At 37.4% G+C, this 72,089-nt stretch overlaps 1 protein-coding gene across 1 annotated transcript; it reads left to right on the top strand.

Moving 5' to 3' along the window:
• Positions 1-13,848: 13,848 nt before the first annotated feature.
• On the top strand, positions 13,849-53,038 carry SAMD5 (sterile alpha motif domain containing 5). The gene is made up of 2 exons (XM_020986579.2): positions 13,849-15,438; positions 46,763-53,038. The coding sequence occupies exons 1-2, from the start codon at positions 14,941-14,943 to the stop codon at positions 46,823-46,825; spliced, it is 561 nt and encodes a 186-aa protein (XP_020842238.1). The 5' UTR covers positions 13,849-14,940; the 3' UTR covers positions 46,826-53,038.
• Positions 53,039-72,089: the final 19,051 nt, after the last annotated feature.

Below are 72,089 nucleotides of genomic sequence, written 5' to 3'. Positions count from 1 at the left end.
GGAGAAACTTTTGAATTCTTAAGGAAAGCTTCATGCAGAGTAAAGTGAGTGGAACCAGAAGAACAATTTACATGCTGACAATAACACAGTAAAAACAAACAACTTTGAAAACTGTAAGAGCTGTGGTCAATACAATGACCATTTATGACTCTAGAAGATTGATGATTAAACATGCTATCCATTATAGATATGTGATGAATTTAGGGTGATATACATATGTATATATATATATACACATATATACATATATATACATATATATACATATATATATATATACACATAGCCCCCCCCCACACACACACATACCCACACACACGCAAAATTTGTTTTGCTTGACTATGTATATTTGTTAGAGGATTTTTGTTTTGTTTTGTTTTGTTTTTCTTATGGGGTAGAAGGTAGAAGAGAGAGGAAACATACTTCTGTTATTTTTAAAAAGGAATAGAGAGATGGGGAATGGTGGTGCTATAAATGTAGAATGTGACATAAACTTTAAGATGAGGTCATTGTATTATTAGTTTTACTTAACTGTTTCACTTCGTTATAAGAGAACTCTTATTAGGCTGGGTGGTGCAGCAGGTAGAGCACTGGGCTTGGAATGAGGAAGACTCCTCTTCTTGAGTTCAAATCTGGCCTCAGACATTTACTAGCTGACTGACCCTGGAAGAGTCACTGAACCCTGTTTGCCTCAGTTTCCTCATCTGTAAAATGAGCTGGAGAAGGTAATGACAAACTACTCCAATATACTTGCCAAGCAAGCCTCCCAATGGGGACAAGACGGAACAACAAAACTTGCTGTATGTGATGTAAACCTATCAATAAAACTTAAAGTGACAAAAAATAGAAAACCTTTCTAACACTGTCAGTGTAATGATGGTATATTAAATCAAATTTTATTATAATAAAACTTGATTATCAGTAATCCTATTATCTGTAGTCTCTGTTAAACAGGGCTTTCTCACCTCCCCAGCAAAACAATTGATATCCACTAGCATCTTATGGAAGCATTGCCAAATTCTGAAATGCCTTCTGAATGACTGAAGAGAGATGACATCATATTTAGTATAACATTAGTATTTTGTATTTATAGTATAATTCTTTCAAAATTAATAACTGTGTATGGTCTATAATAACTGCATAGTCTAGGTTATTTGACCTCTATCCCTTAACTTACTTTGTAAGAGTTCATTATCTTTTAAATTGCATGTTGAGTATATAGTTTATATCTCTGTGGTGGAGGAAAGACTCACTCAAGTTCAGTAATTTTCCTACTATATACCATTGTACCACAGAGAGCTAGACTGTGTATTTAACATAAAGATTATTGGACTTGAAGAAAGACTCACAATTATAGGAACACAGATGGTGTTTTCATCACTGCTGTTAATCAGAGCCATGGGCTTTGTATTTCTTCACCACATTTGATGTGTTGGTAAAGATGTATTTGCCTATACAATTGCAAATGTAATCAAAAGGGTTTAAAACTGAAAAGAAAAGAGATGATATAGAGGGATAAAAGCACCTACATCTACCAGACTAGATGTAAATGAAAGTAGCTACAATTTGGGAAGAATCACAGTAGAGATATTAATAGTAGTTAGTAGAAATTCATGGGAGACAAAATCCAAGAAAGGAATAAGCAGCAAAAACTGTCCTCAAATGTCTATATGCAAATGTATGGAATACATGTATCAAAAGTAAGGTGAACTACAGATTGTGATGCAAATGTGATATAATGGAAATTATTGAGACTTGATGTGCTGAGGCTTATGACTAGAAGATAACTCTGGAATGGTATACCTTAATGCAAAAGCAACAAGATGAATAAAAAGAGGAGTGAGGTTAATGTCATATTTCAAAATATATATTATGTATAATGTGTAAGGTATATAAATGCAGTAATTGTGTGTGTGTGTAGCCAAGTGCACATACATGTATACACATATTTACGTGTCACACAAACATATAATTATACAAGTTCAGAATGCAGAAGGGAGAAGCCTAGTAGGTAGAGCATTTAAATTACTATCAACAAAGATAGAAATAGACACAAGTGAAAAGTGTTTGAGAAGCAGATCAGAAGTAAGCAGAACTGTTAATGACTTGCTTCATGATAAATTCATTCAGGGAATGAAAACTTCAGAGGGCAATTGCTAATTCTGGGCCAGAGTCTGATCAACAAGTTGTGGTCAAGGTTGTAGAAATATTGTGGGAGACTGTGATGTTTTAGAATGTGTGCTAGAGATGGTGAGAAAATTGGGTATAGTCTAGAATGTAGCTTAGGTTTTCAGATTTTAGATTTCAAAGATTTCATAGAAACAAATCAAATCGGATGGCCTTCAATTCCACAAGGGAAATAAATCCAGGAAGGATGGGAAGTTCTTAAGAATGAAATTCGAAAGACATAAAAAAAGAATTACAGTAAGAAAGATAGGGAATAGGGGAGGATTCTCAAAAGGCCAGTGTAGATACATAGAGAATTTATAAACCAACTTAGAATTTTAAAACATATGCACTTTACATGAATATCAGGGAAAGTAATAAATGAATAACAAGGCATCAGTGGTCCTGTAAGAATAGTGTCAAGAATACTAAAGCTCAGAATATGCTGAGACTTGTGGGTAAAGCTAACAACGATATAAAGGGTATTTTTGGGTTGGTTTGCATTAGCTATACTGAACAAAAGAGGATCTAAAAAATGGTAGGACCATTGTTCAGTGAGTGGAATAATGATGACAGAGGATGAGGAGAAGGCTGAGTTGTTTACCTTTTGTTTGGCTTTTATTTTCTCTAGCAAGGAGAATGATTTTTGAAGATTGCAAAGGACTGAACAAAAATGATTGACAGAGATATGAAATACAAGATACATAGGGACATAGTAAGAGAACATATAGTTGTCCTTGATGAGTTCAATTCACCAGATTCTGATGAACTCTGTGCCAGAGTACTAAGATATTCCTATCCTAGATCATAAATGGATGATATGATTGTTGAGTCCCTGTCAGTGATCTATGAATTATTATGGAGAACAGAAGAAATACTAAACATTAGTGAAAGGCAAATATACTAATTTTTTGAAGGAAGAGAGTGGGATATCCAAAATATAGATCAATGAGCTTAATTTTATCTTTTTGCAAAATTCTAAAGTGTATATTTAAAGGAACAATTAGTGAACATCTAGAAAAGCAAACTGGATAATGTTTTATCCGAAGTAGGCCATATCTGGTGTAACTAATTTCCTTTTATTTTGAGTATCTACCTAGACAGGTAGATCAGGAGACTGCAATAGATATAATTTGGTCAGATTTTATCAAGTCATTTGATAAAGTGTTTCATACTATTTTAACTGACAAAGCACCTTCCCCTTCATCCCCTTGTGCCACAGGGCACTGAACTGAATGCAGCCAGGCACTCATCACCCCCAAAACAGACAAAGTCTATTGGAAGCAGGTGTGACAGTCCTACACATGTTCTGCAGTGCTCAGTTCCTGTGCAGAAGTGGTGAGATATGGGTTAGATGATAAAACATTTAGGTGGGCTTGGAACTGGTATCTCTAGTAGAGCATCCTAGGAATTTCTCATGGCCTGATAATGTCTATTAATAACGTTCATAAAAAGCTAGAAGTCTTGCTTATCAAATTTGTGAATGACAGCAAAGATCAGTAGATAGGAATTGTGAAGGGGAAGAGAATAAGCATTTATTAAGTGCCTACCGTGTGCCAGGCACTGTGCTAAGTGCTTTACAAATATTACCTCCTTTAAATGGGGGTAGCTAATAAGTTAAATGACAGGAATAAGATCTGACAGTCTAGCATGTTGATCTAAATCTAAAAAGATGGAAATTTAATAGTTGATTCCCAGAAGATGTCACTGTGGAAGACAATTTGAATGAACAATACTTTACTTTTCTTTGTCAGGGAGTGAGCAAAATTGATGTCCCTGATCCCACCTTTTTGTACTTACTGGGGATAGATTATATTATGACGTTCTTCTGAGGTCTGTATTTCCCCTTCCCTTCTCTCACCTAATGAAGAATCCCAAAGTACTCTGCTACATTTTGCTTAGAAATAATGTGATTAACTCATGAGGGTTTTAGTCTAAGACAGTGCTTTTTAAAATATGGTCCAGGAACCCATGTGGGTCCCCAAGATTTTTCATGGGGACTGTGAGGTCAAAACTATTCTTTTCATAACAATACTAAGATGTATTGGTTTCTAATATGGTAAATATAAGGAGATATTGCCCACATAAAGCAAAGCTTTTTGTGTTGTTGTCAAGGAGTGCAGAGGGATCCTGAGACCAAAAAGTTTCAGAGCCACTGCTCTAGGACGAAGATACCAATCAATTGGACCTGGCTTTTTCTGAAAATAAAAAAAAAAGCTTTATCTAAAAAACCAGAAAGCTTGAAAACACAGAATGTATGTATATGTATATATGCATATTCTTATGTATATTTGATAATTTTTATTTTTCTAGTAAACAATGACAAAAGCAAATAATCAGTAAGCAAAATTTAAAATATTAGAGAAACAAATACTTAGTAATGAGCTATACTACCTGTTGCATATAGCAATAAAATAAAAAACTATGTCCTCCAGTTCCAATCGCATGATAGCTTTCTCTCTTCCCAAGCTGGAAGGAAATACAATTTCCAGTGTTGTAAGTTATTTAGGCTCCCTTAAAAGGCAGCCAGTGAAAGCCTTGCCAAAATGACTGTTAAATTGGGATAAATATAAAATCCTGTAGTTGATTTAAAAAAATCAACTTTACAAATACAAGTAGGGAATACATTATTAAGTAGCAGCTCATCTTAAAAAATAAAAGATTTAGGGTATTTAGTTGACTGAAAACTAAATATGAATAAACAGTATGATATTACAGTCAAAAAGCAGTTCAATTATAATCTTTAGCCTAATAAGGTTCAGTTCTGAGCCCCATATTTAAGAAAGAGATTCTTTAAAGGAATATATCCTAAGGCAAACAGAATGATGAAGGGCTTTGGAAACAGCCTAATGAAAACTGGTGTAATGAACTTTTGTTGGTGAAAGAAAAGACTTGGGAGAGAAACAATATATATCTTCAAGTATTTGAAGGGCTATTTTGTAGAAGGGTGATTAAATTTACAGTTATCCCTTCCACATGCATCTACCATATTAAATAGGCCAGAAGGCAATTACCCAGGGCTAGAACTGACACTAAGGCATGTCACCATGTTACAAAGCTGACCACATCAAGACTGCTAGTATAGATTCACAAGTTTTTCCCTGTCCCTTCATCAAAGCAATATAGAATCTGTGACCATTTATAGCAAAAGAATAATTTTATGATTCCTCCTGACCATGTGTTCTCTTTAATCTGATCAATGCAATAAAACCATTCAAGGCTCCTGCGTTCCTAAAGTGTAGGTCTGATCATCACCCTTATTTAATAAACTCCATTGGCTCCCTATCACCTCCAGAATAAAATATACAATCCTTTATTTGGCATTCAAAGCCCTTCACAACCTGGCCCTCTTCTACCTTTCCAATTGTTTTTACATCTTACTCCCCTCCATGCACACTGAGATTCAATGTCACTGGTCTTCTTGCTGATCCTCACACGAGACCCTCCATCAGCTGACTGGACATTTTCACTGGCTACTCCCTCCCCATGCCTAGAACTTTCTCCCTGCTCAATAGTTGCTTACTGACTGATTGACTGAATGTTCTACAATTAGCTTCCAGGGAAAAGGTCAAGCAAATCAATCAAACTGGAAGCCATTGTCAGAGCTCTTGTGGTAACCCAAGGATAAAGAATGTCTAAGGGCACTTTCTGCATTTGGAAAAAAAAATGAGCTCAAAGGTCAGCAGCCACATTTACAGACCTTGTGCTTTCCACATTTGGAAAAGGGATAAGAATTTAGGATTCTGGCCATTTTCCCTTATCTGCTAATATCCAGGGAGATAAGACATCAAGGCAGCCTGTGCTTCAAAACCATATCTAAGCCAAATGGAAAGAAGGCTCACAGAAGGAGGTGAGGAGATATGACAGCTGACAGAGCTTTTAAAGAGATATCAAGTGACTTTGTCAGAGGTGGCTTCTAATGAGATAACTGGAAACCTGTCAATCAGCAGAAAATGGGAGACAAAGCAGTTGGACAAAGACGTACAGACAATTTGATCTAATAGAATCCGCCATTTTAACTTGCCATCATCAACTGGTCACAGGAAAGAAATTTATTGTTTAGTTAGTAAGACTAACTACTAATTCTACCTCCATAGCATCTCTTGTTTTGGTTCCTAATTTAACTACTAGCACTGCTATTTTGAATTATTCTAATAGCCCCTTCCTTGGTCCCCTTGAATCCAATCTCTTTTGTTCTGTCTATTTTTCTTGCAGCTGCCAAAACTGATCTTCTATATATACATTTCTGATCATGTCATATTCCCATTCAAAAATCCTTTGGTGATTCCTAACTTGGATGCTTTAATGGATTCAAGATCTCATTGGTATAAATATTCCATTCACGGTTCAGATCCAAATCCTTCTACATTTTCTCATCTTATGAGACTCTTGTCTGGGTCTTCCCATAAATCTTAACCATAGGGTCCAATCCATGTGTTTGGAGCATTCTTCTAGACTTTATGATATTTCATAGATAATAATGGAGCACATAAACTGTCCATTGGCTAATTCTTTCTTATAGGATTCCTTTTGAAGAGGGAGCATGGTATCAATCATTCAATCAACAAACATTTATTAAAGTGTCCAAGATACTCTGTGAAATTAAGGGAATACACAAAGTGAAACAGTCCCTGCCCTTAAGGAGCATACAGTTTAGTCATTGCAGATCACATGTACCCATATAAGAAAATGCAAAATAGATGCAAAGGTGTTGTTTTTTTGTTTTGTTTTGTTTTGTTTTGTTTTGCAGGGGGAGAAGGGGAGAGGAATTCGGAGCTGAGGAGATGAGGTAGAATGGAAAGAGTGCTAGTTTTTGATGTAAGAGGTCCTGGTTCCAAATTCTACCTCTATCTCCAGTGTGTCTTTGGTCCAGATGTTTAACTTCCTTGAGTGTCAGTATTTTATCTGTAAATTGGAGTGGGAACGGATAGTTTACAGACCTGCTGAAATCTGTCCATGGGCCCTATAAGGCCCCTGTGGACCCCAGCTCAAGATTCTCCCCCTTTTAGAGACTCTTATAATTTTCAAAGGGTCCCCTCTATCTTTTCTGTTTTTATATTTAAGAGTAATTTTTGATACTTGAACTACTGTTTGAGATAGTAGAGGAGATTGGATAAGATTTTTCAAGATGTTTCCTTTTAATCTAAGTACTGAGACCTTTATATTTTATTATCTGATCTAGGTCATGGACTTTTGAACACAACCTTTGTTGTACTAATCTTCCTTCTTTAAGAGAGAAAAGAACAGGCATACAAATATTCTTCTAGAATCCTGCTGCTACTTCCTGCTGCTCTTGCTCTCTCCTCCTTTCATGAATGTTTTCACATACATGTATAATGTGTATAGCTTAGGCTTATTAATGGATATCAGCATCCCTCTGCCCCAATTAAGATGCCAACTTAGTGTCTCATTCAAAAATCCAGAACTGACTAGATTGGTTGTTAAGGCACTCAAGTCTATTGGTACCATGCCACCAAAAGTTCTTGTAGTTTTTAGCTTGAAAAGAAGTAAAATATATAGAGATACTACATTGATATCATTTGTATTTTGAGGATTATATTACAAATTTTTATTTTTACAATGCTAGGGAATGAATACAGTGGATATTCCAAGATACTATAGAGGAAGTTTTAACTTATGAAAATTTATTTTTAAATAAAATTGTACATAGCATATGGCATGGAGGAAAAAAAATCAAGGTTAATTGCTATCCACTTTATATCAAACTCACTCACTTGCTGGAGATTCTGAACACTGTAGCAAAATAGAAATGCTATAATTTACAGTGTAGGATGTCAAATATGAATATGATCATTATTAATTACTTTCAGTGAGTGACAACAAGAATATAGACCTAATTATAAATACACTAGTGCAGTCACAAAACTTTTCATGAAAGTAACTTGTGTGTCAAATTTCTATGTTCCTGCTTATGTTTCTTATGATTTTGGAGATGTTTATTTCTTTGGAAAAAATATAATAATTCTGAGGTACAATAAAAATATACTTAAGATCACAGAAAATATTTTTCAAAACACATTAAAAATTATCTCATTGTGCAAAGTCATGGATAGGAGAGATGGACTGCTAGCTATATGTGAAGAACAGAGAGAAGGCCACTTTGACTATATCAGAGAGCATGAAGGGAAAAAATGTATAATGAGCTTAGTAAGATACACTGAGGTCGGGCTGTGAAGGGTTTTAAAAGTTAAACAAAGACATTTATGTTCTATCCTAGTGCCAATAGGGAGCCATTGGAGTTTATTAAAGGGAGGAATGATGCGGTCAGATCTGTGCTTAAGGAAAATCACTTTGACAAACTAATGAAGGATAGATTGGAGTGGTGAGGCACTTGAGGGAGGGAGATCAAGTATGGGACTGTTATAAAAATCTAGGTGAGAGGTAATGAGGGTCTGAACTAAACCGGTGACTGTGTGAGTGGAGAGTAGTCAGATATGAGAGATATGGTGGTAGAAATGCCAAGCTTTAGCAACTGTTCGGATTACGAAAGTAGGGACTCAAGGATGATGTAGAAGTTATGAATATGAGAAGCTGGAAGAATGGAAGGTCCTTCACCATAAATAGGGAAATATGGGAGAGAATTAAGTATTGGAGGAAAGATAAGTTGTTGTTGTTGTTGTTTCTCCTCCTCCTCCTCCTCCTCCTCCTCCTCCTCCTCCTCCTCCTCCTCCTCCTTTCTTCTTCTTCTTCTTCTTCTTCTCCTCTGACATGTTGAGTTTGACCTGTCTCTAGGACCTGCATGCAGTTTGAAATGTCTAGTAAGCAACTGGTGATGTGGGACTGAAGCTTGGGGAAAGACTGAGGCTCAGTATAGATCCTGGAGTCATTTGCATAGAGATGATAATTAAATTTACATGAGGTAATGAGGTCACCAAAAAAGATACTGTAGAAAGAAGAGGACTTAGGATAGAGCCATTGTTAACACCATTACGTAGGGGGTAGGATATAGCTGCTAATCTAGCCAGGAGTTGTTAGGCAGTTAAAAGGATATCCAAGAATGAGCAGTGTTTTAAAAAATGCAGACCAGACAGTATCCAGGAGGAAAGGATGTCTGATAGGGTCAAATGCATTGGTAGGGCAAATAGTATGAGAAATGAGAAATTACCAAACTGGTAATGTGCAAGAGTGCAGCTTTAATTGAACCTAAACAAGGCACCATGCTATAATAGGAAGAATACTTGAAATCAGAAGACTCAAGTTCTAATCTCAGCTACGTAACCATAAGAGCTCATTTAATGTCTCTGGTTTTCAACTATAAAATGAAGGGTGGAGTGAATGGTCTAAAGTTCCTTCTGATTGTACATCCAATGATTTTAAGTGTGAAAACTGATCATTTAATTTTGTTGTCAATTAGAGTTTAGACTTTACTTGTATATCTGTACTTTATCCAATTAATGAATACACATTAATTTGCTGAACTTGTACAATTGTGAATACATCTGTGGGGTTCTAAGATTACCCAGTAGGAGTTTCTCTTTACAAAAAAAAAAAGAAGGAGGCAGAAAGCCCTTTGGAATTAATAAAAGGATTGGGGGAGCAATGTGCTAGGTAGGGGTAGAGGGTGGAGGAAATAACAACATAGAACATTTATTAGTCAAATCTCGAATGAACAGGTTTCCTTTGAGAGACCACAGTGACTGAGTTTTATTTATTACTGATTAACAAATGATTAATTTATAAACAATTTCTCTTCCAAAGGATTATAGATCAGAATGCCTTTATTTCCTAATTAGATTGTGTCTCTGCACATAAATTAGGGAAAAGTAGTGCTGTCTGTTGAATGGAGCTCAGAAATCAAATGTCTATTTCATGTCTGTATCAGTGATTTACTATATGACCTTGGGCAAGTCATTTATTCTCCCAGTCTAGTTTCCCTAATTATAAAATGGACATAAAAATACTTGCTGACTATCTTAAGGTTTAATGAGACAAAATGAAATGTGTGTAACTCCTAGAAAAGAGGGTTTTTAAAATATGTTACTTTAAAAAAATCTAGACCTGTGACTTCATTGGTACAATACTGTTACTATCATATATTATTTTTAATCTTGGTGTTAGAGAATTATAGCATCTTTTCTATGCCTAGACAATCACCATATATAATGGAAGGTTAAGTTAAATGGAAGCTCCATTTTTCTTTGTAATTTAGGCAGAGTTAATATCAAACTTAATTTTCGTTAAAGATTTTATGTGTAATATTTCATTTGTTTAACCACATCTTTAGGTAAATGGTGCATATAAGCTATTATGTCAACATAATTTAAAGAGTAAATGGCTTTTGATTTTGAGGGGATTGAATTCTAGCTCAGAGGAGAGAATGTAGTGGAATGTCTACTGGATCTTGAGACAGAGGACCTGGGTTCAATCTCAGCTCTACCAACTACTCCTTGCTTGACCTTGTACAAGTCATATAAATGACACTGGACCTCATTTTCTCCATTCGTAAAAAGGGGTTTGGACTCAATGATATATAGAATTTATGATATAGCGTATTGCTTCCCCTGAATTGTTGTAGAATGAGTTAAATGAAGCTTTATACAGAAATGTCCTTGAAGATGGAACATAATTTGATAATTTTTTTTATCTGATAAAAATTAAAAGAGCACAATGAAATAGGCTGAAATATATAATTGCACAGTACTGGAGATGTTATTACTTCTACCACCCCATTTTATTTATTTTTCTGCAAGCTAAGCAAGTGAGAAAGTGTGTACAATTCACAGCATAGTCATAAATCACTCACACAACAAATCCTCATGACCATAACAATGTCTCGATGCTTTGTAGATCTGCCTTATATAGGAAATCACACTTCTCTAGTAAGAAGAGGGCTGTTGATCAATGAATAAGGCATTCTGACACCACTACTCTGAGAAAAAGTTACTTTTATTCTTCAACCCGTGAAATGGAGCTTGTTTCTTGGGAGCTTTCTAGGTTAAAAAAACACATATTTTTCAATAAAACAAAAATATACCAAAAATCAACCTTAGACGTTTAAAATGAGGGAGGTATGGTTAGACACCAGTTCTGGAAAAAAAAGATCTAGGGATTTTGGTGGATTGCAAGCTCAGAGTGAGTCAGTCAATGATGTGGAAATCAAATTAATGAGACTTAGCGCTATATTAAGAGGCCTAACTTTTAGGAAATGAGAGGTGAGAGTCCCATTGTACTCTGTCCATATTAGAACCCGTCTGGACTATTGTGTTCAGTTCTGAGTGCCATGGCTTAAGAAGAGCACTGATAAACTAGAAAATGTCCAGAAGAGGGCAATCATGATAGTGACAGGTCTTGAATTCATGTCATGAGGATTAGTTAAAGAAACCTGGAATGTTTAGCTTAGAGAACACTGGAAGAAGGAAAAAAGGAAAAGACAAAAGAGCAGTCTTTTGGTATTTGAAGGTATTTGGTATTTGTCATGAGAATGAAAATTACGCTTGTTCTTTTGAGTTCCAAAAGGCAGAACAATGGACGGAGTTGCAAAAGACGCATTTAGGCTTCATGCTATGACAAACTTCCTAACAGCTAGAGCCTTCCAAAAAAGGAATGGCTTTCCTCAAGAGGCGGTGGGTTTCCCATCCTTGGAGATCTTCAGGCAGAGGCTGAGGAGTAACTTGTCAGGTAAGTTGTATTTCTCTGTTTTCTATTTTTTTCTGTTTTCTGTTCTATTCAAATTCTGTGATATTATTACCTAAATAGGTCTCCTAAAGAGCCTATCATTTCCTTAGTGGAGGTACTCCCTCCACAGACACAGATTATTAATTAGCAGATGATGAAAAAGCTGAAAAACCCATCATCCTGTGGCCAACATGGTAACAATCCTCTCTCATCTCAATCAGGCCAGTTCTTAGACAACACGATGCAATATGTCACTTTATGCTTTTCCAATTCTGCTCTGGCCAGGACCTGCCACAGCATCTACTCTTCTGGCATAGCCATCGTGCATCAGTGGTGACCGAGATTCCAGGAATAATTATAAAAATTTATTAGGCTTTCCCCCAACCCATACCCACACAAGCTTAGCTACCAAGGCCATGACATTCCAGAAGAATCAAAATCTTTCATGGTAGGACTACTTACATTTTCTAATATTTACATTCTCAGGGGCTAACAAATAGGGGCACCATAAAGAGTTGTTCAGCTGAAAATGTTGATAATGGCAGAGACTGTCTAGAAGAGGCAAAATCCAGGGTTGAGCAAAGTATATATTTTCCTTACTAAAAAAAAAAGGTAAAACTCATTCTGGTTATTCTTGGGCAGAGAAAAATATCTGTATCATGTTTCTCAAGCCACTTCTCTTGTCTGAGCCTCAGTCTCTTCATTTGTCTAAAAAAAAAAATTAAAAAGAGGAGTTTGGGACTAGAGGACCCCAGAGGCGGCTCCCAGTTCTAAATCTCAAGCTTTGCAGCCAGTGGTCGCGAGGGGGCACTGCAAGTCTGGTTTTAGGCAGGGAGAGGCGCGCCCGAGCTTCACCCAGCTTGTAAAGAAAGCAAGCTTTGAGGCAGGCGGGTAGTCGGCTTGTGGCGAGGCTGCTAAACTTCAAAGGAACCTAGCCGGGTGACCCCGACAGTAGGGTCCAAAAGGCCTGTGGCTTAGGGCTAGGGCTAGCTGAACGCTCCCGCAGCCAGCCTTTCTAAGTACTGTAGCGGGGGCGGGGGGGGGGGAGAAAGCCCACTAAACTGGCTTTTCAGGTGGTGTGGGTGTTGAAGCAGGGAATGAGTGCCCTAAAGATTCCGATCCTTAGTGAAGAGAAGAGCCACGAGGTCCCCAAGACAGAAAGTAGCAACTACGCGGGCGTGAGGGGAGACGTAGGGAGAAAGGGGCCAGGTTCGGGAAGTCGCTCAGGTGCACGGTAAAATCACCTGAGAAAGGTTATCATCATTATTATTACAGCCCGTGTTTAGTAGAAGATTGAGGCAGCATCACCTGCACGTGGTGTATTCTCTCTCCACAGCTGGGGTGGTGAATGGATGCTTAGAACTCAAGGGGACTGGACTAGGGCTCAAACCTAGGTAGGACTCAGGCTCTTGGAGCCTACATAAAAGCAAAGGGTAACAGCCCTTTTTGTTTAAAAACAAAACAAACAAACAAACACTTCCCCCTTTACCCTTCTCTCCAAGCAGTTAAACCAGTGCTTGACTTTTAAGTCCTCTGGTTCCAGAGTTGAAAGTCCAGAGGACTTTTCAGTACTCAGGTCTGTTCTGGCCACAGAGCTTCTTCCCTGGGCGAGTCTGGTTGGGAGCCCCGGCCTTCGAGGGAGGGCGCCCTTCTCCTTCTCCGGGAGAACCAGAGCGCGGTGAAGAAGGAGAAAGGCTGTAATTGAGTGGAAGAGGGTGACGGGAGAAAGGTCGGGAGTAGAAGCTGAACAAAATGATTAAGGAGAAAGTTCTCCCTCTCCCCTAACTTTTGGAAATAACTGAGATGGAGGAGGAAAGAGGCAGAAGAGCGTTGGAAGCTGCCCATGTCAACTAGTTATCTCCCAGTGCGGAGAAGTCGTGGGTTGACGAGCTGCAGGCTGAGCTCTGCCTCGGACCCCACCGTGGGTTTTGGGTGTGCTGAGGACCTCTATTACCCGCCGCTCTACTCCTTGGCCTCCTCGGCTGCCCAGTGTTGAGCTAACGTCCCCCCCTCCCCACCCCCGTCCCCAGCCCCAACTCGGGAGGCAGCCCCTCCACTCGAGCGCAGGACGGACACTACGAAATAGATGCGCAGCTCGCTAAGTTGAAGGGTGAGGGCCGAGCTTGGCACCAGGACAGAAGAAAGCTGCAACTTAGCGAGGAAAAGGAGGGGAGAAGGGAAACTAGGATATCCAGCCTCGCCCTGTCTGTGGACCCCGGCCTGAGGATCCACACTACCATCCTTGTTGATAAAGGCGAAGTGGGAAGAATAGAAGGAAGACATAGGTTCTCCTGTATGAGAAAGAAGTGCTGTTTAGGGGAAGGAACTGAAAGGAGCGGACCAGGGAGCTTCTGTATGCAAGAGAAGCCCTGTTTGGGGGGGGGGCAAGTCTAACGGCAGCCGCTGAGGTTCACCCCGCCCTCCAGCCAGCAGCTGAGAAACCACGGGACAGGGACCGGGGAGGGTGCTGAGGAGGAGGTGAATAACACATACGTAGATGAGACACATCAGGGCGACTGTGCATCTGTCTGGCTGAAGGATCCTCCTCCTCCTCCTCCTCCTCCTCCTCAACATGGTACTACGTGTTAAAAAGCAAACACTGAGCAAATAGTAAATAGAGATGCATGAAGCCACAGAGGAAAGGAGACGAATGGAACTGAATCAAGCAGAAGAGAAACTGAAGGAAAGCGAGGACCAACCTAACCTCGTGTCGTCCAAATAGAGCCCCCGAACCGGGCTTGTTCCAAAGAGGGGCTGTGATTAAACCCCTTCTCAGCCACCCACCCTCAATCGAGTGACAGAAGCTCGCCTGCTCCGAGGGAATAAGCAGCAATACCAATAGATCACTGTGAACTGCGGCTGCTGTTCGCGAGGGATTTAATTTTGGTTTTTTTTTTTTTTTGCTTTCACATTTTTCTTCCAGTTTTTTTTAAAGGTGTCTGCTATTTTCCTGATTCCAACTCTGTGCTATTCCGCCTTCAGCTTCGCAGATTGTTAATTTTTACCTCATCTCTCTCCTTCCCCCTTTCCTCCGAGGAAAGAAAAGGATTAAAAGTTACAAGTATTGTTATCGTCGGGTTTGTAGGTTATTCTCTCCCCACTCTCCCTTTGGTGTGTGTTGTAAAAGTAGCGAGTACTATGTGCACCAACATAGTTTACGAATGGCTAAAAGCCCTTCAACTCCCCCAGTACGCGGAGTCCTTCGTGGATAATGGTTACGATGACCTGGAGGTGTGCAAACAGATCGGGGATCCTGACCTGGACGCCATCGGGGTCTTGGCCCCCCAGCACCGGCGCCGGATCCACGACGCGGTAAGGAGGCTACGGGAGCAAGACGCCAATGCCGCCGGCCTCTACTTCACCCTGGAGCCGCAGCCGCTGCAGCCCCAGCAGCAGCCTGGTTCCCCTTCCCCAGAAATCTACACCAGTCACCTAGTGGAGCAGTATGAGGGTCAGGCTTGGAGGGAGTCCCAGCCCGGCCAGACCCAAGGACCCAGGGGGGTCTCTAGGAACCAGAAAGCCGGGTCCCGGAGCAAGGAACTGGTGACTTACCCCAAACTCAAACTGAAAATCATGATCAGGGATAAACTCGTCCGGGATGGAATCAACTTAAGCAAGCCCCCGTACTCCAATAAGGTAAGAACTAACCTCTCCACACTCTCCCAGTCATCCCATCCCCGTTAGCATGCTTGTGTTGACGAAGGTGGTGGTGCCAATTTAGGCTTATCAGTCCCTGGTGGTCAATCTCACCTAACAGGGAGGGAAGAATGACACTGATGTTTTGATTTCTTTTTCTTTTACTTGAGAAGGAGGTGGTCAACTAATTTCTGATGAACCAAACTGAGGTGGGCAAGGGTCTCACTATCTTCCCCAAGAAGCCCCTTTCCATAGCCACTCGTTCTTACTTGTTGGATATTGTTTCGTCCTCTCTCCTTAGCATTTCAGTCTTAATAAGTATCTCTGAAGAATGGCAGATATGTCATTATTTTATACCTTTGTCATCTCCTTTCCTAGTCCCCCTCCTTTTTTTTTTTTGGTGTGATGTTGCCTCCAGAATTCTCATATGTTTCTCCATTTAGTTTGCATAGATGAGTTAAGTTATGTTATAGAGAAGAATTCTTTGAAGGTGTTGTCTAGAGAATATGATTTTTTTAAAAAAAGTTGATAATTACAAAATGGATAGGGGAAAATCCAAGGACTGCTGTAAACTTGGAAAGCAATGTCACCTTTAGATCCTTTGGGGGGGGAAGCAAATAAAATGTATGTTAGGGGCTTGGAAATGCTTTAAGGCAGTGCCTTGAGTTTTCCAAATACAAAACTTATAAAACAACTAAATCAACTGAGCACAAAAGGTTGACTAAGCAAATGCTTGAGGTCAGTATGATGTCATGTGTTTGATGGATGTAGTCAATGAGGGGCTGATTCATTAAGTAAAACTTTGGATTGCAGACAGCTCCAGATGAGCCACATTTGGAAGACTGGAGAAATAAGAGCTAAAAAGCTAATGAAAAATTGTTCAGCTTGAATAAAAGAGAGATAATAGACACAGGCAAATGCAGAAATAGGTCATAAATGATGACAAACCTTTTATGAAGCCTTTGGGAAATAACTTGGGAATTATCACAGTTTGTAAAGGTACTACTACTCTACTAGAAGGGACAGGGCCAAAGTACGGGTGGGATATGTAGTGTGTTAACAAAAAAAAATTAAAATGAGAAAATGTCATTATTTCACATAATACCATGCTTCCTCAGCTCAAAATACACTGTAGTTTTGGTTGCTTCACACTTTTAGGTTGGAAAATACTACTCTATCAAAGGGAAGATGACATCCTGAGACGATGTCTGAAGAAATACAGTTTTTTAAAATGTATATTGCAGCTTAATGATGAAGAGTTAGAAAAGGGTGAATGCACAGAAAATAACATGGAATAATAAAAGATTGGCTACTTTTGTGAAAGGCAAGTAGGAAGGTAAATGTAAATTAATGAAAGGCACAAATTGAGATTCTTAGTAGGTTGTGGTTCTCTTGGAAACAGTATCAAATGGAGAAGTTAAGGAAAAATGCAAGTGGATTAAAGAGCAGACTAGATGGTTTAACGTATCATTTATTTGGATTTTCTAAGTCACTTTGAAATAAGGTTAAATGTTTGAGTAACCTACTCTAGGGCATGGAAGTCTGCTTTACATTTAAGATGCACTACCCTGAGTATATTACCTGTATTCATGGGAGGAGACTATATTTGATAATTACACTTGTATAACAGAGTAGATAGACATTTTTTCAATTAGGAATAGTGACTGGTCAGGGTACGGGAACACATTAGCGTGAATAACTCATTTGCTAAGAGAACAGTTGAAAGGAGGTTGGACTCAGTCAGCTGAATAGTCATTTACTGCTGAGGAGGTGATTGAGCCTGACAGTGAATCTGAGCTCCTCAGCATGTCGTGATGGGCTCAGGCAGGAGCCAGAAAGTCCTTCAGAGTGGAAGTTTCCTAAGCTACCCATAAAAGAGAAGATGCAGGCCTGAGAGAAAAGGAGGATGGTAGCTGAGGGGAGTGTTGAGAAAGGAACCTATGCAGGGAATAAAACAGCAGGTTTAGAATGTCAAGACAAGTAGATGGCTTTACAGAAGGGTGGTGTCAAGGTATGTTATTGAGTTGTGGTCTTCTACCTCTAGGAGCAGAATAAAACATACATCATAGTGAATCTTATTCAGAACCTTCCGACTGTCCTGGGTTTGTATTTACTTTCTATATGAAACATTATTTGACACAACTTTACTATGACTGTCTTAGAACATAAATTTGATGATGTGTAACCCGAAGAACACATCAATGGTGAGCCTCATTTCTCCTTCTCTGGTTTATTTTACTTCCAGCCAAATGGGCCTGCAGATTGTTTTGGAAGCTTTCTTAATCATTAACTGTGGCATTGGTACTTCAGATGAAGAGGGGAAAAAATAGGACAGCAGGCCTCAATGTTTGAAGACCTGTACTGTAAGCTCATACAAATAAGAGGTGAATATAATCAAAATGAATAAACAAGATGATGATTATACATTAGTAGAATCATGACCACCGCTCTGAACGTTTTAGCTATGGGTTGGAGAGAGGGTTACTTAGATTTTCTACTATATATCTTTTTCAAAGAATTCTTTTGTTTTCATTTAAGCCACAATTTAGATGATATTGTTTCTGCAGAATCTGCAGGCCTCTATCTGACTTGGATCTGAATGTGAATTAGTCATTACGTGCTATTTGGAATTCTGATCATTACAATTCAGCTTCTCATTTGCAGACATTAGCATCCGTGATCTCTGTGATTTGGCACTTCACAAGAATATTAGATCAGTCTTCAAAATGGATTAAATTAGGAAATATTAAGGCAGGAAAGTTGAGTCCTTTAGAGAGGAAAGTAGCAGGGTAGAACCGAGAGAAAAGTAAAACTTGTTATTGTGATGAAGGAACTTCCTAATTGGTCACTAACTCCATAACATCTTTCCACTCATGTCTTCATTCTATAAAATGCAAATGATCTTTTCCCTTGGACAGTTTTTGTAATAGACTTCTAATTGATCTCCTTGCCTGGTTTTCTCATCTCACTCATCTCTCTTCCACACAACTAGCAAGTCAATATTCCTGAATTGCAAACCTGACCATGTCACTCCTTATGCAAAAATCTTCAGTGACTCACTCTTGCTTTTTTAAAAATTAATTAATTTTAAGTTTTCACATTCATTTCCATAAGCTTTCAAGTTTTAAATTTTCTCCCCCTCACTCTCCTCCTCCCTCCCCAGGATGGCATGTAGTCTGATATAGGCTCTATGTATACTTTCCTATTAAACATATTTTCACATTAGTCATGTTGTAAAGAATTAGAACTAACAGGAAGAACCACGAGAAAGAAGAAACAAAACAGAAGGGAAAAAAAGAGCTAATGGTATGCTTCGATCTGTATTTGACTCCATAGTTCTTTCTCTGGATGCGGATAGCATTTTCCACCATGAGACTTTTGGAGATGTCTTACATCCTTGCATTGCTGAGAAGAGCTTAGTCTATCAAAGTGAGTCATAGCACAATGTGGCTGTTACTGTGTACAATGTTCTCCTGGTTCTGCTCACTTCACTTAGCATCAGTCCATGTAAGTCTTTCCAGGTTTTTCTGAAGTCTGCTGGCTCATCATTTCTTATAGCATAATGGTATTCTATTACATTCATATACCATAACTTGTTTAGCCATTCCCAAATTTGTGGGCATCCCCTCAATTTCCAATTCTTTGCCACTACAGAAAGAGCCGCTACAAATATTTTTGTACGTGTTTTTGTACACTTTTGCCATCACTCTTGCTTTTTTAAGATAAAATATAAGTACCCCAGTGTGGTATTTAAAAGCCCTTCACAATCAGGCTTCCATATACTTTGCCAGTATTCTCTTCCACATGGTTCTCCATTTGAGTTAAACTGGCATTCTAGCTGTCCTCCCATGCTCAGTATTTCATCTCCCACCTCTACTGTCTTGCACAAATGATTTCTCCAAGTCTGGAATACACTCCCTGCTGGCCTTACCATTATGGAATCCTTTGCTTCCTTCAAAGAACAGCTCAGATGTTGCCTCCTATGGGATTACCTTCCTTATCTTTCCCTTTGCCCTCCCTTTATTATCAGTTAACAAGGACTTGTTAAGCACCTACCTGTTAAATGCCATTCAGTGTGCTAGGTGCTGGTTATGCAAAGACAAAAGTGAAATTTCCTGTGTTCTCAAGGAGTTTACATTCAGTTGGGGGAGACAGGATCTGCTTATACAGGGGGGGCCAAAAAATCATACTGCAGTTTCAGGCTTGAATAGCTTGACGCTGCACTAAGATTTTTTGGAGCACCTTACATAGTTATATATGAAACAAATGCAAGGACATAGGGTGGAGGAAGCACAAGCAGCTTCCAGGATCAGGAAAAGACTTCATGTAGAAGGTGGCACTTGAGTTGATTTTTTTAAGGAAACAGGGATTCTAAGAGGTAGAGGTGAGGAGTGAATGCATTCCAGGCATGAGGAACAGCCAAGGCAAAGCTTTGAGGCAGGAGTGCTTTACAGCTTTTCAGCAAGAAGGGCAGTTCGAACTTTTGAGTTTTTGAAAGGGGATTTTATATATCTATATGTAGGGATACACACACACACACACAGACACACACACACCATATACACACCCCTGCTCTATTCATAGATTTTTTGGTTTGTATTGAATTCAGTAAAACAAAATAAACAATGTAGAGTGACTTACAAAGGTGCTTATGGCTGCGTGTGTGTGTGTGTGTGTGTGTGTGTATGTGTGTATGTGTGTGTTTGTCTCAAGCATGGTGTTCATTGGCATGAGTGTATGGTTGTACCTAGAAATGCTGATTCCAATTCCAACTATTTAATTTCATGGGAAACTAGATAAGAGGAAGAGAGTGGTTTAGAGTGGATAAGAGATGCCTGAAGCCTCACATCCAACCAGCTTTCAAGTATCTCTTCCCACCCACCTCCTACCCTCATAGTCTACCAACAAGAGATGAATTTGGGTTCAGAAACTATTTTAAAATTCAAATGATCCTTAGGAAGCTGTATGGTCATTCACATTTATATACACGAACGTATACACACATGAAGTTGTAGTGAATTTTTTCATATCAGTCTCTAAGTAATCAGTCAAGAATGACTCAGTTTACTTTTGAATTTTGGATGGGGAATTTCAGATGTTGAGTTTGGGTGAAGTTGGGGGACTTTGGATGTCAAAGAGTAAGGCACTAGTAACATTAAGATATTTAGTATCTAGAGGGCAAGAGAGAGAGAAGGTTTGAGGTAGGATTGGGATTCAGAAAGGGGAGGTAGGGGGAAAACTACTTTTCATTTTTTCTTAACCATATTACAGTAAGTAGGACTAATACTTTGTATGCAGTGTTCCTTTATTTCAAAAGCTTTTTCATTCTCGCCACAATCCTTTCCAGGGAGAGGGGAGAAAGTAAAAGACATCAGTGCTCTGATGGGTCAAGTTTAGTTGTGTTAAGTGGTTGCCAGTTAATATTTTAGAAGGATTTGTTTTCATTTCAAGCCAGCAAGCCTAGTATATGCCTTGGGAAAGAATTGAAGACAAATGTCAGATTTATTCCTATGTATATAAGGTGTTCAGGTAACTCCACCCTCAGGAACCATATTTGCCTGGCCTACTATTCTTTCTGTGCTCTCCTACTGTCCTCTTAAGATAACAACAAAGAACTTTCAGTGATTTGTATAAAGGCAGTATGCTGTAGTTGAAGAAAATACTCTATTTGGAGTCAGAAAGCATAAGCAAATCTACTTAGCCCAGAAATGGGTATAAAAATGCTTGTGCTATTTATCTTACAGGGATGTTAAGAAGTTGGATTAAATCTCCTTCCTTTCTACTTCATTTTTTTATGGAGAGAGGCAGAAGGAAAAGCATAAGGAGATAAAGTATTGAAGTGCTTCATTTGTATTAGTGGCTAAATCTGGTCAATATAAACTGGTTTTTACCATCTTCTGTCTTGGCACCCTGTTTTCTGTCAACCATTTATTGACTCAAGGATGGATATGGAATCATTTTACCCTCTGTTGTCTTCTTTGAAGAGAATTATTTGATTTAATGGAGTGTATTCCCTCCCTCACTTTGTCTCTCTGAATCTCTTTTTAAAAATATTTTTTATTTCTGTAGCTGATCGTGTTGCCTCTGGATCAGCCTATTCTGGGATCGGTCTGTGTCTCTTGTATCTTCATCCTTTTTATTCCCTATATAGCTCACTGTGAAGAAGTTGTATAATGCTCACCAAGTGGAATATAAAAGGAATCCTCAACATGAAGACTAAAAAAATAGAATAAAAATTCATTTCTTTGAAGCTGAAATAATCTATCATTCAAATCATAAGTATTCAGAATCAAAGGCATGTAAAATGATTTTTAGAAATAATTTCCCCCAGACTATAAGCATAATATAGGATAGGCATGTATGTCCCTCAACACACACAAAAGTACCATGGAAGAACTTTATCCATCGTGATTGGGGAGGAGGAGAACATTTAGAACTTTTATAACTCTTGGTTAACATATGCAAGGCTCTCTGAGCCCTGGAGATACAAAGAATAAAAAAACCCAAGCAACTATACAGGTCTTGCTATCGGAGTTTAGAATATAATAGGGCAATATGGCACAACCTTATCACTCACATCTACACAGGTTTGGCAAAGGCTTTCCTCACAAATGAATAGACTATAAGAGAATGTGAAAGAGGTAAAGGAGATATCTGAACAAAATCATATTCATAATTTGAGGAGGGACAGATGACTTCAGTTGTAGGAAGTGGAGTGTGTGAGAAATCAGTGAAGACATTATGGAGGATATGGCATCTGAGCTGGGCCTAGGAGGAAGAATATCTCAACAGAGAGATGAGGACTGAGAATTTTAGACATAGGGATATACAAAGGCCTAGAGATGGGGCTGTATAGGATGTAATATGGGAGTAGTGAGTGGTCCTGAACTGAACTAGGGTAGCTAGGTGGCAAAGTGCATAGAGCACCTGGCACTTGATGTAAGAAGACTCATCTTCCTCAGTTCAAATCTGACCTCAGACACTTACTATCTGTGTGACCCTGGGCAAGTCACTTAATCCTGTTTACCTCAGATTCTTCATCTATAAAATGAGCTGGATAAGGACCTGGTAAACCATTCCAGTGTCTTTGCCAGGAAAACACCAAATGGGATCGGAAGAGTTGGATAGGACTGAAATGACTGAGCTAAAACAAGGTTTGCTGGAGCCAAATTATTGAAGGCCTTAAAAGCCCATCTAAAGAATCCATATTTTATCCTAGTGGTAACATAGAAGGATTTTGAACAGAGATGGCCTGTAGTTAGTCCTGTTTATTTGAGAGGTGACTGAAGGACCAATTAAAGAAGGGAGAAGCTAGAGGCAGGGAGACAAGGCAGGTGGTAATTGATACTGACAGGTTGAATTAAAACATCCCTTGGGAGGACTTCACCTAGATTGGTATGAATATAGCAAAAGGAAAGAGGAAGGTTTGAAATTGGCAGTAGTACATTCAACAACAGTTGTGAACTGATTGCATGGGGGAACAGGGTAGTGAATTAGAAGGAGGAGTCAGAGAATTAAAGATGACTTTGAAGTTTGGAGCTTAGGTACTTAAAAGAAGAATGTCTCTCTTTCTGTCTTTCTCTGCCTGCCCCCTCCCCTTGGTTCTCTCTTGCTCTTCCCCCATGCCCCCTCCACCTGTGGAGCAAGGTGAAATGTCTCATATTAAAAGATTATAACTACCCAGCAAATTTATGTATCTTTATGGTTATTTCCTAACTTTTGGGGAGAAATTCCACTTTTACTTTAATCATTGAATATTAGTTTGGCAGGGACAATAGCATAAAAGAATAGTATACAAACAATCTAGAGTGGCTGACTTCTCACAAAAAGCATGAGGTATATGACCAATTTTGTACATACATGAACCAAGTGCCAAATAGTAGTTTAGAGGGATTCCACTACTGTTTCTAATAGAAAGAAATGATCTGGACTTCTCCTCATGATTTATTCATGTAGATTCCAAAGAGTTTGAAATACAGACAAAAGGAGAATTGCAAAAACAGTTTTTGGGAAGTATGTCTTAGCAATAGGGAAACCCCTGCACAATCACCTGAGAATAATTTGCTTAAATTGGCACATGTGTATATGTTCATGTGTATACATGAAAAGTATTATTTCTCATATCTTTTGGATAAAAATATTAACATTTTATAATAAAACAAGGCCAATTTAGTATGAAAGAGCTAATGAGCAACAATTGTATAAATTTAAATAAGTTTACTAGGGGGTAATTTTTAACTGTGGTTTTCATAATATGGATCCATCTCTGGTTTTCTAGAAAAATATATATGTAATGGAAGTAAAATTGGAAATTTTAGTATAGATGTTATTGAAACAATTCTTATTTGCCTTTAAACTTTCCCTTAGAGATCACAGGTAATGAACTTTGTAAAGAAGTTGAAACTAGGAAAAGGAATCAGGCTAGAAAAAAAGTAAGTTGGGTATTGGAGAAAGCAATCTTTCATTTTTCTATCAGGTACTCCCTATGCAATTGTTTTTGCAGAAATGTACATGTCATCATTGTATCTGGCAGGCATACTTACTTTAGGATAACTGTGTATCCACAAAGAATGGTAAAGATCTGCATTATCAAATAATCCCTCTGGGAAAACCATACATTGATAGAAGTACTAGTGCATTAAAGTAGTAGCAGGATTTTCAGGGCCATAAAGTGGTGCAGCCATAGACAATATTTATGAAGTGAAAATGCATTTATTTGCATAAGGAGCCCCTCAAGATTTCTTTCTACTTGATGTAGTATCTTTTACTTTAATCAGGTTCAGGTAAAGAAGGAATCTGACAAATATGAAATATGCAACCTCAGAGGGAAATTAATTTTGCCAAGTAATGTTAAATGCATTCAAGGCCAACAGGCATGTGAAGAAATAATGGGATCAGTTCTAATCTATATTTGTAGCTCTTCTCCCCAACTTACCTCAGTTGGGTAGTTGAGACTTTTTTTTCCAGCTTTGCACAAGGTATTTGTCATTAATCAACCAAGAACCATTTATTAAGCATTTATTGTGTGTTAGGCACTATACCAGGTAATAGGATACAAAGGCAAAAAACCCCCCACAAAAAACAAACAAAAAAAAAGCACAAAGAGTTTGCATTTTATTGGGAGAGGTGACATGTACATAAATATATGCAGAATAAATTTGAGGCTCTTAGAGCACTAGTAGCTTGGGGATCAGGAAAAGCATCATATTATCTTTCAGCTGCATCTTGAAGCAAGTGAGAATTCTGTGAAACAGAGGTGAGGAAACGGGAGGTGCAGGTTAGAGATTGGACCTGAACCTGAACATTGATGCCTTGAAGGATTTTTTATTTCATTCAGTGTGACTCCCATGACACAGCAATTCACCCATTCTCTCTCACTGTGTGTGTTCTATATTCATGTCTTAGCATAAATTCTCTACAGGGCTTCATCTGGTGCTTGGCACAGAGTAGGGACTTAATAAATATTCAATGATTGATCGAAGATCTTCTCTCATTCTCTTGACATTGTGTGGATCCTATTGGAGCACATGGGCTATCTGTTGACTATCCTTCCTTCTTGTCATGTGGAAAACCCCCACTTTTATTTCTTGATTTCTCTTTGCAAACAGATCAAACAAAAAATAATTTGTTCTTTTAGGACTAATGTAAGTATTCATAGATCATGAAGTGAAATCGTTTAGAGTGATGCCATTAACTCTTAAGTTTTATTATTTCTGTGTATCTTTTACATTAAATATGTTACTACTTTTTAGCACAGTAATTTGTGTTGGTACATGTGCCTGTGCTTCTAGGTACTATATATTGACATACTTATCTTGACAAGATGTGGTGAATCATGTCTTCTTCCAGTGTCCTTCAAGGATGTTCATTTATTAGAACAGTGTGGCAGGAATATCTTTAGAACAGATACACTATATCAAAATTTCTCTTAAGAAGTATGACATGCCTTTAGTATGCCTCAACACTGCTGTTTTTGGATGTACAAACTAAAATATGTTAAATATTCTATGGGGGAAAGGAGAAGAGAGAGATGATTTCTTTTGAAGTGAATATAAGAAAGAGGTCATTGGACATGACCTAATGTTATGAAAGCCTTTTGTGGTATTATTCCTTATTTAGCCAGATATTAATAGTAGTACTAGAAGAACATAAGTAATGCTTTTATTTACTAATGCTCTTCTCTTAGGTACTATCTCTCATTTCCTGTCCATGGACTAGAATGTAGAAAACTTGCTTTTAGCCTCGGTTTTCCCATACACCCTTTAAGCTCTCTGCTGCTAATAGTCTCTTCAAAACCTGAACAAAGGTAAGGAAGTTCTCTGTGGGGGACCCAACTTTTTTTTTTTTCAAAATAGAAAATGATGCTTCTATGTAATAATTGACCATGCTCTTCACAGACCTTATCTAGCTGGCATTGGACGGATTGAGTTGAAGGAATCCCTTTATGGGTTATAGATTCCAATTAGAGGCTATTACAGCATACTTTTCTGACTGTAGGAAGGCAAGTGGTGACTGAAGTTGATGCCAGGTGGGGTAGAAGTTGAGTCACTGACTTTGAGTGACAATTTTAAGATTAAATTAAAAGTAATTTTGACAATTGACTTAAAATTGCAATTAATGTCTAGGTATACATCATATAATTTTTATATACTTCATTGAATGAAGGTACCAAGTAAGAAGGTTAATGAATACATATGAAATAATATAATAAGAAATATAACCATCTACACAGGTAAAACCAAGTGGATGAAGAATATCTGTTGTCTTAGGTGATGTTGTATGTTTGGGCTTGTTTATCAGTATGTATGTCTGGGATAGACAATGCAACTGCATAAGTTGGATCCAGAGCTGAACAGTAGGGAGGAAGCAGATTGGATAGCTTTTGGGAAATGATAAAGTATATTGGACAACCCTAGTTTCTTAGGGAAATATTACCCGTATGGTAATAAGACATGACATACAGCAGTGCCAAAGAATTGAAAATAAATGTCACACAGAAAGGTAATGGAGGTACACGATAGGTACGAGCAAACTGTAACATATAACCAATGAGGAAGTTTGAAAAAGAAGAGGAATAAAATGTACCTTCAAGGAAATGCATGATAGGAAGAGAATATGGAATGGTTCCATAGCAAGAATGAGGAGTGACACATAGACAACCAAAGTGTTCCACTAGTATACTTGAAATATCAGAAGAAAGTGAGGAAGGCTTCTAGTATATCAGGTGGATCATTTATTTCAAACTTACATTTGGATGTAGACAAAAGAGGCAAGATGAACGGGCATGGATGGCATGGGATCTGCACTGTTGTACAACACAACAAACTGAAGGGATCATAGATACATTTAGGTAACATAAGGCAGATTGTCCAAAACAAGGAAGGTGATAATGTCATTGTATTCTACCATGATAGAACCACACCAGGAATATGGATTTTTGGTGCCATACTTTAGGAAGGCTATTGATAAACTGGAGAGAATACAGTAAAAATCAAACAAGAATGACAAGAGGACTTGAAACAATTCCTTGCAGACATCATTTCAGGGGAACCTAAAGGTCTTTAGGTTGGGGAGGAACAGACTTAGGGGGAGCATCCATTTGCTGTCTTCAAGTCCTCCTAGCATTCCCTTTGCTTTTGTAGCCCCCGTTTACTGCGTGTCTCTTCTCTCCACGTGCCTCTACATCTGCTAACTTGTTCTTATTTTCCAAGTTCACTCTTTTATAAGGCTCCTTGGGATTGATTTCCTGGAGATTCTCTCAATGAGCAGCAGTGTTCTTGCCTCTGCCATTGGGCTCTTGAAAATAAGCAAGGCATGTAAAATAACCCGGCATGTCCCTAGGAATTGGACCTGTTTCCTTTTACATATGATGTTTAAAAAGCCATCAAATGAGCAGAGAATTGTCAACAGTGGGAGACACACAAATGTGATTTACTGTGTTCTAAATAGCTGTTTGGTGAAACAAGAGAAGGGCACTGTATCGTATCTCCTTCCCTGGAACAACGTAAGATACCCCTTCCCCCCTCCTCCTTTTTACTTTCACTGTGGCTAAAACATGGAAGTCTATGATTAGACATTTCTGCTTGGCCCCAGACTGTAGAACTACAGACAATGGGTAGAATTTGTAAAGAGGCAGAATTGGGCTCCATCCTCAGGACCTAGTAGGTTCCCCCTCACTGGAGGATGACAAGCAAAGGATGAATGACCACTTGTTGGCTATATCAGAGAAGGGATGCTTGCTCAGATATAGATGGGACTAGATGATCCCTGAGGTCCACTTATCTGAAAGTCTGATTCTGTGATTAATTCAATTAATTAATCCTAATAGCTCCTCAGTATATTGTTATTTTTTTGTCTAGGTTCAAGTGAGAGGTCAAACTTATGGGACCTTCCCAATTCCTTAATATTAATGAATGCTCCTTTTTCCTTGACCTTGGTATAGAGAATTAAAATCCTGTCTCTGATATGAACTGGCTGTGTAACCATGGGAAAGTGCCAATCTGAAATACCTCCAGTGTATTTATATTTGAGAATAGAAATTCATATACTGCTCCAGTAGTATGAGATGTTTATCTTATTTATGACTATCATATCTGCAAATAAATGATCCCTTTATACTATGTAAATATAGCAAATGGTTTGATGCTTCATCACTTCATAACAGATAACTTCACAGGATGCTTCTCAGAAGATTCTTCATCAAGGAGATAGTACTCTTGGAAAATTCTGAATAAGCTCATCTGCTTTGGTTTTCCCGGAGCCTTTTGTACTTTCTATTGACTTCATCTGCATCTCAAAGTAATGTAGTCAGTGTAGTATTGAGGGCTTTCAGCCCTTTTTTTCTTTTAAAGTTACTTTAGAGTTTGTGGAAATACCAATTCCTATGACATGGCTAAGACAATTGCCTAAACTAAGTTTTAGTGAAATTTATAGATGTAGTAATTAAAGTATTTTTTTTGGGGGGGGGGTTGGAAGGTTTCTGTGATTTGAATGACAAATGAAACTCACAGTTTGTACAGATTTGGAAAAAGTATAATTAATATATAACACTTGATAAACTTTCTAATATGACTTTTGAGAAAATGGGGAAAATTCTTTTTAATGTAATGTAGTTGAGATTCTTTAGCTTTTCTCCTCTGAGAAAGGTATGCATGTCTGTTAAGCTATTAACATCTAAATACCCAAAGTGATCATAGTTCTATAGATGGAAGTGACCTCAGAGGCCATGTACTATAACCACTCATTTTATAGATGATGAAACTAATACCCAGGGAGGTTGTGATTTACTTAAGGTTGCATGGGCAGTAAATGTTAGAGGTGGAATTTGAACTCAAGTTCCCTGTTTCTAGAGCCACAGATCATTCTACAGCATCATATTAGTAATAGAATTATTTTGGGAAAAGGCTTATATAAAGCAATGTTAAGGAAAATAGAAATTTCAAACCTTAGAGCCTTGTAAGAAATTTGTGAAAGAGTTGAAATTGAGATTCTACACACACACACACACACACACACACACACACACACATATATTTGTAGTGATATTCCACCTTTCCCCATTTCAGTTTTGGGAGTATTCCTTACAAGCCAACCTGACTCCTCCTGCTAATTTCTGGGCTCAGTTGATTAGTGGAGTAGTAGAACTGGAGACAGAAATCCCAGAAATCAGACAATTGTAGTCCATCTACAAACTTTAATTTAACTGTTGTCATTCTAATGTATTGACAGAAGACTAACACTAATGGTGTGAGAATCTGAGGTATGTAGCCCACCCCATATAAGTAGCAAATGCTTTAGCGATGAAGGACATTATCTAACCATATGGGCTTCTTTGATCCCCTAATTCTACAATATATACTGTTGACAGATTGAGAGAAATACTGGTATTGGCTTTTCATACACCCAGTAGTTCTGAATTCTATTGAAGCGTGCTTGGAGGAGATGTGTAAGAGGACAGCCTGACTTAAATGACACATTCAAAAGTGTTCATTAAAGGAGACTCACAGTTCTTTTAAGTTATTTATTAATTCACTAGCCACTAAAGGTATAGTAGTAAGTTATATTAACTGGTGTTATTCTTGTAACAGGCTTAGTGGATTATCCCCATGTTTATCAAAGGTACAGAACTGGTTAATTCACTTACCTAAGTACATGCCAACAGTAATGTTGCCCTGAAGTCTTCTTGCACAATATAGCAAGAATCTCTTTATTATTTTGAAGACTCATGTTGCTGCTGTAGACCAACCAGGTTATGTACAGCTTTTTCTAACTTTAGTTATTAGAAGGTGTGGCTTAAACCATGTTCTAGTTGATACTTGCCCCATATGTCTTTTTTTTTTTTTTGGCATCTTTTCATTCTAAAATTATTGTATTGAATTTTTAGGGTCATTTTCTAAGTGAGAAATGAACAACTCATAGAATATTATTCATGAATTTACTTCTCACATTACCAAGGCAAAATGCTCTGACTTATTGTGCAGGATAAAGTAAATGCTTTCAAAGTTAATTCTCAATAGTTGAAAGTCTTGGCAACAAAATAATTTTGGATACTAGTAGAAAATTTATGGATTTCAATTAGAGCTTGTAGTGTATCATAATTCCAGTTTTATATCCCATGCAGTTCAGTGTTTTGGATTTTTAATGGGGCTACTGCAGTAATAATAAAAGTGATTCAAAATGCACCCAGTAATTACAGAGATTTGCTGTTGCCTTTGCATTAAAAATGATGATGATTTACATTCAATGAAATTGCAGTTTGTGACTGTATTTAGCATAGTCTTGCTACTAAACTGCTTATTAGTTATGGTCAGTGATTTAAAGCTTAAGAGCTACATATTAGAAGGCTGTAAAATTATTTATTCTTTAATAGATATAGTAAATTTGAAACAGACATTAGGTTAATTATAATCTTGTACATTAACAAATACATATTAGCCCTTTGTCTTCCCTTTGGTCCTTCTGAGATAAATTTCAAGTCAAAGAAAGTTTATTGGATTAACCAGTTCAGCATGTTTATTATTGACTCCTGGTTTCTGTTTGCTTTTTTAAGTTTTGAGAAGATCTATGCAAATACTTTGTCTTTTGCTGTGGGGACTTCCCCACTCTAAACAAATTATTGGAGTGTTTATATTCTGGGTGGACAGAGTTTACAGCAGTTTCAAAGGATCTCACATATGGGCCTCTTTTTTTTTTTGGGTGGTAAAGAGGGTGGTAAGAAGAAGGTATTTGATATAGTCGCCTTCATATTTATAGCTTCTTGGAGTTCAAAATACTCCTTAATAAATTATGTCATTTCATCATCATAATAATCCTGTGAAATTGTCATGCAGCCATTACTGTTCCCATTTTAAAGATGAAAACCAGAGACAATTGTGACTTGCCCAAGATAGTAAATGTCAAAAGTAAAATTAGAACTTAAGTTTTGATTCCAAATCCATTGCTCTTTTAAATACTCTGTAGTATATTAGATCAACAAACATAGGCATTATGAAGAAAAAAATTAAAACTTAGCAAAATGGAATGATTTAATGCTACACATATAGAGGTGGAATTCTAGGATCTATTGGACTGCATTATGTTTTGAAATAAGCCAGAGCCATTCTAGTATAAATATTGGAATAGCAGAACTCTCAGTTTTTTGGTGGTGGTGCTTTCTTTCTTTTTTTTCTTCTCTTTTTCTGGATGTTTACTATACAATTTGAGATTTGGTCTCATTAATAATGCCTCTGTGTTGATCTATGGGTGATGCTCCCCATAAGTTAAAAAAAAAAAGCAATGACAATTCGAGAGGTAATATAAGATGTTGGACTCATTTGCATTTAAAATTAAGAACAAGGACCTTACAATATCATTTATCAATTCAATAAATCATATAAAATGTACTTCCAAGACATTTATTTAACAAACTTTGACAGGATGACATCCCCTATCCTATGTCTGTATAGGACATTGGTACTGAAAATTTTAGATGTGGTGTGATTTTGGATTTTGTGATTTTTGTTGAATACATATGATATGATGGAAAAAATATAGTATTAGAAATCAGGATATCTGGGTTTTAGCCTGGACTACGGAATAAGCTAGCTTTGTGATCTCAGGCAAGGCACTGCAGGGTTCTTGTGAGAATCAAGAGAGTTAATATATGAAAACATTTTGGGAAAATTTTCAGTCTTGAAAACTCTAAAGCACAAGAGAAATAGAAAATATTTTTATTGATGTTTCCTCTGTGAGTCCCGTTGAATTTAAGTCAAAGGCCAGAGGTTCCTTTTTTTTATAGTATGGAGAAGGCATAGAAATGAAGTTTTGCTGCTCAGAGCCAGAAGAAATCCTTAGACATCTTCTAGTTCAGCCCCATTCATTTGGAAGATGAAGGTAAGCTAGGTTGTCACTTGACTGAACTCACAAAGATAGTGAGTGTCCCACTCAGGTTTCCTGACTCCTAATTCAGTGCACTTTCCATTGAATTTTTCCCATTTCCTTTTACCCTACTCATACCATGTTTTTTTATATATCCTAAATGCCTACAACTTTAATAGGAATGTGTCCTTGAAAGTTTGCCTATTATGGATTATAGAAAAACAAATGATTCTTTGCCTTGAAACTATTTTCAGATTGCAGTGTTTTATGTACACAAAATAAATTGGATCATGTCTAGTCAGCAGGATGTTAACTTGGACTGTCTTAGAATATCTCGTGTCTGCCCTTAGTAATAATTGCCAAAATTCTTAATTTGATTTGATCTTATCAGTGGGAGGTTAACCCAGCTATTTTAAATTGTCTCATAGTCTCCCGTAAAACATAAATCAGTTATTTTAGGTTATAGTCAAACATATTGCTATCAGATGCAGATCCCCTTTTAAGGTAACACAATGTATTGCAATTATAATATTTTAAAAATTGATTTATTCTCACATTTTGAAGAAATCTTTTATATAGAGGAGTATGAGTATTTAAATTCCTGAATACTGCGCAGCAGATATACATTGCCTTTCAGAAGATCCAGAGTCATTGGAAAACATCCTTAGATCATTCCTTTGATTTTTCTCCCCACTATTTGTTCATTCAACAAGAGCATTTATTAAGCATCTACTCTATGCCAGTCACTGGGGATACAAAGATGAAATGAAAACAATCCCTGTCCTCAAACAGCATATACTCTAAAGAGTGCAAGCAACAATACAGAGATCCACAATTACAAATTTATACATACATATATGTAAATATATGTTATCTATATATACACATATGTATATGTGTGTATCTATCTATCTATCTATCTATCTATCTATCTATCTATCTATCTATCTGTCTATCTGTCTATCTGTCTATCTGTCTATCTGTCTATCTGTCTATCTGTCTCTCTGTCTCTCTGTCTGTCTGTCTGTCTGTCTGTCTGTCTGTCTATCTATCTATCTATCTATCTGTCTGTCTGTCTATCTATCTATCTATCTATCTATCTATCTATCTATCTATCTATCTATCTATCTATCTATGTTGCTATCAGGATAGACTATGGTGGGAAGTGGCACTGGAGTTGAACCTTGAAATGGATATAATTTGGATATACCAATGGTGTCTTTCTAAATTTTGCTTGCCCCCACTCCTTGCTTTCCTTTCAAATGAACGCATGAATTATACAGAATTTGGAAAATGTAGTCTAGTGGTCATGTGTGATTTTGGCCATTTAGAAATCCACAAGGCAGCTTGGTGAAGTAGAAAGAAAGTTGAATTTGAATTCTAGGACCTGAGTTTGAATCCAGAATTTATTGCTTTCTACTACTTTTGTCACCTTGGGCAGTTAACTTCTGGATCTTGGCTTCTTTGCATGCATAATTAAAGGACTAGTCTAGATGATCTCAAAGATTTCTTCCAGTTCTAGATCCATGAAGATAGATCGATATAGCCATCCTATTGCAAAAGCAGCCCAACTACTTGAGAGACCATATAGTGCATTTATAGTGATTTTGGAGAAAAGCTACTTTGCCACTGACTGTGGACATGGCTGTCCTCAACATTTTGGCACTGTACAATCACATTAGCACAGTACCTAGACAAGGTAAGTGCTTAATAAAAGCTTGTTGACTGACTGACTCCAAATCTAGTGTTCTAGACCACCCTTGACTAGCTAGTGAAACATACAAGTCTATTATGTTGTCAAGTCATCAAGCATTTATTAAGTACATATTATGTGCCAGGCTCCATGTGATTCATTAGGAGAGCACAAAGAAATGCAACAAAACAAAACAATGCAGTTCCTGCTGTCATGGAGCTCATGAGGAACTCCTATCTAGTCAGGGAGACAAAATGCAAATAGCCAAAACAAAGTAAATACAAGATATAGCACTAAGATTAAGGGGATCTGGGAAAGACTTCTTGTAAATGCTAGGACTTTAGGTAAAATTTGAAGGAAGATAGAGCTGAGGATGGAAAGAGTTCCAGTCATGGGGGAGAGCCAATGAAAATGCTCATAGTTGGGATTTAAGGGGGTGTGTTCCAAGTTGATATCACTGGATCTCAGTATACATGGAGAGGAGTAAGGTATTGGAAGACTGAAAAGCAAAAAGGTGTCACCTTATAAAGAACTGCAAAAACTAACTGGAGGATTTTACATTTGATAATAGTGAGCTACTAGACTTTATTGAATTGGGGGGAGGTATTATATAGTTAGACTTTCATTTTAGAAATATCGATTTGATAGATGAGTAAAAGATTAAGTGGAATGGAGAGTTAATATTAAAACCTAGGTCTTCTGACTCCTGATTCTACATTCCATTCTGAAATCAGTAATTCTCTTGGGACTTAGTGATATATTTTAGTTGTTCATGAAATAACTGTGCAATTATAGCAGGTGTGACTTTAAACTAAGGTATTTTCAAACCTAACTGTTAAAGTGGAAGATATATCTAATTTTAGATGACTATAGTCAGAAATCAGCATAATGTCTTTATTTATCTTGGAATTTAGTCTTTTAAATAACATAGTTTTACACCTGATGTTGTGGGATTAAAAACACTCTGCCTCTTCCTCCCCCAACCTTTAAAGTGCCATTTTAATGCAGTGTAAGGAAAGTTGAAAGTGAAGTGAGAACAAGTCAAAGAAACAATCTTTATTTTTGCCACCTCTTCCTTCTTTTGACTACTGCCAATTAACATGCTGCTTTTTAAATGTTAGTCACAATTCTAATGACGCAGTACATTTCTTGTTTGGTTTGGTCTCAAAGATCTGAAATAGGAATAGAGCTTGGGAAGTAACAAAGAGGTCTCTTTTGGTTGAAGGTAAGGAAAAACTTTGTCCAGAAATGGAATGGACTACATGGGGATATAGAAGACCCACCTCACTAGAGATCTTGAAGCTACAGCTGGTTGACCTCCTTGTTAATAATTATAACTAGCATTTATGTAGCTACTTAAGGTTTGCAAAGCACTTTATGTATGGAATCTCATTTGATCCACACAAAAACCCTGGGAGGTATATGTTATTTCATCCCCATTTTACAGATGAGAAAACTGAGTCTGAGGGAGATGAAACAATTTTCCCAAGGTCAATTTTCCCAAGTAAGTCTGAGGCAGGATGTGAACTCATGTTTTGTTCTGCAAGAGCAGGACTCTATGCACCACATCACCTAGCTGCCTCATGTTTGTTGTAAAAGGCCTTGGAGGTTCCTCCTAACTGAGGTATTAGGTGATTCTGATATGTTGGTGCTTTGGGACTTTGTTGAGGATGTGAAATGGGGAAAAAAAGCAGTTAAGAGGTACAAAAGCATCTTCTTATCTTGGGCATTTTGAATATCACTTGGGGAGAGGAGAGAGAGAAAGGAGGAGGAGAGAGAGAGAAAGGAGGAGAAGGAGAGAGAGAGAAAAGAGAGGAGGAGAGAGAGAGAAAAGAGAGAGGAGGAGAGAGAGAAAAGAGAGGAGGAGAGAGAGAGGTGGAGGAGAGAGGGAGAAGGAGTGAGAGAAAGTAGAGGAGGAGAGAGAAAAGAGAGGAAGAGAGAGAGAGGTGGAGGAGAGAGGGAGAAGGAGTGAGAGAGAGTGGAGGAGGAGAGAGAAGGAGAGAGAGAGGAGGAGAGAGAGGGAGAAGAGAGGAGGAGAGAGAGAGAAAAGAGAGAGGAGAAAAGACAGGAGGAGAGAGAGGGAGAAGAGAGGAGGAGAGAGAGAGAAAAGAGAGAGGAGAAAAGAGAGGAGGGGAGAGAGGGAAAAGAGAGGAGAAGAGAGGAAAAGAGAGAAAAGAGGAGGAGAGAGAAAAGAGAAAGGAGGAGAGAAAGAGGTGGAGGAGAGAGGGAGAAGGAGTGAGAGTGGAGGAGAGAGAGAGGAGAGAGACGGAAAAGAGAGGAGGAAAGAGGTAGAAAAGAGAGAAGAGGTGGAGATAAGAGGGAGAAGGAGAGAGAGAGAAAAGAGAGGAGCAGAGAGAGAGAAAAGAGAGAAGAGAGAAAGGTGGAGGAGAGAGAGAGGAGGAAAGAGAGGAGGAGAAGAGAGACAGGAAGAGAGGAGGAAAGAGAGAGAGGAGAGGGTGGGGGAAGGGAGAAGAGAAGGGAGAGAGAGAGCTGGCCCATTTTTGCATCTGTGTTTGTGCTTGAGGGGGTTTCCACAGGTCAGAATTCATTCCAGGAAATTAATGTCATCTTTGTTAACTTTAGGGCTGTAGTTCCCTCTGAAATCTGCATGAGATCATCCATGTCCTGGTCTCAGTTGTGTATCTTTGCAGATAGTGGGAGGTACAGAAAGCAGGCAGTAGGGAATGGAGTTGACAAAACAAAACTTATCTATGGAGAATAAGACAAAGTGCCCTATTAATGGCGTTTTGGTAGCAGCATTTTTGCACACTAATTTACAGCTATTTACAAATTTTCTTTCCTACCCCCTCCTTCTACTGTCCCCACCCAGTGGCTTTGAAATATTGCTCAGTCTTCCTTGGTTGCCACATGCAATATAACTCGATATTGGTCTTGTACTAACTATTCTGTAATCCTACTTGAAGAAGTGATTCCTGTTGAAGCTCTGACTCTCAACTTTTGATTTCTCTCAACTAGGAAAAATTTGTGGGAGAGGGAGAAGAGGGATGAGCCAATTTGGTGTCAGCATGTTTAGCCTTCCTTGGTAATCAGATTTTGGCTTCTAAAAACTGTCAAATTTGTATTCTTCTTGTAATTATGTTTTGTGGAATACTTCACAATGATAGATAATTTTTAAAAGAGAGTTAATGAAGAGATGAAGTGCTTAAAGCACACATTATTCATCTTTTATTCAAAATAATGACATCTTTGATGAACAGACTTCATGCACGTCATAGCAGCATTATTGAAGCCTCGTTCTGGAGACTCTGCTTAAATATCTGTCTGCCTTTGGGTTAGAATGTACTGCACAGTGATTGTATCAGGAGGCCTAAAGCAAAGCAAACATTTGCCTTTGTGTGAGCCAGGTGGTAGAAATGCAGCAAAAATAACAGCTATTAGCCTAGAAATTCAGACCTGTTAATTCCTGTAAGAGGCTAATTCTGCCCTGACAAATCAAGCAGGTGGTATGGGTTTAGACTGTGGGACACCTGGTATTCTAGGTCATTGTTTCAGAGCTGCAATTAATTTGGGGAAATGCATATCTGCTAATTTCAGATGTCTAGGACTGGGCTGGATTAGACCTCCTGGAGCTTGTATGGGTTGGACAGAACCTCCTTAGCCAGTTTCTTCCTAGGCCAGGCCACGATTCGACCAACCCTTCAAGGATGGAGGATAGGGTTATGAAAAAATGGTCAATTGCCCCTTCCGCATACACATATGACACAGGTGTACCTACAAACTGCTTCCTATCGTTTCTGAGTAATTTAATCATTTTATTAAGAAAGCCAGCATGTTGTTAATAAAAGGGTGGTCATTTGGCTGTCTCTCTTAAACCAAAAACATTCAAGACTGCTTATATAGTCTTTTGGAAGAGGAGGGCAATAAACTCTGGTTAGCACAATGGGAGGTGGACTAGATTAAAATGAGGGGCAGAGAGAGACACCCTTAGACAGACAGTCTTATCTCTTATACCCAGACCCCCCCCCCCTTGGGGCAATCTAATCAAAGAATTTATCCCCATCCAAACCTGAGTAGAACACAATGGGCTTAGATTAAATTCCTTGTAAGGTTGGATGGGGTCTGACCAAGATTGAGGAGAGTTAATTAAATCTCATTATCAATAATGTCCTTCAAGAAACTGAACTTTTTCTTTTGAAAATCAGGAAAAGGAGAACTCTAGATCTCCCCAAATTATTGTTTATTAATAATCATTTCTCTCAAAACCTTGAAGACTTCAGGCCTGAAGAAGCCCCCACCCCCTAATACCTACCAGGAAATTATAATACTTATTCCATTCTCATGATCTACTTATTCAAAACATATTTCTAGTGCAGTTTAATTGTTCTGTTTCTATAAAATCCTTTGCTTACAAATAAAATGTCTACATTTGTAAATCTTTTTTACACTTAAGACAAATATCTTAAGAACTGCTTATGAAGGGCATAGTGAACCTGTAATCCCTGTTACTGGAGGATGTGAAAAGATACTGGATTACTTGAATTTGAGAGTTATAGATAAGGGCTAACTCTGATTAGGTGTCCCTGCTAAGTTTAGCACCAATATGGTGGACTCCTAGAAGTGGAGGGCCACCAGGCTATCTAAGGAGGGGTGAACCAGCTCAACTTGGAAAACTGGAGCAGGTTAAAGCAGCCATGCCTGTCGGTATTGAGATTGGGCTGTGAGTTATTGTATTTCCAGTCTGGCAAGATATGGAGACCAAATCCTTAAAAAAGGAAAAGAAAGAATTGTTCTGGTAAGTCTGATCTGGATGAGGAAAGCAGAAAAAACAGGAACATGACTGGGGGAACTCTGGAATCTTTGTGAGATTCAAGAGCAACACACCCTTGCCCCATCTGGACACTCGGTATCTGACCTTTCTGAATGTCACTTTTGTCATTTCTATGAGAATACCAACTACTTCACAAAATCATTGTGAGGAAAGTGTTTCGACAATTGTAGAGCACTAAATAAATATACTTACCTAGCAGTATAGAATTTAGAAAGCACTTTGTTTATAAATTGACATTAGTCAGTTGGTAACAACTAAGCAGTTGTTAGAATTTTTGAATTCCTCTCCCAGTGCACAGTCACTCAGGAAGCATTTATTAAAGCCCTACTATGTGCCAGGTATTATGCTGGGAATAAAAATATAAGAAAGAGAACTCCTCAGAGAGCTTACATTCTGATGTAGGAAGACAACGCATAAAACAAAGCAGAAAGGGTAGTGGAGAGGGGTGAATACCAAGGAATGGAACAGCATAGCAGGGAAAGTCCAGAATAGAGCCTGGAGAGGAATAACGCTATAGCAGCTTTGGACGCCCTCCTTACATGGAGGTTCTAGGAGGAGCCATCCAATCAGAGACGGAACTTCCAGTGTGTGAATTCCAGGGCTGAAGTGGACTTCCAGAATGAAAGGTTTCTGGGTTATTGTAGAGTCTAGAGTAAAGCCTGGATAAAGATGCAGATTCTCTAAAACTATGTGGTTTTGAAAAACAACAGTTATAGAGCACCTGCTATGTGAAAAGGATTATATCTGGGGTATACAGCAGAAACGATACGTAATTCCTGCCTTGGAGGAACTTAGAGAAGGGACATAACTCCTTTGACATCAAATTTAGTTGTAGCTAGTGGGGTTGAGGGTGGGGTACATTGCATAGTATTGAAACCAAGTACACCTATGTTAATTCATTCCACAAACGTTCATTAAACACCTACAGGGACAATAGGATATGCTTTCTGCTCTCTCAGAGCAGATAACTCTGTCTGCAATAGGCAGACAACTATAATATATAATATAATATATCATAAGTGCATTTGAGAGTTATAAGATAAAGTGCTTTCTGAGATCTGTGGGTGGGGGAGCAAAGTTACGACTAGCAGAGAGGATCAGGGAAGAAAAATTCTTGGAAGGGTTGTCTTTTAAGCAGGGCTTTATCGATGGGCAGGAATTCAATAGACAAATGGGACCATAGCTGGTTGAAGGACTTTGTAGGTATTGCAGACAGCCTGAGTGGAGGGAAAAAAACACAGGCAAGTATTTTTTTTAATAGCTTATTTCTATGGCCTCATATAAATAGTACTATACTTCGTGCAGTATGTTTATATTTATATATCTATAGGAATGGATAGCACAGGGTATTTGTGTACCTCTATTTATATGCAACCATATTTCTATGTTTATATTAAGTTCCAGTTTTGATTAGTTATAAAAACATGTTTTAACTGAATTTTTTTCTGCACTGCTAATGTACAGTTTACAAAAATCTTTAAATACTAAATAAAGATTGAAAGAAAAATTAGGAAAGGTTACCCTAGAGTAAGGTATATAACTTTCAAATCACAGTCAAAGGAGAAGCTTATGACTAGGAGAATTTGGTTCATTATATGTGGGGGAAGATAATCTTAAAGCTCTGGGTAACAAAAGATAAAATATTTACAAAATTTAAGGAATTTCTAGCATGCATTTTGTTGACAAAACCCTTAAGATCCTATTAACAAATATTCTTAAATTTTGTTTGTTCATTGTAGAGAGTTTCATGACTAGTGAACAGGTGGGAACCTTCTATAATCCTAGTTAAAGCATCACCAGTATATCTTCCAAAGGTGGAAACACTACAAGATAAGTGATGAGTGAAGATTAGAAGCCACATGGGTAGAGAAACAAGGTGTTGAAAATCAGTGCCATTTATTACAGTGCCTTTAATTTTTAAGTTCCAGTGACAGATGTAGTAAATCGGTACTTACTAAGGGCATGCCATGAATGAGGACAGATGGGATACTTAAATAGAAGTGGCTGAAATTTTTAACAAGACTTGAATTTTTTTTTAAACAGAAGGACACAAAACAAAATATATTATTAGGCAAAATTTTATTTAGGTCCCCCCCAAATTCTTAATATGAGCTGTTGTTCCCAGGAAATCCTTCCTTGTAAACATTCCCAGATAGAAATATGGGCACCCACTAATTCAATTAAGTGTTCATTGGACACTTATTAGGCATATTGGCTCAGCTCTCCATAGTGATCTACGCACTGTGCAGGACTTGCCTCACAAAAGCCCTATGAAGTGCGTCGCGAAAGTCTGTCTCATTCCCATTCTACAGCTTAAATTGAGATTTGAAGAGATAATGTTTATGTAAATATTATTAAAATTAGAATGAATCAGTCATATATATGAGTGCCTCCTAATAGCACCTACCTCGCTGGGTCGTGGTAAGAATCAAAGGAGCTAATGCCTACAAAGGGATTTATGAGCCTTAAAGCACTATACAAATGTCAGCCATTATTATTACTATAGTAAGACACTAGCTCACTTAAGCTTGGTTTAACTCAATTCACTGGAGCAGGAAATGGCAAACCATCCCAGTATTCTGGCCAAGAAAATCCCATGGCCAGTATGGTCCACAGGGTCACAAAGAGTTGGACCCACCTGAACGACTGAGCAGCAGCAAGATACAGAGGGTCAGAAAGAGGAATAGCTGCATGGTCCCTATACTCAAAAAGCTGACAGTTAAAAGGAAGGTGAATTAATCTTCCTGCTAGTAGTCCCCATGTAAATATTTTTTATATTGAATATTTACAAAAAATAGGGAGTACTTAGCATCTCTTTGTCACAGAGTCTTGGTGTTAGCAGCTAGATGGCAGGATGGATAGAGCTTTGTACTTGGATTCAGGGTGACCTCAGATACTTCCTTTGCTGCATGAGTCTGGGCAAATCGCTTAACCTCTCTTAAATCTGTTTCCTCGTCTGTCAAATGGGGATTAAAAAAAGACCTACTTCTCAGGGTTGTTGTAAGGATAAAAGAATATATTTGTAAGATGTTTTGCAAACCATAACTTTACAAACTCTGCAAATTTTTATTATGCACCCTGTCTGTGAGTAAAGGAAATAGAATCTAGCCTGGGTCAAGTCAACTTTGAGTGTCTTTTGTGTCATCCAATCAGAAGAGAATACTTTAAAGAGAAAGATGGACATCTCTGTTCATTAAGTCCACAGGCTACTCTTGATGGAAAGGGTCACATTAGCATATGACCCTTGGCAAGTCACTTAACCCTGTTTGCCTTAGTTTCCCCATCTGTAAAATGAGCTGCAGAAAGAAATGGTAAATTGTTCCAGTATCTTTGCCAAGAGCACCCCACAAGGGGTGGTGAAGAGGTGGACACAAATGAAAAATGACTAAACAACAACAAACGAAGAGATGGATGATTATGTGGTCAGGTTTTCTTTCTTTTTCCTCTCAAAGTAAGCAAAGGCTTTGGAAGTATAATTAAATCTTCATTTGCAACTGACACATGTCCTTTAGAACAAGATCATCTCCATAGCCGGATATACACTAAAAATATTTGGCCCCTAAATTCCAATTTAGCCTTGCATTGGGAGGGGATTCTTACTTCAAAAGAAGTACTTGAAGATCAAAGTGAAGAATAGGAGTTTCTGGAAAGCAGCTTGAAGAAATAAATCTAGTATCTCATTTTAAGCATAAAAGCTGTGTGGTGGTGTAGAAAGAACATTAGATGTAGTCACATTGGACACAATTTCAAGTGATCTAGGCAAATAATTTTCCCTCACTGAGCATCAATTTCATTATCTGTAAAATGGAGATAATACCTATAGTACCTGCCATACAATTTTATGGAAAAGATAGAATGTGTTAACCATGTATGTAAAGTGTTCATATACCTTAAAGTACTATAAAAATATACCAGTGAAGGTTATTTATCAGTTGATTTTTTTCAATTTTTTTATTTTTCTCATCTACCAACTTGCATTTTTTGGCATAGACTAATAATTTACCAAGTGTGTGTGTGTGTGTGTGTGTGTGTGTGTGTGTGTGTGTGTGTGTATGCATATTAGAACCAATGTCATTTTTCTTACCAACTAAGAAAATGAAGCCTTGGAAAGCTTTGAGCCCAACACAAGAATGGAGTTCATATGTGATCTAAGCCAAGTAGCTATGAGTTCATAGCTGGGCAGCTTATAGAGGTTGGTTTGACTTCTAGAACAGGGAAAGCCAGCAGTCTGGGTGGAATAAAAGGAGGCAGTCCCGACTTGTAATCTGTGTGGCAGTTGTATGTTGTCCAGCCACACCGAAGCATCCCTGTGAAGGGCATTGTGTTCTGCTGTGTGCCTGAGGTCAGGGGGAGGAGAAACATGCCCTTTTTCCCACACTAGTATTGAGTTTTGGTTTTTCCATAGACCTCTCACCCACCTCTCCCTCCAAAAACAAAAACAAAAACAAAAACAAAATAAAACAAAAGTAAGCAGTAGGAGAAAATAGATTGGCTCTGGGTAGTGAAAGTCAAATGCTGTTTTCCTGGACATGGAGAGATAGGAATTGTGCCCAATGCAGTTTATAAGCTACTGGTGTTAATTTCTTACTCAATTGAATTTGTGTATGCATGCATGAATATATTAACTCTAGGAATATTTAAAAATAAAAATCCAAGCCTGTATTTAATGTTCCAGCAGTTGAATTTCATGCGATTTGAGGAAGGTCCAGACTTAAGTTAATTACTTCCATGGTTTTTAAGCCAGCCTAATCGTGTAGCTGAGGAAGAAGAATATAAACACTTCTGAACAAATTATTATTTTTCTTGGCTGAGTGAAGAAAGAGCTTTATTTTCTTTGTTGGAGAATTGTAGGTAATTTTTTTTGGGGGGGATGTGAAATGAAGTATGTAAATTTCTGGTGGGAGAGGCAGCTTTCTGAAATTAGGATGTTCCCTGCAGCACATGATTTTCTGCTTTTAGCAATTTTCAGGAGTTATCCCCTAAAGGCTGTCAGAATCAAAAGGGTTCATTTCTATTCTGTCTGCAGTACAGAATCCATCAAGACAGCTTTAGGATTTCACATTCTGTATCTGCCACTGGAATGCAAGCAGAGCATTTACAAAAGGAGATTAAATCACAAATATTTTTCTGTGATCATGAAGCAAGGTCCAATTGGCCAGTTATTGCTCCAAGATTTTGAGTCTACCATCAAATCTTTAAACTCTCAGAAACGTAGTGATATTGGTTTTTTATATATATATATATATATATGTATATATATATATATATACATATATATATATATATATATAATATGGCAATATATCTCCCTAGCCTTGTGTACATCTCATCTTCCCCATTTAATACTATCCATCCCAGCAACACTCTTTCCCCCAATATGCTAAAGAATTTTGTAAGATTGTTTCATAGAGTCATTGATTTGGAACTAAAGGTTCTTTAGAAGGCAGCAGGTCCAACTCTGCCATTTTACAGATGAAGAAACTGAGACCCAGAGAGTCTCAGTGACTTCTCCAGCATCATATAGCCTCTGTATTTACACTTAATTCTTCCTGATTTCAAGTCATATGCTTTATCTACTGTGCCAGCTTTAATGAGTATGATTTTTTGGGGGTTAAACCACAAGGTGTAAAACCACACATGACTATTACTTTGTTGCCTAGGTTATGAAATAATTCTATAATTGAAAGTCTTTAGACAAGCATAATTTGGAGGGTATGTTTAGTTCACTTACATAATGGGAAGTATTTTCTTTCTCTGATTTACAGGTGCAGGTAACTGGTTATCAGCATGGCATTAAAAGCCCTGAATTTGGAGAGGGAGGCCCTGGGTTCAAATCCCTACTTTGTTACTTCTTATCTGAACGACCTTGGCCAAGAACCTTGATCTCTCTGGTCCTGAATTTCCTCATCAGTAAAGTGAAGGAGTTGGATTGGGTGACCTCTGAAGGTTCCTTCCAGCTCTAAATCCTGTCTATTTTTCCCCCATTCTTCAGTCTTTGGGTGGGACTAAAACAAAAATCTGGCTTCTTAAAAAAATCTCTGCTGTCTCTAAAAACTATTCTCAAGACTTACCATCCTTTCTTGGTGACTTATTCTTATACTTTTTCAATATCCTTCTTCCTAATTTACTAAAATCCCCCATGCTGTAGCTACAGACAGTTTCCATTTGTTCTGTCTTTGGGAGAATGAATAGTCTTGGTTCATATAATGAACTGGATTCTTTGGTAGCCTGCCCTTCAATTCATATATTTACAGAAAACATTTATAATAAATAACATTTTAAACTTTCTTTTGGTTATTATGACTGTATTCCTTTTGCTTTCTATCTTCTACTATGGCCACACTCCTAGGGTTAGTAAAGTAAAAGAAAGAGGTTTTTTCCCTCCTTTTTTTTTTTTTTTGCTTTTAGGCAATTGGGGTTAAGTGACTTGCCCAGGGTCACACAGCTAGTAAGTGTCAAGTGTTGGGTCTGAGTCTGGATTTGAACTCAGGTCCTCCTGACTTGAGGATTGGTGCTCTATCCACTGCACCACCTAGCTGCCTCCTTCCCTCCTTTTTCTTCATAATTTATTGTAGGAAATATTTGAATGCAAGATTATCCCAGTAGCTTGTCATATCCATTTACCAGGGTGGAGGAGCTGCACGTTCAACATTTTTAATTTTAAAAGTAATGAAAACATTAGAATGTGAACTCCTTGAGAGCAGGCACTATTTTTCCCTTTCTTTGTATGCCCAGTGCATAGCATAGTGCCTGGCACATAGTAAACACATAACAAATGCTTGTTGACTTGATAATTGACTTGAAAACACATGGTAATTTAGAATTTTCAAAGTGTTTTTGAAAATATCTCATTTGATCCTCTTCATCCCCTGTGAGGTAAGTACTATGAGTATCATCTCCATTTTATAGATGAGGAAACTGAGTCTCAGTGAGGTCATGTGACTTGCGGATTGTCACACAGCCAGCATCTGTCACAGGTGGGACTTGAACCCAGGTCATTTTGACTCCAAGGCTGGCCCTCTGTCTATTATACAGCACTGCTTATCATTTGTCAAATAAAATAAGTATGAAAAACACCAGCTACTTTGGAGAAGGAAACATATTGGGCATGTATAGTAATAACATCTGTCCATTTAGGTGTAATGAGCTGATGTGCATATTACCCAAACCAATTAATAACTACATATTAGTTAACATATTGCCATCAGTAGGTGGCTATTTGAGCTATGTTGTAAATGGCATGTACAGAAACAAATTGTAACACCCTAGAGAAATATGCAGGTCGTGTTTTTTTTAAAGGATTTTAAAAAATAACTTATGTTTACAGAAGGTATTTTGAAAATATATTTGAATCTATCATTATTAGACCAAATTTGGGGCAGGAGAATACTGGCAATTTGCCTTTTACATATTTTTTTTCAATTAATCCTTTACTTTCTTTACTTTAATAGTATTAATCTCGCCCAAATTTGTCTGTCCTACTAATAGTCCCATTATTGTATAAAACAGTCTTATTTTCTCCTCTGATCTTTTTCCTTTCTCTTCCCTTTGCTCCATTTTTGAACTGTCCAGGGAGTTTTAGCACTCATTTCAAGCATGCTAGGCAGCAGAATGTCATCTGTGCCTTTCCCTCAGTTTTACAGGGATCATGGAGGAAGTGAAGGGGTTAAAACTGTCAACACCTAACAGTGCTTGGAGAAAATGAATGTAAGATAAACCCTGAGAACATCAGTATCGATGGCCACATAACAAATGAAATCTCAATGGTATCTGCATTAAAGAAAAAAAATATTGTACCCATTCCGGGCTCTCTTATGAGTATACCTTTTAAACATATATATTTTAAATTACGTAATTTTTATTACATATTTTTAAACTGTCATTAATGCTTAAAAAGTTATTTGGAAAAGTGACTGTCATTGTACTCATAGGATTGTGATCACAAGGAGCTAGCTTGTATATGATTCATCTTGACATTTGTAAGTTTAATTTCCTTTGGAAGTTATTGGCACAAATAGCAGTATATGGGCCTTTCAGAATTTTCCCCATCATGTTGATAGAGAGGGTGCTAATTAGAAATGCTAGAGTACTCTGCAGTGATGTGACTTTCAAAATTTAAACTGCAGAGTAATCAAATTATATTGTTATATGCTTTCTATTTCCTTATGGATAACTGATAACTTTTAAGAAATATAAAAAAAATTGAAAATTGTTATTTTTTCTAATAGGCCCTTCCTTTATGGAAATATTTCCTTTATGTAGTATTCTTTTAGATAGTAAAATATATAGCAAATATATTTCCTTTTACTAGCTGTGAAAACTAACCGTAGAAACCAAGCAGATACTTTTTATTTCAAATCTCTGTGTTTTACAAAAAGTTTGCGTGACCTAAAAACAGGAACAGAAAACTATGGGAAGCCCTTCTGGAATAGGGGAGAAATTGGAAACAAATAACTTAAATAACCTAGATATGTTCAAATCCACAGGTCCCAATGGCTGGCATCCTAGAGTACTTAATGAATTGGCCGAAGTCATCACAGAGCCGCTAGATATCATTTTTGCGAACTCGTGGAGGACTGGTGAGGTGCCTGAAGACTGGAAAAGGGCACAGATAGTGCCTTTCTTTCAAAAAGGGAAATGGATGATGATCCTGGAAAAAATACTCATCGGCCAAACTTTTATGCTTGGAAAGATTCTGGACCAATCAACTTTGTATAACTGGGTGCTAATTTCTAAAAAGCAAGAAACAAAAAGGCAATAAAACATCTAAGTGCTTATTTGGGAATTTTTTTTTGCCACCCAGTTCTGCAAACTCTTGACTGTTTAAAAGGAAATAGGTTTAATCAATGGACTTGATTGATGTTAGTTAAGGTTTCAGAAAACTAGCTTATTAGTCACAGTAAAAGGAATAGGTTCTTAGCATTAGAGTGTAATTAGATCTTTCTGCATTAGTTATTTTGTCTTTTAGCCTAAAACAATTTTTTTTCTCTCCATGAAGGACAGTGTTATAATAAAATATCCTAGGAAGTAAGAATAACCTGATCAGAGGTACAAAGGGGAAAATTACCAAGACCTGTGCACATTGTGGTATAGGTGCAAGACTGCTGGGCTTGGAATTTGGAGACCTGAATTTTTGTCCCAGCGTTGATGCTTATTAGATGTGTCTGTAACCATGAGCAAGTCATTTCATCATCATCTAATCCTGTGTTTTAATTCCCTCATCTGTAAAATGGGCACAGTAATATTTGGCACCACCTATCTTATAAGACCATTTTGAGGAAAAGTGCTTTGTACAACTTAAACTGATAAAGAAGTGTGTTACTGTGTGTGCAGTGGGATAGAAAGGAATTTCATCCTGGCTTTAGTACAGGGGACTTAGATTGTGGAATGATGAAAAATGTAGAACTCCGTTACTAACTAGCAGTGGGATTTGGGGCAAATTTCTTCCCCTCTCTGGGACCCAATTTCCTCCTTTATAAAGTGAGAAGGTTGGGCTAGGTGATATCAATAGCTCATATGAAGCTCAATGGTGCTCCCCTGTATACAGAGTATTTCTAGATAAGGTAGATGAGGCCCAGAGACGTTCAGTCTCTTCCTTCAGGTCACTGATATCCTTTCCATTTCTTACATTCCATGATTATAAGTAGTCCCATTTTGAGTTATGCTCTTTTAGGGTGAATAGTTTAGCGAAGACAGCATGCCTGCATGTAAGGCATGGCAATGTATTGACACATGGGTAAAACTAAAGAAGTTTTGGTAAGGGGAGATATTTTCTTTTGGCTTCTATGTCATTTCAGACAAGTGAGATTTATTTAGGCTCGAAGGCACACCCTGTGCAGCTGACTGGGAATCAGGAGTCAATTATTCTGTGCTAATACCTGACCTCAACCTACTTACCAACAAGCCAGAGGTTTTGAGTACTTTGGCCCACTCCATGCTAAGCCACGGCTTTTCCCCGTGGTTTCTCACTGAAAGCCCATACTTGCAGATCCATTTTCTTGTCCTTAGCTCTTCTATTACAACCTTCTGATGTGGTAGCCATTTTTGCTAGTCTTGCTTTTAGAGTGAGTTAGGACAGCGAGGTGGCTTAGTGGATAGATTGCTGGGCTTGGAGTGAGGAAGAGGTCAGCTCAAATCCGGCCTCAGACACTTACTAGCTGCGCAGCCCTAGGCAAGTCACTTAACCTCTGTTTGTCTTAATCCACTGAAGAAGAAAATGGCAAGTCACTCCATTATCTTTGCCAAGAAAACTCCATAGACAGTGTTGGCATGCTATGGTCCATGAGGTCATGAAGAATTGGACAGGATTGAACAGCAATAACAAAAAGATTAAATACGCTAGTAAATGATAAAGGTAACAAAATCTAAAAAAATTCTCTTCTTAGTCTGTGTAATCATCTTCAATATCCTTCAGCTGAGAAATATTTGGGACTGAGTATTAGCATTGTCATGAGCCAGAAGGGACTAGGAGAGGGTGTAGAGCACACTCCTATGTCAGGTAAAGGGTTGGAGTAGATGACCTCTGAGATTCTTTCTAGTTCTGGCCTCTGTGCTTTTAAGATCAGAGAAAACAGAGAGGCAGAGAATGTCATGCAAAGAGCCCCATTCTCCTCGGTGCCTTTTGCTCTCTGGGAATCAGTTGAGCACAAAGGGAAGCACAGTAACTTTCAGGCCACTAGGATAGCATTGAGTTCATTATTGCTACTGTGATCTAATTGATTCAAATAATTTAGTTTCAAGGAATATTAGATACTTGGGGAAATCATACTTACTGTTGTTTTTTCCTTTAAATATAAATACAATGCAATTAAGTTCTTTAAAATATTAAATCAGTCCTTTAAAGAAGTCACATGTCTTGTGTTCAACCCTCTATGACTTTTCCCAAATTGATGAGAACTTTTGCATTTTGGGGGACAGTATTTTTTCCTCCAAGGGATGGGTTTGATATTGGATTAAAACCAGAATTTATTGTACTATAAATGAGTTCATGTTTGAGATCTCCAGTTTCCTAACTGCATTTTGTCTAGACCTCTCTTTTAGTCCTATCACATTCTATTTTGTATCATACATATTTGTAAACATATATTTCCCTCCTTCACAAACTGTAAGCTCTTTAGGGGCAGGGACTATGTTATTTTTCAGCTTAATGTCCCTAGTGTTGATTACAGTGTCTCCTGGTGTTTAATAAAGGTTTGTGAATTGGGTTGCATCAGATCTTATTTTCAGGTGCGACACCTGTGGCAGTGCTAAGGTCACAAGTGGGCATGCATTTGCCTGCCTCTGTAGAGCTGGTTACTATGCAAAGACTTTATTTTCTGAAAGGTCAGTGTTCATTCTCATCGTAGACAACATGAGGTAGGCTTGATCATGCACTGCAATAAAATAATGCTGTTTTCATTCATTTTGAACTTAATATGCTGAGCGTATAAGGATCCAGTTTAAGTATCTCAATTAATTCATCTCTTCTATGTGTTGCTTCTATTAAAATTTGAAATGATACAATGACCTACCTACAAGAAGGCCCGTTAAAGGAAGGGGTGTAGGGAGAAGAGCCAGGTGGGTTTACTGGAGACAAAATTATTTTAGCTTTTAAAAAAAAAGAAGCTAAATGAGAGAGGGAATTTCTGAAACATGAACCATCTTGAAGCTTACTCTTCGTTTGGCATGAAATCAAAGTGATATGACATCGAGCAGTATTAGAGAAATTAAATTATTCCTGTTTTCTAACAGGAATGGGACCTTGAAGATAAATTTAAAATGTAACAATTTCAAAAGGATGTTTTCATCCATATGCTTTTGAAAGCCAAGTAATTTTGACAGTTATTGGCAGTGTTTGACTGAGGGAAATATGGTACCAGGGTTACAAGAATTATCTTAAATCAATATTGTCATAGCTTATAAAGGGAACTTAAAACACGACATGGTGAAATGACTAGGGTGCCAGTCTTGGAGTTAGGAAGATTTGGATTCAAATCCTGCCTCAGACTCATATGTGACCACATGGAGGTCACTTAACCTCTCAGTGTTCCCAGGCAACTATATTAGGCTATAGAATACAGAGGAATATCTCATCTGTATCAGTGGAGGTAAGAATTACTCATATTAATAAAAATCACAAGACTGAACACCCCTTTATCCTGAGAGAAGGGGGAGAGAGAGCATAAATTATAGATTGCTCTTTTCCTATAAAAATTTGAGTCTTGGAGATTTAGTATCATTTTTTTAAAAAGAAGTTTCTCTTCATTCAAACTTAGAGATGTTGAAATATCAATTTGTTTACATATAGTCTTTGATCTTCAGAAGAGAGAGTCCATAAAAATAAAATGGCTTTCTAATGAAGCATATTTCTCAGCCCAAGAAAATGTACAGTATTTACCTTGTGTTTAAATAGAGAACCCTTGTCTCCAAAGGCTTGCCTTTCCCTTTCTGTCCTCGGACCCTAAACCTGCCATACCTTCTTGTTGCTCAGATTCCCTGGCAGAACTCTCTTTAAGGATGAATGGGAAGCATGAAGAGGAGGTGATTTAAAAAAATATCAGTCCTTTTTTCAGGATAATATTTTTCATATTTGCCTGCTGTATATACAACAAAGTCATAATCATTCTCTTTCTTACAACTTGAACTCCAGATTTGAAAGGCATGTGTGCAAATTAATGAGTGGCATTTTCATCTGGATGCATTGTGGTGATTATATAGCAGTGAGATGAATGGTAGTTTCCTAACAATTCCTTCTAGAAGGGAACATATCCAAGTACACAAGCCGAAATAGAATAGCAGCAATATTTTTTTATATGGGAAGAAGAATCAAATACATGAGTGGAGTTTCCCAGCAAAAGTCTTCATGTACTAGATATTGAGGAGAACAGAGGGAGGGGGAGGAGGGAATGAAGTGGGATGTAATTAGAAGGGTAAAAAATAAGTCTTCAGCAAGAAATTCCTTTCTGCTACTGTAATGTTTTACAAACAATATTTAATTAAGGTTCATGTTATCGTGTTCAGGCAAGTAGAGAATGCTCCTTAGCACACAAAGGAAAAGGAGGATAAAATCTAGAATAATCTTTGCTGTAATATATAGAGGGATCCAGACTTAAACTTTCAGTCCTCTTTAGAATGCATGTGCCTAAGTTAACTCTCAGAAATTAAATGTAGGCTAGCTAGTACCAGGCACTTATGTTAATGTAATAAAATGATAGACATCTCTACCCCAATTTTTTAAATGGTGGAAAAGTTCTATGTTGAGGACAAAACCAATTTTGTTTTATGTATCCTTTTTTCCTTTTAAGGTTTTCTTTTATAAAAGATAAGCTTATAATTTAGTAACCTCTATGCAACACCTAGGGATTCTTGATTTTTTCATTTTCCAGCACTATGCTATGATAGCTATCGTGAATTTAAAATATCTTCTTCCTCATAAAATTCTTAAAATGAAAAATACATAGCCCTAGGAGCAGAGGATTTTAGATCTGGAAGAGATGATAAAGATCATACAGTATATACTCCTCTCATCGTATGAAAACAGGCCAAGGGAAAAGAAGTAGCGACTCATCTAAGTTGAAACAGGTAGATGATAGGTCTTCTGACTCAAATGTATCGGTTCTCTTACTCTCACTTTCCTTTTCTTGTTGCTAATAAAATGAAAATATATTACCAAGTTTATATTTAATGGTCAATGATTAATGACAGTGGCAAACAGTTCTATAAAAGAACAAAAGTGAAGCAGGGATAGGGAGGTGAGAGAGGTGGAACAGAAAAAAAAAACAGTCTTGGCATGTTAATTTTTTTTTTTTTTTGTCTTTGCTTCCATATGGACCTGTGATTTCAGTGGTATAGGAAGCTCCCCATGAAGAAACTTCTCTACTGGTGCATGTAGTCTTTTTTTTTTTTTTAAGGCAGTTGGGGTTAAGTGACTTGCCCAGGGTCGCACAGCTAGTAAGAGTCAAGTGTTTGGTCTGAGACCGGATTTGAACTCAGGTACTCCTGACTTCAGGGCTGGTGCTCTATCCACTGCGCCACCTAGCTGCCCCCTGGTGCATGTAGTCTTAAAGAGATGCCTGGGGGTTTGGTGACTTTTGGTCCAGGTGAAACAGCCAATGTTAGATATAGAACTTGCACCAAGATTGTACTGATTTGGAGGCTGATATATCTTACCATGGCTGCCTGTTAAATTTTTTAGGTACTTAAATTTAAGCTTTCTTTCTTTCAATAAAAATATCATCATTTTTACTTTAAGAAGAGATAAATGGGTTAAATTTCCCATTGAGAAATGGGTTTTACTTTTTCACTAGTTTGGCCAAAAGTTGTTCCATTGAACCATAAGGAAGGAAGTAAATTTTTAAACACCATTTAAGACAGGAAATGTTTTTTAATAGATGTGTTCTGCCTCACACTCTGAGAAAATATATTAATTTATTTTCCTTCTTGAGAGAGAATACTTGGTCATTTGGACCAGCATGTTTTGGCTTTTAGTACTTCTAATTCATTATTAAAAAAAAAATGAAAAGCAGCTTTAAATTCTTGTAGGAGAAAATGGTTTATCACTTGGGCCAAATGTTAGATATTTAATTGTTCCTTTTTATTTCATTAAGCTTGAAAATATATTCTGTAACACTTCCAGTTACTTAAACCTGTATTTGGTTAAAATTTCTGTTAGTATGGAACTATTAAAAACCCCAACATCTGTGCCTATGAGCAACATTGCATGGATTTCTTCTGAATGAAAGTCAGTTTTGTTCTATAAATTTGATGATTACTGAGAACCTTCAGATGTTGTCTTATTTTCTTTCTAAAAAGTAGTGACATGAAGTATATACTCTGGGATGCCTATGTGTAATAACTTTATAGATTGTGTAAACTTAGTTGCTCACTTGACAGGTTGGGGATAAACCAACAGTACTACTGCCCTTCCTTATCATTATTACCTAGCCAAGACCTGAGGAAGTTACTTATCAGGAAGAATGAGAAAATCAACATAGATATAGCAGTCCATTTTCACTAGGGAACAACCCACGAAAGCACTCTGAGATACCAGGCCTGGCCAAGTACATGCAAGGTGTTCTGGAATCTTTTTATTCTTCAACTATCCCCTACAGTCTTGGAATTGGGCGAGGAAAATGATAGGGAGTGTGAATTTAAGCAGGCCCTTCAGTCCTAATCACTAGGGATTTATTAACTCAGATACCCACTCCTATCTCCCATATTCTTTGGGATTTGAGACAGAACTTACTGACAGGCATTTACTGAGAGTGAGAGTTCCAACCCATTGGTATTTGTCCATCCGATGGTTAGCAAACTTCCATTTTGTCTCCTGATCTCTTAATCATATAATTCAGAATCACAGACAGAAGAGGTGAAAACTCCTTTTCTTTCCTACTTTTCTTCTCTCTCTTATCCTTATTTACTTTAGAGCTCTATGAGTCCTACTGCTCAGGTATTCAGTCCCATTGTGCTCTCTGAATTCTTTGTTCCGTCACAAATCTTTACCTTTCTCTTAAGACTTTTCCCCCTTCATGTTCCTTCTAATGGAAACTAGATTGATAGAAATGGGTATCTGGTTTAGAGAGAATGCACTTAAAGTAAGTACTTCATACACATTATATTTTCACCTTATTTAAAACCAACCTGCCATAGCCACTGAATTTGAGACTACAATTTTGTCATGTTTTGTTCTCTCCATTTATACAACAGTTTGACAAAAGCCATCTAAGCATGTACAATATTCACATGTTACATCCAAATTCAAGTAAATGTATTCCCTTTCTCTTCTCTTTAGATTTGAGAATCTTAATTTCTGTAGTTCCATAAAGCAACAATACAACAAGCCACTGTATTACTTAAGCCATAGTACAATATAATTCACAGAGGGGAAAATTCTATCGTGGAAATAGTGCTTAATTTATAGTCAAAAAAACAAAAAATAAACCTTGAGTGTGAGTTAGCTCTATCATGCATTGGTCATATGATATGCATATATCATCTACCATCACTTATCCTCAATCTTACCTTTGGTATAATGGGAAAGATAGTAATTGTATTACTTACTTCAGAGGATTCTTACAAGGATTAAATGAGACTATGCATGTAAAGTATTTGTAATTGTAAAGCATCATATATAAGTATGATATTAATGACACTAATGATAATAATAATATGAAAAGGAATTCTTATTAATGCTATCACTTTGTCATCTTGGGTAAGTCATTTAACCTCTGTCTAATTTCTCCTCTGCAGAATGAGGGTTGAGTTGCATGTTATTTCAGGTCTCTTCTATTTCCAACATTCTGTGATTTTAACCTTTAATATGATAATACCATGGGATATGTTACATCATGGGATTTAAAGTGGAAAGGGACCTTTGGAGAACTAGTCCAAGCCCCTCATTTTACAAACAAAGATACTGACACACAGAGATTGTAGCTTGGGTGAAATACAAACATTCTTATTACAGTGGAATTCTCTTGATGTTATTTTCAAACTAAATTTGATAATTAATATATTTTGCAAAATTACAGGAAGGGAAAAATGTTCTATGTAGGACAGGATGATTTGCATTGTTATTAAATATTTCATTTTGATCAGGGTTTTTAAATTTCCATCTGAAAGATAGAGCTGGTGCCTACTAGACTGATAGCAAACCATATGGTGACCTACTGAGAATTTTTTAATTTAAAAACTAAACCTAGAACAATTTGTAAATGAAATTTTCCCTCCCTTTGGTTACCCCGAGGGACAGAGTGCACTGGTGTAATTAAAGGGCACTTATTTGATCAGTCTTCTCCAAAAACGCATCAAAGCGCTAATAACAGGATGTCTGTGAAATCTCATTTGTTCCTCTGTTGAATAACGAACACAAAATGTGAATTGTATGCATGCAGGGTTCATTTAGTAAAGTCAGTTAATTTTCATCAATATCATTTCAGCTTCATTTTAAAAAAATACTTGCTTAAAAAATTCTTACTAACAAAAAAAAGTCAATCTTTGGGAGGTGACATTCTCTAGGTGTTTTTTCCCCTTCTTTCTTTCCTTTTTTTATTTAAAGGACTGATGAATTGGAGATGCAATTTCAAGTCTGATTGTTACAGTGGGTAACTGAATGACTTAGATAAACTACTTTACCTTGCTTCTTCTTTTTGGTGTTTCCATATGCAAAACAGGGGATGAAACATACCTTTTTGAGGATATGAGGGATGAGATTTGTGAAAAGCCTCAAATTCCTCAGCAGAGGGTGTAGGTAAGGTAGTAAACATCTGTATTTCAATGAAGTTCTAATTTTATCTAGGTTTGTATTTCTTCCCTTGGTGTGGATGACAACTCATCCGTGTTGCCTATGCCCTTCTTACCCACATCTGCCCCCAAATCCTTCATAAACGATCTAGTCAGCATGCTTGAGGTTTTTCCTCTTGCAAGAACCACAGTGTTTGTAGACATCCTAAAAATTATACGATTCCTATTGCCCTCTGTCTTCTTTCCCAGTGGCAGTCGTTGTGGACATGAAATGGAGTGGAGCAAAAATGAGAGCCATTTTGTATATGTGTCTATTTCAAGGGATTTGTGTGGACAGTGATTTCAGTATATGGCTATCAGCCTAATGGAACTTTCCGTACTGAGCAGACTCAGTCTCTAGGCAGGACCGTACTTGAAATCTTTCTTGCTAGGGTTACTCTATTAGCTTTTGAGGACACAGGGTCACCTCTACACCAAGATGAGACATCAGAGATAGTCTTTGCTGGTAGTTCTGTTAATATACATAATTAAAAGGTAATGGTGAGAAAATACCCATTAGCTTATGCACTGGTAGTTGGCACTTTCCCTCAATTCCCTTCTTAGGTATAGCCACTCACAGTATGCCTTTGTGATTAAGGGGAGGAGCTCCTTCTTACTCCATTGCTAGGAATTCCATGTCTCATATCTGACTGGCTAAATTCCATGTTGAGGTCCGCAGGCTTACGTGCAGCTTTGTTGCCTTTCAGTCCCTTTGGAATGCCAGATGCCATGGAGTGGAACTCTGAACGTATTTCATAAAGAAATCAAATTTAAGTCCTTTTACACGGAAGTCAAGTTTTTTTGGTTTTTTTGTGCATGATTATGCTTTCCTTTGTAATCTCATGTTAAACATGATTATAAAATAGTCTGTTTCCACAGGACATGTGAAAATGTTAAATGGAAACGTGACTTGAATTTCAGTTTCTCTTATGACTTGTTCTTAGTCTAAGATTTAAAAAAAAATCAGTGATTGGGATTTCCCAAAATAAAAGTGAATCACCAGCATAATTTTAAGGAAAAATCAACAATTATTTCCACATAGCTTGCTAAATAAAATACAAAAAATTATGATTAAATTTTTATACATGCAAGCATCCTTGTACTGACTGTACTGACTGACATGTATATTGAGACAGTACTCCCAAGGTACTCTAGTTCAACCTGTGCCTGAATAGCAATCCTTCTAATCTCCAAAAAGTCATCATCTGATGTTTTCTCAAAGACCTCCCTTTAGGAAATTCACTGTTTACCAAGTGACCTAATTCCACATTCAGATAGCTCTGTTAGGAAGAATTTTCCTAACATGGAACCTCAATCAGCCTCTACAAATACTACATATTCCTTCAGTTTTGCCCTCTGGGGCCAAGCAGAATGTGTCTGATGCTACATATTTTCCATAAAGCAGTTACTGAAAGACTTGAAGATAGCTATAACATCTTTCCTATATTTCCTCATTGCTAACCCATTTCCTTCTACTGATCCTTGAAAAGCATAGTTCTGAGCGCTCTTGCCATATAGATGTTCACCTTTGGATATGCTGTAGTGTGTCAATAGCCTGCCTAAAGTGTGGTGCATGGAATTGAACACAATATTCCAGGTATGGTCTAAATACAGTTAGTATGTAAAGCACAGCAGAATTATCACTTACCTAGGCTTTTAGGTGTCCCAGCAGATAGAGTGCTAGACCTGGACTCAGGATGATCTGGGTTCATATTTGACCTTAGATACTTCCTAGGAGTGTGACCCTGGGCAAGTCATTTGACCTCCCTCAGTTTCAGTTTCCTCTTCTGCCAAATGGGGATGATAATAGCACCTACTTCTCAGGGTTCTATGAGGAGAAAATCAGATGATATTTGTAAAGTACCTTGAAAACCATAAGGCTATATACAAATGTTTAACCATTAGTTATTGTTCTGGATATTATGCATCTCAGTGCAGCCTCATTAACTTTTTTGACATTCATGCTTGATTTATTGAACATGCAGATCATTTTCACCCTAATTCTTAAGTATTTATTCTCCCCAGTTTATATTTGAAAAGTTGATGTTTTTAAACTTGTTTATCTGTACTGAATTTCATTTAGATTATTTAGGCAAATACATAGCTCATCACTTCTTTTTCTGTCTTTTCTGAATATTCCTTTTATTTGGGCTGTGAAAAATGAATTTAATTTAAGAAGTATTTACCGAGTACCTATGTTATACTCTGCATTTTGTTAGATATTGGTAGTGGCTAAAGAACAAGCAGCACATGATCCTGGAAGAAAATGTATGCAAACAAAGCATGCCTTGCAATCTTTTTCTTCTCTACTGTGCTGAACTAAATATAACAAAGTAGTAAAATGTAGAAGCTGGCATTTAGATGGTGCTTTAACAACAATTAGGTGGGGTAGGCTCTTTCTTTCTTTCTTTCTTTCTTTCTTTCTTTCTTTCTTTCTTTCTTTCTTTCTTTCTTTCTTTCTTTCTCTCTCTCTTTCTCTCTCTCTTCTCTCTCTCTCTCTCTCTCTCTCTCTCTCTCTCTCTCTCTCTCTCTCCCTCTCCCTCCCTCCCTCCCTCCCTCCTCCCTCCCTCCCTCCCTCCCTCCCTCCCTCCCTCCCTCCCTTCCTTCCTTCCTTCCTTCCTTCCTTCCTTCCTTCCTTCCTTCCTTCCTTCCTTCCTTCCTTCCTTCCTTCCTATGGGGTTAAGTGGCTTGCCTAGGGTCACGCAGGTAGTAAGTGTCAAGTGTCTGAGGTCCTATTTGAACTCAGGTCCTCCTGAATCCAGGGCCAGTGCTCTATCCACTGCACTACCTAGCTGCGCCCAAGGCTAGGTACTTTTAGTATTATCATCTCCATTTTACAAATGAGGGAATTATGGTTCATAGAGCTTGAGGGACTTGTCAATGGTCATACAGCAACTTGTTAAATATTAGAGACAAGAATTGAACCTGTTTCTTCTTGACTACAAGTCCAGCACTCTGCCCATTCTGCATCGGTGGCTAATCAGCAAAGGAGGGGAAATCATCTGAATCCCCCAGAACCTTGTACTGAACTTTGCCTGAAAGTAGTCCATGAATTTTTCGCGTAAAACACTTATTCATGCATATGACATGTCATTTTTTTAGTCTTTAAATAGGATAAGAAACTGAGTCAAATCTCAACTTGGTATCTCCCCGCCCCGGCTTTTAGGACGAGAGTAGGTGAATATTTGCTAAATTTATTTCTGGATCAAAGTGGCTTGCATTTATCTAAGATTAGGGGGGAACCTGAAATGAGCCTTCAAAAATGGATAGGGTCTGGATAAGTAGAGGGGAGTGGGGAGAATATGCAATGCCATTTTCATGTAATATTACAGAGAAGCTTGAGACACCCCCTTTCCTCCTGCTATTACTTCATCTATTTTCCCTGCCTCATTCCCTCACCCGCCATTGTAAGTTCTGAAAATTGATAAGCGCTTTAGGCATTTCTACCTATAACTGTTCTGAGAACTGGTAGTATTTTTAGGCCTTTTTCTAAGCTCATTCAAGTCTATACTGGTGTTTTTTAATATCTTGCCTCTGATCTGATTTTTCTCTGTAGGCATACACATTGCATTGGTTACGTTTGATATTCTGCCATTTCTTTGTATCTCACACAGCTCCCTGGAGCCAGGGATACTTTCAATTAGGGGTTTGAACATCAGCTTTTAGATTTTGTATCTTCATCTCAGGATCACTGAGACTTCTGCTTACTTTAATTTTGTCCAAAGGTAGCTCAGCCGCATTGTTAAAATATTGTAAAATACATCTAATCAAGGTTGGTTAGTGATGCTGGTGGCTCAGTGTGAAAGGGGAACTAAGGAGCAACTTCTTCCCCCTCTTATGTTTGCCCTGTGATCTGAGAACCCAATTAAAATGAGCCATTTTGAAATCTACAGAACTCTTCAGGCACAGGTAGATAGCTCTATCTAACATTGGCTACCTCATACCTTCTTCTTCTTTAAGAGTCTTAAACTGTCATGAAAACTCTCCTTGGGTCTCTAGTGAAAAACTTTATTGGAATCTCTACTCCTAGGTGACAAGCTCCTTATATTTTTTTACAGGAATATCTTGTATTATCCATAGTTTTAACCTGATGATACTTACTCTTTTTTTCTCTAATTTCTCTTTTCTTCAGCAGAGAAACCAAAAAATAGATTGCTTCATCCCAATGTCTGACATTTTATTGTTACCTCCAGAAAATTTTCCATAGAGTTCTCGATTTAGTCATGTAGAGTTTAATAAATCATGCCTGAATTCTCCATGGATATATGTCCTAACCCTTTTTTTAGTGGACTCTTGGTAAAAGCGATTTAGTAGTTTTGTACATTTAGTAAATTAATAGTAATCTTGATGAAATGCATATTAAAAGATAACTGCCATTTGTTTATATTATGCAGTCCTTTATTTCCTAATATATGTTTAAAATTTACTGTAATGAATTATTTCCTGGTACAATCCTTTTTTCCCCCATCCATCAAAAAAGTGAGTCAAGCTGTGATTTTTAAACCTATCATTAAAAAGAACTTAATTCTAAGAGATGATGGATTCAGTTGCCTAAAGCATAGTTTTGAAAATCATTAAAAGCTTTGCCTTGGAGTATTAGACCCAAGTTACTGAACTCCTGTGTGATCTTCTTTCATTTTGTTTCTGAGCTGGAAGCTAGATGGGCTCAGTCATCAAATATATCTTTGTTGGCCTAAAATTTGGTTCATTGACTCTCTTCTGATCCTGTGCCATAATCTTCTTCCAAGTAAATTTGATGAGCAACTGAATTAACTCTGAAAATCTTGGCATCCTTCTTTTGGGACTAGCAGGGAGCAGAGGGCATCCTGGAGGGGACAAGAATGGTTTTGGAATGAAGAATTGAGTGGTACCTGTATGTTTAAAAGTCCCCAACACAGAACAGCAATATGGAATAGCACATGAGGTAATTTTCAGCTTAAAGGAAAATAGTCAGCCTGCATGTGCTTTGGAAACTGGAGTAAAGTGGTATCTGTGCATATATTTAAATCTATGCATTTTTAAAATATTAAACTACAATGTAACCTCAACCAGCAAGGGAAAGAGGATAAACTCCTGAAAGCTATATACTTGCATTAAATAAATTATTACAAAAGGCCAATCCATCAAAGTAATAGACCTATTAATGGATGGAATTTTAGGAGCAGGGCTAAGCCTTTGACAACTCTTTATTATGTAGAGAATTTTGAAATGCAGTTATTTACAGAGCCTACTATGCTGTGTTATATGCAGCAAACCAGTTCAAGGAACCACAATGAAATATTACGCATTTAGTTTATTGCTTGTCAGGGCAGTGGTTTCCCCCCCCAGCTTTCTTTGTTTCTTGGACCTTGCCTGATTAGCTTTAGATATCTACTAAGTCTGAGGGATAGTTACTTCATTAGCAATTCACTTAAATTCTTTCACTTCTGTTAAGTAGATTGTTTTTCTAAAGTGTGTCTTTGAACTTATTTCAGGGAAAAAAAGGATGAGGGATTATTAAATGAAAAGCAGAGCTAACTTGTCAGAATGGTAATATGACAAGTTCAGCAGTCACTTAAGTAATGAAAAAGCCACTGACTACTGCAATATGTGATAAGCAATCAATCACAAAGCTTTTCTTAAGCATTTACCTCTTGCCCGGTGCTATGATAAACACTGGGAATACACAGACATAAAGAAAAGCTTCCCTGCCCTCAAAGAGTTTATAATCTATAGGGGGAGAGATCATGTATACTTTGAAGGACTTTTAAAATAAATACAAGATGATTTGGATAGGGAGATATGTTGTCAGGGGTTGTCAATTAGAGGACCAACTCTTCATGACCCCATTTGGAGTTTTCTTGGCAAAGATACTGTAATGGAAGCTTTGCCATTTTCTTCTCTAGCTTATTTTACAGATGAGGAATTGAGGCAAATAGGGTTGTGACTTGCCCAAGGTCACACAAGTAAGTGCCTGAGGCTGGATTTGGACTTGAGTCCTCCTGAGCCCAGGCTTTATCCGATGTGCCACCTAACTCCCCAAGGCATCACATTGGAGGCAATATTTGAGCTGAGCTTGAAGAAAATTAGGAATCCCTAGAGAGAAGTAAGGGAGGAAGAGGTGCTCGAAGGTAGGCAGCAATGAGGTGTTGGGTGTTAAGAATAGCCAGAAGGTTGATGCGATTAAGGAATAACAATGTTTGAAGTATAATTGAGGTGGTCATCTTTTTATTGTGTCACTAACTGGAAAATGTTATTATTAAAATAAATTTATCTTTAGCAAGCCAGATAAAGCACTGGTTAAATGCGTATTATGTGGCAGGCACTGTGTTAAGTGATAAGGATGAAAACAAAAGCAGACAAGAAAATCCCTCTCCTTTAGGAATTTATACTCTAATGAGGGAAGGCAACACACAGGGAGCGTCTAGGTAGGACTGGAGGAGGAGGAATTAGGAGAAGTGATTAAGGAAGGCCAACTATGGCTGAAGTCCTTCCTAAAATGGTGGTCCTGGGGAGGGAGTCACCAATGAAGATGAGATCAAAGAACTGGCTTACCTTCTTTGCAAGATTCAGGAACAACTCCATGGTCCCATGCAATTTGATTAAAAAAAAATAAACCCAAATTTACTTTATTAAAGCTAATTCCCTTTAAGCTGGAAGTTGGTTATGTTCTCTCAGAACCCTTGGACCAGAGAAATATTTTCATATTTGAAAGATAGCCCATGATTGCCTGTTAATTTCTTCTTTGTGGGATTATAAACAGAGTCAAATCCTATGAGTAGCAGTTCTGTGTAGCTCCAAGACCTTCCCTAGTTTTTAGAAACACTTGATATTCTTATATCTCCTCAACCTAATTTCTTAAAAATGTCAAGCTTCTTCACCAATTAATTAACATTTATTACCCATCACGTATATTAATACTATATGCCAGGCAGGGTGCTAAGTATCTGATTTTCTGGTTTGGGGAGGGGAACAGGGAATGAAGATTCCCAGTCTCTTATAGCACCTCAGCTAACATTAGCAAATCTAAGAATGTAATTACATTTTGGTTTCTCTCTCTTTTTTTTTTTAAATTCAGATTGGAGTTCTACTTATTTCCAAAGATATGTTTTTAGGAAGGTGCATTTAAAAAAAAGTGTTTGTCTTTTGGTCACAGCCTGTCCTGTCCGTACACAGTCATAGATTTAATAGCCTTGGTTCTTTCCTTGTGTTGTGAATAATAGCTAATATTGATATAAAGCTTTAGGATTTGCAAAGCATATTATATATATTATATCATTTGATCTTCATAATGCTACAAAATAGTTATTACTGTTATTAATTATTAACCTCATTTGTAAATTGAAGCTCAGAGATCGACCCATGATGTACCTACCCATGGTTATTCAGCTAATAATGATCAGAAACAGAATTTGAACTGAACTCTCTCCTGACTTCAAGGGCAGCCCTCATACCACTACCCCATACTATTGGTTATTGGATCAGATGAGATAATAATGTAAGGAATTTTATAAGACTAAAGAGTTATATCTAAATATCAGCTGTTATAATTACTACTGTCAGGCTGTCTGACTCCTTTTGCTTGGATGGGCTAAAGGGAATAATAGCAGTGCTAGTGATGATGATGATGATGATGATGATGATAAATATTTCTATAGCATTTCAAGCTTGCCAAAGTACTTCGCATACTCATCTGATAGGGCGCTATTAACACCCCAATTTTGCAGATAAGGAAACTGAGGCTTAGAAGTTGTGACTTGCCCAGGATTACACAACTATTGTGTGAGGCAGGAATTGAAACCAGGGCTTCTTATCTCCAAATCCAGAACTTTATTTACTCTGCCTCACAAAAAGGGCTACTGTCAGTGACTAGTGCATGCACATAGCAAAACATCACTAATGAAATAACCACCTGGATGAAGCCCAACTTGAACTAGGAGGAAATTTATATTATATGTTATTTTAAGATAATTCTATTTTAATTAGTATTGTGTAGTGAAGAAAGCTGATCTCGAAGCCAGCAAATCCTCAGTTTGAGGCCCCCCATACTGGCTATGTGCCTTTGAAAAAGTCACACAGCTTCTCAGAACTTTAAGGTAACTCTTTGTAAGTTGTGGAGAAGGTGGTGATCTGTACTGGTTAAGGACATTTCCTCACCTGGGAGTGTCCTATACCAATAAAATCTCAAATCCATTTCCTATGCCTTTATTGCTTTTAAAAAATAATTTTTTCCCCAATCGCATCCTATATTACTTTCAAGAAATGCATTCAGAATACAAGCTGCACAAGATAGAGGATACATGGCTAGGCAATAGTTCAATTGAAAAAGATCTCAGTGTTTTGGGGGACTACAAATATGACTCATTAGTGGGATATGGCAACTTAAAAATTTAATGCATTTATCAGCTGCATTAACAAGAGTGTTGTGTTCATCTACTTACCTATCTAGGGTTTCAACTCTTTGTTGAAACTCTTCTAGCCTTTCTAAGTGGTAGATCTTTATCCTTGAAAGAAAAAAATAATAAGATTTAAGTAATTCTGCATTCTCTCTGTAATAGGACTCACCCTTTCTTTTATGTTTCTTTGGTCACCTATATAGCCAAAACAAAAAAGGTCCTTTTTTTTGTGTCTTTAGCATTCATTGGTAGCTTTAGCTTAGTCTGAGGTTTAGTATTCCTGACAATCTTATTACAAAAGACTTACCTCTCCTCTATCCATCCTACTTTCTGTTGTTGCTTCTATCTTCTATACATTTGTTTTCTTGAGCTCTAAAAGGATCACTGAGTTCCCTGTGTATAAAGATTCATTTCCTTAAATATCTTCCCCTCCTTTTTTGCCTCATCAGAATAATTCATGTTTACATTGTAGCACCGCCTCTGGGATCTTTCCCTTAACTGGTTACTTGAACTCCCAATTTGGGGGTTGTAAGAGGGTGGTTTATTACTGCTCTTAAGGTTCTAGTAGTAGGTAAGCCTGATGGTTTTTAGTTCCTAAAAACTAGCCTTTTAGTTCCTGAGTCCCTTCAATGTGCTACCTATTAATAGTCAACAACTCCATTAGCATTCCAAGAAAGGGATTTACAGAGAAAGTATAGCAAGAGCATTTAGTACAAAGCATTCTACCAGACCTAACAAATCCATAAGGTCCCTGCAGAGAGTGAGTATACAAACTGAGGCAAAAATAGCTAAGGCTATGGGGCACCTCACCCCTGGCCCTGGGAATCACTTTCTCCCTTTGTAGCATCCTCATTATGGTCCCTTTATGTATAGCTCCCTAATTAGGAAGTCACTAGTGACCTTGGGGAGAACAATACTAGTAGCGAGCTTGTGAAACCCAGTGAAATCACAGCTTCCATTGTGGTTATATGTATTTACTTTGATTTTCTTTTGATATTTCTCTGGCTTCATCTTATGAACCTTTCCTGTCCACTGTGGAAACAAAAATATATGTCTCTGAACTGGTAATCCACTCCTGCTTGTCTATTTAACTCCTCTGTGATCTTATTACCTCTTTCCTCCTTTTGCACTATTTTCTAAGATAGAGCAGCTTAGGTGGCACAGTGGATTAGAGCACTGGACTTGGAATCAGGAAGATTCATTTTCATGAGTTCAAATCCAACCTCAGATACTTACTGGGCAAGTCATTTAACCCTCTTTGCCTCAGCTTCCTCATCTGTAAAATAAGCTGGAGAACGAAATGTCAAAAGACTGCAGTATTTTTGCAAAGAAAACTCCAACTGGGGTCACGAGGAGTTGGACACGACTAAACAACACACAAAAAAACCCTGAATGTTGGGGATTTACATTGGTGCATGTCTCTGGTGTATTCCTGGAAACTTCATATAATCAACCTTCTGAGATCTAAGGGTGGCAGGTGATCTGCTTTTTGGATAAACTATTGCATTCTATTTTAAACTTTCATATGGAGCTAGGTCAGGAACCAGGTGTACCCTTGACCTTGTGTGTTAGTTGCTTGAAGGAAAGAAGGTTTAAAGGATGCCTTTGTCTCTGTCTTCTAACTTGGAACAAAAACATTATCATTACAATAGGAAGAGGATTTTGAACAAAAAAACTATTGAATTATCACCTGTAACCCTTCCCTACCCAAAAAAAAGGTGGAAGTAACAGACACACATACTCAAGGAGAGAGCTAAGAAAGATGAAGCAATCCTGTTCAGGCTAAAGAATAAACTGAGAAGTGAGGTCAGACGGTTTGATCCAGACAATGCCTCATGTTGGGTCCTGGATTTTTTCTTCTGGTTGTTTTCCTGACCTGGAACACAATCCCTATTCCTATCAAACATCGGAAGGCAGCAGAGGGTCTTGGAAAGTCTTCAGTAAGACTTTAAATATATTAAAAATTGTTTATCATCAAAACTCTGTGGTTCTGAGGAAAAACAAAAACAATGAGTAGAGTAGAAATGTTTACATCCAAACACATACTTATTCAGGTTTCTAATTTCAAATAAATCTCTCACCTTTCTAAAATAAAAAAAACCAAGAGATTAGTATTTTATAAATCTAAAGAAAACAAATACTATGGGTTGGATTCTTTAGTTAACAAATGTACTCTGGAAAATTATTTAGCAATTAGGTTGAAAATAGATTTAGACACATCTTATACCATACACCTTAGTAAATTCTAGCTAGATGAGACAAACATAAAAATTAAAGAAGAATGATGGAAAATAGAATAATATGTTTATCTCCATCACAGAGAGATGATGAGTTGTTTTTCTGTTCCAGATAGAATTATTACGGATGAGACAGAATTTAAAAAATTTTTTTAAATCTCTGCAACAGAAAAGTTGAAAGTAAGTTGGAAAAATATTTACAGCAAATTAACTTAAAGTTAAGATCTAAGTTTATTAAAATTATATGCTTAAATATCACTTTAAAATTAACAAAGGTAACCCCCAACTTACAGTTGGTAAAATATCAAAGTATATGAACAAATAATTTTTAGAAGAGAAAAAAAGTGTTAAAGATCAGTTTAAAAACAGATATCAATTACATCAGTTTTGAAGTACCACCATATACCTATCATTTGGTGAAAATAATTAAAAGCAACAAAGGTCAATGCTGGATGGATTGTGGAGAAATAATTACACACAATTAGTGCATATGAAATTATAAACTTGTAGAATCTCTTTGGAAAACAATCTCGCAGAATTGAGTGAAAGTTATAAATCACTTTTTATTATATTGACACTACAGATGCAAGCATGAAGAATGAGACAGTCCCTAGTCCCAAAGAGTTTACATTTTAATCAAGGATGCAACAAATACATACATAAGTATATACGGAATCAATATAAAGAGAGCAAATACAAACATGAAGTGTGATATAATTTGGAAGGGCCCTAGCCATCGAGGGAAGGGGGGAAATTACCAAGAAAAGCTGTTTGAGCTACATCTTAAAGGAAGCTTCAGTAAGCTGAGGTTAAGAGAGAATGCATCCCAGCCATGGCGGACAGCCAGTGCAAAGCGATAGAGAGGGAAATGGAGTATCATGTAAGAGGAACACATATAAGACTAGTTTGGCTGGATTGGAAGCATAAAAGATTGCTTAGGGGCAGGTTTTAAAAGCTAAACCGTGTTTATATTTATCCTAGGAGCAATAGGAAGCCATTGGAATTGATTTAGTGGGGGAGTCACATGATTAAAGCTGCACTTAAAGAAAATTATTTTGGCAAAACTACATAGGTTGGATTGGAGTGAGGGAACACAAGGAGGTAATGAAGGCAATTAGGAAGCTGTTGGAATAATCTAGGCAAGAAATGAGGAGGATCTGAACAAAGATGACAGTCATGCGAGTAGAGAAAAGTATCTGATCTGAGATATGTTGTAGATGTAGATATGGTAAGATATGATATTTGATGTCACATTAGGTGAAGTAAAGAGAGGAATCAAAAATAATGCTGAAATGGAAGGATAGTGGTACTTTTGACAGAAATAGGGAAATTTGGAAGAGGAGTGAGTATTTGGGTATTGGAAGGGACAATAAATTTAGTTTTGGATATTTTGCGTTTGAGGTATCTCTGGGACATTCCCAGTAGACAACTGGTGATATAGGACTGAAGCTCAGTGGGGAAACCTGATCAAGATAGTCATCTGAATAGAAATGATAGTTAAATCCATGGGAGCTGATGAGTTTTCTAAGAGAGAGAGAGAGAGAGAAGAGAGAGAGAGAGAGAGAGAGAGAGAGAGAGAGAGAGAGAGAGAGAGAGAGAGAGAGAGAGAGAGAGAGAGAGAGTAAGTATAAAACAAAGGTTAGTAGTTTGAGGTCCACTAACCCCTTAAGGGGGTCATGCATATATTTCTGGGGATCTGTGGACTTGGAAGGAAAAAAGAACATGTCTTTTTTAAACTAACCTCTAACTAAAACTTAGCATTTCCTGCAATTATAAAAATTTTTTGAAAAATTATTCTGAGATGGGGTCCATAGCCTTCTCTAGACTGTCAAAGGGTTCCAAGATAACACCAAAGCTTAAGAGGAGGCCAGAACCTAGACAGAACCTAAACATGTTATAAACAACCATCACCACCACCAAGAAGAGCCGTGGGTTCAAAGAATTTCTGAGCATCATTCCATGTTGAGTGTAAAAAAAAGAATGTCCAGCAATTGTATGTAAGCCCCTTAATGATAGGGATTATTTTCATTATGTATTTGTATCTGTAGAAGGTAACACAGTACTTGGCACTCAAAGAATGTTTCTTGATTGACTGACTAGTGGAGTGGCTGAATAAATTGTGGCATATTAATTCAGTAAAATGCTATAGGGCATCTAAACCAGACAGTTATGAGACATTTGCATAAATCTCAAAAGATCTTTATGAAATAATGCAAACTGAAAAAAGCAGAAGCAGAGGAACAGAGTACAATTTAACTGCGACCATATAAGAGAAAAAGTTAATGAGAATGAATGGACCAAACAGAGAATCCTTATGGGAATGTAAAAGGGAATGAATGAAAAGTTATGCTCATAAATTATATATCAAAATTAATTAGGTTAAATGTATCTAGTTATTAAGGAAGCTTAATTTAATACATTAATGTTAAACATTTAATTTTAATAAATTATTTTAAAGTTTTTTTTTTTTTAAAGAAGAAAGCAAATTGCATTCAAAAGAGCCATGTTCTCTAGCCCTAGCTCTGCCATGTATTGGCTCTGTTACTTTGGGCAAATTACAAACCTATTCAAACCTCAATCTATTTATCTGTCAAATGAAAATACAAATATCTGCCTAGCCTATATCACAGAGTTGTTTTGAGGCTCAAATGAGATGATATCAGAGAAAACATTTTATGAATTATAAAGCACCATAAAAATTCATGACACTATTTTAAGAGTAATTTGAACACACTCAACTCTTCAAATACAACTCATATCCAATTTCCTCCATAAATTCCCCACTAATTCCTTTGAAGATCTCTAGTTCTTACCAGACTGGTAACTAGGATATTATCATCAGGGCTTTGTTCTAGGTGAAAGGACTATGATGGCACTATTTCTCCAGTGTATTCTGGGTAACTCTGTCTCCACACCTTGTAGTTTTCAGCTGACATTTGTCATGCAATGTGACTCTTACTGCCCCCAAAACTTGTCATACAATGTGACTGGTTACTACCCCAACTTCCTGCATTTCTTACAATAATATCTCTCTGTAGAGTGGCAACTCTCCCATTCCTATTGCTGTCTCCTCTTCCTCCTCCTCCTCCTCCCTCCTCCTCCTCCTCCTCCTCCATTTAGTGATCAAAAGACTCATCTTTTCAAAGCATAGGATGAGAAGCCTGGGAAAACAATGGGTCTTCACCTTGTGACTTCACTTTATTACCCATATATTTCCAGAATGTCAATTGTAACCCATATGTAAATAGCATACAGCCAAGGAGATGATGTCCCATGACCCATTGTTTTGTATTGTTGGGGTTAGTACTCCTCCTCCCGTTACAGTACCAGTGATTAGCACTGATGGCATTGAGCCTTTGGGGGGAAAGTTAGCACCAGTATTTCTGTGAATAATATCAGCATAGTTTTAAGTATATCAGTATATCAAAATTATGTATCAGTATAAATTTTTAGACTATTGATGTTTCTGAAAGAAAAAAAGATACATTCTATTTGTTTTAAGGTATGTGCAAAGAACACTGATTCTGGATTGGCTTGGATTCAAATTTGGCTTCTAACACTGCCTTTGTGACCTGGGGTAAGTTGTTTAACTGACCTAGGCCTCAGTTTACTCACCTGTAAAATGGGTGTGGGTCCCTCCCAACTTTAGATCTATGATTTTATAACACATAAATTACTAGATAGAAAGAGCCTTGGACTTGGAGTCAGAAAGACCTATATTCAAATTCTGCCTTTGACACTTACTAGCTAAGTGATCCTAGGGAAGTCAGCTAACCTCTTTGAGTTTCAGTTTACCCATCTGTAAAGTGGGGACAATAATAACATCTACCTTACAGGATTATTGTGAAAACCGAATAAGGCGACATATGTAAAACGCTTTGCAAACTTTAAAGTACGTAAATGCTAGCTTTATAATAATGATGATTAATTAAAAATACCTTCAATCAAATATTTTCTATCAATATCATTTTGTATTTTTTGAAGGTAAAATCAGAGTTGAGGAAGGTCAATTTTGGACATCAGAATGAAAGGTTTTGAAAGAGTAAGTTTCAGAAGCTGTAGATTTGGCAGGTTTGCAGGTAACTCTTCAGCTTAAATGAAAAGCATGTAGCATATAGAATAATTGATTTGATTTTTGCCTTGTGATGTTAGTACAGCAAGTACATGGCTTTAATGAAAAACCTATGAAACTCTGTCCTTGAACATCTAAGGTGCACATCTAACGTGGGAGGTGGGTGGGCTGTACAGGGGGTGGCAGTTAGGGAGTTGGTGCTTGGTGGTGAGAACTATGTTCACTTAGCATTGGTGGGGCTTACTTAGTGGCACCTGTTTATATAGACTGTTTGCATACCGAATCTCTGTCTACTGTGCTCTGGAACTGAGATGTTATCTTTGCAGGTGCTGTCAACCATAGAGGCTCCCAGGCACATGAGGTGCAATAGGATTTGGGTGGCATCAGCAGCTCTGGAAACCTTGTTATGCAAATTGAAAATATAAATAAACATGAAAATCCAGAGTGCTTTTTAAAAGTAATGTGCCCTTTCATTAAATAAAAACAGGGTGTGTAAAATCCATAACCAATCTTAAACACAAGCATTTCATTACGTGAATATTTCTTGAATGGGAAACTGAGCAGATGTTCCTCCAGATGTCACATCAGGGCTCCAAAGGGAATTGTTGCTAAATTCAATACCACAGTTAGCTAGATTTTGAAAAAAAATACTACAAGATGTATCTGATCTAATCACTAAGCCTCAGTGAACTAAAACTTGAACACCCAGCATGGAAGCAGTGTGAGAATTTGGATTACTTTCTACGCAAGGGAAAATGTCATTTTGATGCCTCTGAGCTTTGCACATTTTAATTTTTATTATTTAGTACGTATTAACAACCCATCACAAGGAGCTCAGCTAGTTTCTTATACTAAGCTGTCATTATGGGAGCCCAATGTATTTCTGAGAAATTAAATTAAAATGTTATGTTATTTATATGGAAAAGCTGGCATACATAATCTAGATTCTTATCTGACTCTAATAAGCCTGTGTTAACATTCAATATGTCTGTCTTTCTTTCTTTCTTCCTTCCTTCCTTCCTTCCTTCCTTCCTTCCCTCCTTCCTTCCTTTCTTTTTCTTTCTTTCTTTCTTTCTTTCTTTCTTTCTTTCTTTCTTTCTTTCTTTCTTTCTTTCTTTCTTTCTTTCTTTCTTTCTTTTCTTTCTTCTTCTTTCTTTCTTTCTTTCTTCTTTTCTTTCTTTCTCTCTCTCTCTCTCTCTCTCTCTCTCTCTCTCTTTCTTCTTTCTTTCTTTTTTCTTTCTTTCTTCCTTCCTTCCTTCCTTCCTTCCTTCCTTCCTTCATCCCTTCCTCCCTCCCTTCCTGCCTTCCTCCCTCCCTCCCTCCCTTCCTTCCTTCCTTCCTTCCTTCCTTCCTTCCTTCCTTCCTTCCTTCCTTCCTTCCTTCCTTCCCTATGTTCTCTCTCTCTCTCTCTCTCTCTCTCTCTCTCTCTCTCTCTCTCTCTCTCTCTCTCTCTCTCTCGCTGTCACACACACACACACACACACACACACAGACAAACATACACAAAAAACCTTTGGTCACAAATACTTTCTCTGCAAGAAGTCAGAGCAAAACAGAAATATGGCTGTTCATAAGCTAGTCCTGATAATAAAACGCACATCTATATATCTTTTTAAGGTTTGCAAAGCACTTTCTTCAAAACAGCTCTGTGATATATGTTCACAAGTAGTTCACAATACACATACAGATAGATGTTTGTATCTATCTGTGTGTGTTAATCTTTTTTTTTTTTGAAGAGTAGACCTGTGTTTTCATCAGGGTCTGGAGCTTTTAGTAAGGAGCTCCTATTAACTTGATAAGAATAATGAAGAGTTAACTATAGCCTCTTATTCATACACTGGATAAAAGAAGGATTTCTGGGAAAATGGGG

The sequence above is a fragment of the Phascolarctos cinereus genome, unplaced genomic scaffold (assembly GCF_003287225.1).
Source record: "Phascolarctos cinereus isolate Bilbo 61053 unplaced genomic scaffold, phaCin_HiC Scaffold_5;HRSCAF=322, whole genome shotgun sequence".
In the NCBI taxonomy this organism is placed as follows: domain Eukaryota; kingdom Metazoa; phylum Chordata; class Mammalia; order Diprotodontia; family Phascolarctidae; genus Phascolarctos; species Phascolarctos cinereus.
The sequence above is the reverse complement of the archived record's forward strand: the minus strand, read 5'-3'. Positions and strand labels throughout refer to the sequence as shown.

What these genes read in the sequence shown, in the direction of transcription:
- SAMD5 (XM_020986579.2), top strand. Translation starts at nt 14,941, where the DNA reads ATGTGCACCAACATAGTTTACGAATGGCTAAAAGCCCTTCAACTCCCC. An exon ending in AGCCCCCGTACTCCAATAAG is followed by an intron (nt 15,439 to 46,762) that starts GTAAGAACTAAC and finishes TCAAATCCACAG; the next exon opens with GTCCCAATGGCTGGCATCCT.